Source organism: Nuphar pumila, chromosome 5 (genome assembly GCF_984573655.1).
Source record: "Nuphar pumila chromosome 5, dmNupPumi1.hap1.1, whole genome shotgun sequence".
NCBI lineage: Eukaryota > Viridiplantae > Streptophyta > Magnoliopsida > Nymphaeales > Nymphaeaceae > Nuphar > Nuphar pumila.
This window is the reverse complement of record NC_143253.1, coordinates 112,237,997-112,310,085: the sequence shown is the minus strand read 5'-3', so window position 1 is coordinate 112,310,085 and position 72,089 is coordinate 112,237,997. Positions and strand designations below refer to the sequence as shown.

Below are 72,089 nucleotides of genomic sequence, written 5' to 3'. Positions count from 1 at the left end.
GCCAAGTAGGTTGTGCCCTAGATCTGGAACTGGCTGGACCAGACTTGGATTAGTTAAGGCTTAGTTACAGATCCATTAAGTAAAAACCTGGGTCCCATGTCTGTAAGGTCCTAGGCTGTAGCTACTTCTCTGTTGATAGCCATATGGATGGCATGTCAACATCCATGGACAGTGGTTCCGAGAAGTCTCAAGCATTAATGGGATCTCTACAAATTCAAGATACCAAATTTATACCATCTCCACCAACCATGCTTTCCTTGGAAGCCATCACATACCTTATTTATTAAAACCACTTTACAGAGTTTTTCATCCAATGCTAATCATATCATCCTGAAGCAACCAACTCTAATCAATAAGCACCACCTCAATTTCTAGAATCACACACACACACACACACATATATATATATATCAACTCAAATATACAATATTCTACCTACCAAATCACTTGATGTATCACAATAGAACACCTTTCTCAAATATACAGTGTTCTTCCTACCAAATCACTTGATATATCACAATAGAACAGCTTAATTATCTCAAATATACAAGGTTCTTCCCACCAAATCACTTGATATATCAAAATATAATACTTTCTCTCTCAACATCTTATTTGTTGAGGTCCATGTATCATCATAAGCATGACATTTTTGGACCTAATCAGTAAACTATTGAAGTCCATGGCCAATATTAATTGCCATGTACAAATCACCCATCTAAGACATTAATTTGAAGCTTCTCCAAGAGTACATAAAGCCCATGAATCACCATCATTTCTCTACTTCCAAGGGAACCCAATTCTTTCTTCTCATCCCCCTCCTCAAATAGGGACCTGCATGTCCCTAATGGGTGTCCCCAGGTCCAAAACCAACCCTTCTTTCAATGTGAAGCTCCTACTGTTATGTCTCTTCCTGGCTTTCCTCCTCCTCATAGTTCTAAGATCAAACTTCTCATTCTCCTCACAACCCTCAACACCATCATCTGCCTCATCAAAAGCAACAACAGAGCCATCTTCATCAACACCATTGGTGTCATCATCACCATCTGAAACAGTGTGCCCACCACCAACTGGGTCATGCACAAAGCTCCCAAACCCAGTGATGCAGGCCTTGGTCCACTATGCCACCTCCAACATAACCCCACAGCAGACCTTCAAAGAAGTCTCAATCACTGCTGAGATCCTACAAAAGAAGGGCCCCTGCAACTTCTTGGTCTTTGGCCTAGGACATGACAGCCTTCTGTGGACCACTCTCAACTATGGAGGGCGCACAGTTTTCCTAGAGGAGGACAAGTCATGGATAGAGATGGTTACCAAGAAACACCCAATCCTTGAAACATATCATGTAGGGTATGACACCAAGGTAAGGGATGCTGATGAGCTGCTGAGTTATGGGCTCAGGGATGAGTGCACAACTGTAAGAGACCCCAGATTATCAGAATGCAGGCTTTCTTTAAAAGGGCTGCCTGAGGAAATTTATGAGGTACAGTGGGACTTGATAATGGTGGATGCCCCAACTGGGTATCACAAAGATGCGCCAGGGAGGATGACTGCCATATACACTGCTGGTTTGATGGCCAGAAACAGAAAGGATGAAGGGGTAACAGATGTGTTTGTGCATGATGTTGATAGGCCAGTTGAAGATAAGTACTCCATGACATTCCTATGTGAATGGTACATGAAGAGTGCTGAGGGTAGGCTAAGGCACTTTACCATCCCCAGCCAAAGGACAAACCTGGGCAGTTTCTGCTCTTAAGGGTTTCATGTTCAGATCACCTTCATAATTTTGGGGAAGTCTTTTGAGTCCCCATTTGCACAATTTATGTCCCTTGTCCACTTTGATGGTTGTAGTAACTTTCAGATTGTCTTAGGGAACTTTTTTTTTTTTACATAATTTTTTTAATGGTATAAGATATTGATGCTGAAGATGGGAGGGTTTAGGCTGATTTATTGTAGGTGTATAAGACTCAATTCAAGGGTGCCATTGAGCGCTTGAGGACATTTAAATAACCTTGATATTGCACATGTTAAGCCACATGGCCTTTCATTTTCTTGAAAATTCTATGGAGATGTTTCTTATTGCTTATTAAGAATCATGAAAAATCAGATCCTTTATTTTTGTATCTTATTGAACTTGTAACAGGTGAATTTAAGAATGTGTGTGCGTGTGTGTATTCATTGGGTGCTGAATTTTGGTGATGTAGAAGAGTTTAAAGAACTATTTGGGAGTGAATTGGCAAAAAATAGAACAGTTAAACGAGACAAGCAGGCATTTGACTCAAGTCTGGCACTTGTTTTTTTTCTTCTCAGATGCAGAGCTTAGAAATTGTATGGGATTTTGCATTCAAATTTGATTCAGAGTATAAAATCTCTAAAACTTAGGTGTGTTCTATTATTGCTAATAAGTTAGGTGTGCTTTTGAAATTTTTCTTTACAAAAAAATATATTTCAGATCAAATTGACTTTATAAAAAATAAATTACTTATAAACAAACCGAGGGAGACATTGGTTTTTTATTCTAAGAAAACTGCATTTGAGCATGAAAAATACCTAATCTAGCACATGTTTATCTAAATATTTAAATTAAGCGAAAGCACCTGCAACTATGATTTTTTATTGAGTCATAATAAAAGTGGGTCTTAATGAATGCATTCCTCTCTCTCTCTCTCTCTCATATGTATGTTTGTATTTATTTACTTCTACAAGTCTAATTGATTTTCTAGTTTTTTTATTGAATATAATTGCAAATAAATATATAATTGCAAATAAATTGGTTGCTAATCACGGCTGTACATAAAACATGTTAGACGTTCATTTCTTCTATTTATCACAATTTCAAAAAATAAATTGCTTAATTAAGTTTGAGAATTTTGTTTTTAAATTTATGAACCAGCTTGTGCTCGACCATCGGCTTAAGCTCGAACAAAGCAAGTTTGGGCTCCTTTGGCTTGTTTACCATGTATTCATACCGAGAGCAGATCAGGCGACCTGCCAAATCACTTTGAAAGTGATTTTTCATCCTCACCGTCCACAAATTGCATAAAAACAGTGGGGTCCTGTGGGATGACGTAATGGACGGTGAAGATGTCAAATCACTTTCCTAAAGTGATTTGACCAATCACCTGATGTGATCGATTGGCACTGATGTGCTCCCCAATCGATCACATCAGAGTCATGCTGAAATCAGAATTACACAAAGCATTCTGACTTGAATCCAATGTTGTTAGAATCGGTTTATGAACCTAATCATTTTTCAAAAATAATTCAGAAAATCGGCTCAAATTGGACAGAATCGATTCTTTTTAAACTTCTAAAAATTGTCTTTTTTTTAACAAAAAAATAAAGCAAGAAAAATTTGGAAAAGAATTATCTAGAAATAAATGACAACTTATAGGATTTAACCAAATTTTAACACACGGAGTCAATGCTTAAACAATATAATAGTGAGCAAATATCATCATTATCACGAAAAGAAAGGCCCTGTTTGGAAGCACGCCGGCAGAGGGCGTCGGAGCAAAATTGTGGAACCAAAAGCGTTTGGGATGGAGGAAAAAAGCAAGAAAAAGGGTAATTGGGAAGGCATTTTACCAACACCAATTCCACAAATCTATTACCACCATCACAATCAAAATAAGACAATAGCAAAAATAACCAACAACAACTCCGCATCATAATCAACAATGCAAAAATCATGCAAATAAGATAATAAAAAATTTATTGTATAAATATATCTTTGCATATACAATGCATATTAGTTTTTACAAAAAAACAGCCAACAGTAAATTCATAATTCATAAGCAGCAAAACATAGCTAACTGATAGTTCTAAGCGTGTAAGAGCAACTAAAAATAAAAAAAAAATCAAATAAGAGTTAAAACACATCTAAAAATAGAGAGAGAGAAAAGTGGGACCCAGACCGATAAAGAGAGACGAGACCGAGACCGAGACCGAGAGACAGAAACTGAGACCAAGAGAGAGACGACAGGCAGAGACCCAGATCGGGAGATAGAGAAAGAGAGAGACCTTCTTCTTCTTCTTCTTTCGCAGAGAAAGAGGAGAGAGAATCGAGCTAAAGAGGGGTAAAAAAAAAAGACCTTTTCCTCTTTTTATAAGCTGAATACAATCAACACACACACAAAAAAAAAGTGAACTGACCTAAACTTAAGCCTAAGTAGTCTTAGCCTAAAGAACGCCTAAGCGGTAATATAAGGTCCCACCGCCCAAACCTGATCACTCAAGTGATGGGGGCTGCGCTACCTAAGGTCATACTGACTGTTCCTCTAAAGCTGTTGCGGCTCTTTGGGTACTCATAGTCATAGCAGATGCGACACTTTTCTATGGCAATGTCCTTTAGCTTGCAACATTCTATCCTGCATGAAAGATACAAGTAGAAAAGAAATGGTCTATATTGGCCAAAGGGCAGGATGTGCGGGCACAAACATGAAGCTAACAATTCCATATTGTCCAAAACAAAGAAACAGGTGCAAGAACTGGGTCTTCTCCAGATTCTACCTTGTATCTGTCAAGACATGTCCTGACCCAATTTAGCATTTTCTTTGCACATTTTCTTATGAGTGGTCTGCTAGCAAACTGTTTCTCTTTCTTACCCTCTGGTGAAGGCCTTTCACCAAACTCTGATGTGATGTCAAAGGACCATCAAGTTTAAGTCGAAAGTAGAGAAAGTAATTCCATCTTTGTTCATTCTGTTACATCTGTTTTTTTTTAACTAGATTGCATCTAACTGGGACAGAAAATAACTCATTATTTTCTTCAATTTTGTTAAACGTAGTCACTTTTAGCTAAATTGTGTCCAATCATCTTGTGCTTTGATGCATTCAAATGTTTTTCTCATTATTGATCTGGGTGAAAGTGTTTGGAGAATTTTGCAGCATGGAGTGCCCTTCACCAAAAACAATTTCAAGCATTGGGGGATTGCACCAATTATTGGGATTGAAAAATTATGGCTTTGTAGCTGTGGGAAGGGATTCAGTTGTATGCCTTCCAGATAGTCAGGGAACAAATAGGATTGGTGCTTCATTTGACACGCCCTCTGGTCGATGATTGGTTAGTTATCCTTAACTGCTAAGATCATTCGATGTCTTTTCATTTCTGTCTTAGAGTGTATATCATGCAGCTGAGGCCTGAAGAATACATGGAAATGATATGTTCTTTGAGGCCAAATATTTGGGCTAGTATGGCAGATGAAGTTCCTGCTTGGGTTTCTGAAAAGAGGAATGTGAGTTCCGTGGATCGAACTGTACGTTGGCTCGATGATTGCATTTCTTTAGACCCGGTATGTAATGATTGCGTATTATCTTATTTCTTTAAATTCTCTTGCTTTGTGGAAATTGCTAAATCTTTCATTGGTTTTAATATTGAAATATTGCATAATAATTGAAGCTTGTATTTGCGATTTCCACGCATGTATAAAGGCAAAAGGAGGAACGGTTTTAGGGGCTGTTGTTGGAGGATCAAGTTTGCAGCAACGCAAGAGATCTGCTTGTGAAGCTGCAAAGTGAAATGTTGCAGGTTGGTCTTATGTTACTTCATTATATTCTGCTTGATTTTATGGGCCGTGCATGAAAGGTTCTTGTTGTTATGCTATAATTCATCATCCAGTGGGAGTGTATTCACATATTTTTATCGGTCATGCCCTGAGTAGTTTTTTCATATTGCATAGAGAAATTTAATATAGATGGTTCTATATAAAGATTACGAGAAGATAGAAGCTGTGTGAATCCCTCAATGTTATGTCAATATGAATCAGTGAGCATTCCAGGAAAAATAGCATAATTGTAGAAAACAGTGGCCACAAAACTGCAAACCCAACTGATGTTTTTAGCTTTTCAAAGAGTTCATCTGGAATTAGTTTTCAGATGGATAGGTTGATGTTGCTGGTTGAATCTTATTCACATTGTTCTTAATGCTTAATGCAGGTTGCTGCATTGGAGGCTTTGGACTTGGAAAGGATATGGATGAACGCCCTGCACTTCTTAATGCAGTAACAGTGTGTTTCCTATCTACTTAGGTTAACTATTGTTGATAAATGCATATACATTGTGCCAAATATTTTATAAGCATGGATGCTTGAAAACAAGTAAACCTTTTCAAATGATTGGTGAACTTGTAGGTTTGAATCTATTAAACAACGTCAGAGGATACGACTTTTATGCCCAAGATGGGTGAAGCATAGATCTCATAATTACTAAATGGCATGGTTGGGGCCATTGAGGTTTGCTTGATGCGTATGCCTTGAGGCCCAAAGGTTGCATCTGCCTTTGAGATTCCTAACTCCTGCTTCAAGGATCATCGCAGGGCATGGATTGCAATCATTTAATAGTTCTTTGGGTTGTTTTTTTTATATGACCATGCATATGTGCATTGAAAGTGTTGAAGGTGAAATTTGTAATGTGTTCTACATACGTTTTCCAAAAGAATAGTTGTGTTCATCTCTGCTGAAGCTAAACTAGTTTCCCTTGCATGTCCATCTTGCCCCAACCACCTGTATCACACATGTTTTTATCTATAAACAAACTGTTTTGCCAAAGGGTGCAGATGCAATGTGTGATTCATAGGTAGGGTTGCACAATGATTCAATGCAATGCTTTGGCCAAGGGTGCAGAAACTCAATCTTTCTTGAGCCTAGTTTCAGGTTCATTTACTTAGAGCCTGAGCTCCTGAGCTTGTGCTCATTGAATCTGAGTAGACTTTTAAAATGTATTTATGTATAATATGCATTTCTTGTTTTATCACAAAAGTAGCATATGGTGCAACTAGAAGGGTGCTCTCATTCAATTGAAATGGTGACTTCTATGATGAGTTGTGGAGCTTGATTCAAAGTTTTTGCCCTTGCAGAAAGGGGGGTCCGGGGGCTCCCCCCCGGCAGCGCCCCGGGAAGATTTTTTTTCTTGGGCTTAAGTTTAGGACCCAATTTCTTATGGATCATACCAGACTTGTTTAGGTTTAGGGTTGTCGCTCTTGCCTTGTATAAATTCTTTCTTTTCTTTCTCTCTTGTATCAGTCGGCAAGAGCAATAAAGTTCTTCTTTGGGCGGCCGTGGTTTTTTACTCTCTCTCGGTTTTGAGGGGAGGTTTTTCCATGTAAAAATCTGTGTGTTCTTGTTGTGTTTTGTTTCCTTCGGTTGTTTCTTGCTCACTGTTTTCCTAACATTCTGAACCCCTTAATGTCGCTCTTAGGCAAAGTGAAAAGAAAAGGTTTTCATTGGCTTAGCTCAAGCATGCCAAGCCCTATTCACATCGAACCTTTCTCTCTCTCTGTCAGTTGTTTCTTGCTATGCATTTTTTAATATCGTTCTTCTGTTTCTGGTCTGATTGTCTTCAAGGTTATGAAATATTTTGGTTTTCTGGTTTTTCTATAAACTGAACATCTTTGCATTTTTTTTTAGAATATTATGAGTGTCTTACACAAAGCTCAGTATGCTTATATGATTATATGAGATTTTGAACTAAAGAAAATCCATCACCTCTGTCAAAACAAAATTTGCATGCTTGCAAGCCACGTGCTCACACAATCAAAGACACCACATCAGGGGCTATCCCCCAGCTTGTGTATAAAAAATTATAAAAGAAAAAAATCCATCGTTAAAGAGCATGATCTTTGGTGTATTTTCTGTCATTTTTTTTTCTTTGGAAACAAGAATAAGAGCTGCCTGTTGAAGATGAGAGCACGAGTTTCTTGTAAGACATTACCCTCATCACCTCATGGCAAATTTTGGTTAATATTCAGGAGATGTTGCCAAAGGAAAAAGTGCGCCATGTATGTGGTCTTGGACTGCCAGGTACAGCAAATATTAAAAATTTGCAATTTTCAGTTACTCTCCAAAATTTTGTTGCAGCGATGTTCTTCAGCAAGTGAATATTTCTGCCTTAATCTTGCAGAGGAGGTTTTACAGGGAGTTTCTGCAGGCATTGATCTCTTTGATACAACGTAACTACCAAACTAATGATATCTTGTGTTGACTCCAAGCTCAGTTGCTAGACTAGTAACTGTGGTATTATGTTGCAGGTATATTTATCATCTTACAGTTGGAGGGTTTGCTCTCGTCTTCCCTTTAGACGACAATGATAGATCTTTCAATTCTATGACATGCCATGAAAGTGGTGATTTAGCAAAGATAAATCTACGTGCAACCATCTATAGGTATGCGGCTGTAATTTCTTCTCTAGTCTTTTACTGTCATCCATCTTTCTAAAATGTGTTACACTGGTTTGTAGTTATATGATTCTCGGAAAACTATGCAGCCAGTTGGCTGTTCTGCGTGATTTCATGATTCACTATTGATGCTTGCAAATAAAAGATTGTTGCAAGAGAATATCATGTGGTCACAGGTGCATGGTTTTACTCGTGAATTTTTCTTGCCATGTAGGAAGGACACCTCTCCGCTAGTTGAGGGCTGCAGCTGCTACTCCTGCCAGAATCATACAAGAGCTTACATAAATCACCTACTCAATGTTCACGAAATGCTAGCACAGATTTTACTAGAGATGTACTCTCTCTCTCTAGTTTCATGTTTTGTTTAATGAGTTTAATGAACTTGTGCTTTGGATTGCAGCCACAATACACATCACTATCTGGCCTTTTTTCCGTTGACAAGGGAAACAATTAATCAAAGCAACTTTGACGAATTCAGAAAAAAAAATCATGAGACGGAATCACCTTGTTACCTTTCAAACTTCTACCATTGAAGCTGTGAATGGCAACTGTCTCTTACCCTGTTCCGTTTGTTGAGCAAAGTGGGTATTAATTACAGTTTTCGTGTATGATTTATGAGCTCAATTTATTTTCTGCAGCTTAAGCAGAATTGAGCAAAGGAAAAGTTAACAAAATTCGGTCAGAAGTTTTATTGTTGATGAAGCAGGGTCAATCAGCTTCCTGCTCGGTCAAATGTTTGATGCATCTTATTACACTACTGGGGGAAATATTTGAAGGTTTTTTGTTACTAAGTCAATCTACAACTATAGGTGCATACCTTCTTTCCCGTGATTTTCCAATGCGATGGTTAATCAGTGGTCCCAAGCGCAATCCTATTAGGGTCGCAGTATCAGCAGCTACTACAGTGGCTGGTTGAAAAGAGAAATACAGAACTCCCAAAATGATTTGTAATGTTTTATGCATCCAGGAACATGCAAACAGAGCATGATGGGATTTTACAGAGAATGTACTAACTGGTGTGTGTTGTACACAAGTGGGATAGTTTTTCATTGAGAGTTGCCCAATTGGACATCACTGTTCGGTTCGATCATGTATGGAACCTCGCGGACACTTCTCGGAACCCGGCCAGATTGATGCGGAAACCAGAAAGAATTGGGAAAACATCTTTTAGGTGTCGAGCATGGACAATGGATTGTGATACCTCAACAACTAATGATTCAAGTTGGTTCAGACAGTGTTTACATGGCCCCTCGAGGGAAGTCAGTAATCTAGCGAGGGCAAGCAAACTGTTGTGTTTGCTTTTGCTGCCACCAGTGTTGTCCTGCAGTCTAGAACAACAATTCCTACGAAATTGGACTACGGGATGACTCACTTTTGTCATTCATCGTCATTGTCATTGCGATTAAAACGCACAAACTGCACTATATTTAATAATTACTGTTCAACTCATATAGTACTAATGTTTTAGTAGTTATTTTATGTCTATAAATGTAAGAATATTTAAATTATTAATATGCAACAAGGCCACTTACAATTGAAATATGACATGTTCTTTAAGGTGTGCTCGAATGATTCAGTTCTCAAATCCAATCATTCAAGCTTGGACAATCCTTGGGTGCACAACCCCAGTCCGTGCCTAGCAAACTTTTCTGTTCATTTGAAAAATCCATTTCCCATGAATCAGAATATGAAACTTTGAAACCAATGGTCCACAAGAAAATAATGGGCAGCACATTGTTGTGTATCAATTGATGAAACACATTTTCCTACTTTTTCTCGATTGTGCACATTTTCCTAGTTTGGTAAATATAAGACGTCATGAGAACTTGAATAGCTTCAACTCTGGGCACGTTTAGAAGTGGGAAAGATGTAGGAAAAGTGATACAAAATGAAAAAACCATACGTTTTTTCTGACTCTTCCAAACGAGAGAATCTCACTGAGAGTTTTTTTTTTAAAGTACACTTTTTTATAGGAAACATTTCCAAAAGAAAAGGTGAAAAATATTTTCAGAAAAATTGTGTGCTCTCTCTCTCTCCATCTCACCGCCATCCCCACCTACCGCCATCCATCGTCACCACGGGGGGTTGGAGGCAAGAGAAAGGTGGAGTATGGTGAGGACAACACCTGTGGAGTTGCCGAAGAGGGAGTGTGGGAGGCCGAGGTAGGTGGGGGAATCACAAACGGACTAGAAAAAGAGGCAGGATGATGTGGATGGGACCATTGACAAGCCGATGCCCAGAAGAGAAGAAGATCCACCACCACCACCACCAAATTCTTTTTCTTTCCTTCATTTTTCTAACATTTTCTCTTTTATTTTTCTCATGCTATACAAACAAATGAAATTTTATTTAGTCAAAACTTTTCATAGCCTGTAAGACCTGCATTTTTTCAAACATCTGAATAAAATTCACGAGGCATTTCTATGTGAAAATAACATCCGAACCCAGAATGCGAATCGATTCCTAAGAGCCAGATATACTTAAGATATTCATATCTTCGCGAATATATACTCAAATCGTCAGGGAGTCATCTCCCTAAATAAAATCAAGAGATTTGTACGAGCCAACTTTCTTACTTACGTCAATACGAAGAGAATGACGTACTAAAAAATTTTCAGAAAAAAAATCACCAAAAACCTAAATTTTTTGCGTGATAGACGAAAATGTTGATGGGACCCACAAAAATATTTCTTAAAAAATATCTTGTGAGACCCACAAAATATCTCATGAAATTTGTATGTGGGCCCCACACCAAAAGGAACCTCTTGAAAATTTCAGAAAGGAAAGGGTAAGAGGGGGAAAAAAGACATTGAATTTTTTTAGGTTTTTCTAGATAAATTCAGAAGAGGAGGTTACTTAGGGGCCAAGTAACCTTAGCTATAAAAGGAGGAGACCCCCATTTGGAAAAATCGTCCCCCCCCCATTTTGCCTTCTCTCTCTCTCCTAAACCTCCCCTACCTAGCCTAGCCTGCTTGATCTGGTCTGAGCCTACCTGATTTGGTCCTAGCCTGCCTGACCTGGTCCTAGCTCACCTGACCTGGTCCAAACCCAGTTGACTTGACTTGAACCTAGTTGGGTTTGAAATTAAAGTCAAAGTCCTTTTTGGTCCTAAACCTTGGTTTGATTTTCTGAACCCATACCTAGCCAGCTTAGGCTAAGTCTGAACCTGCTGAACCCAGTTGACTTGGACCGAACCTAGTTTGGTTCAAACCACTTAGGTTGAGCAGCTTGACCTGCTCTTCCTCTTTCTCAACTAGGTCGAGCTCATATGACCTAGTCTGACCTCTCAAAGGAAGGTTTGAACCTCGTTCGCAGCAGGAGCATTTTTTAGCTGTTCTTTACAAATCAACGGGTAAGTTCACTTCGTTGATCCATCTCTCTCAAGTATTTGTTTGTTTATATATATCATATACCTTCTGAAGTAATATCTCACCCTAGTCCTTGGTTGAGCCCTCTAGGACACTTCGGTGTTCACGCGCTCGCCTTGTGACTATCATCGGATATATATGTTTGAATGCACAGTATATGTGTTCTTAAAAATAGTATCTCGCCCTAATTCTTGGTTGAGCCCTCTATGACACTTCGATGTTCAAGCACTCACCTTATAACTATCATTGGATGCCGATTCTCGTATATATTGTCTTGAGATTGCTGTCACGTTATATATCGTCAAGGCTCCTGCTTAAATGTAATTTACGATTTGCCGCTATGTCGTATGATGCCAAAGATCCCTGCTTTCTATAATTTTCGATTATGCACTTAAATTATGCATTTTGTCTTATTGTCGCGTTGGACGATGCCAAAACTTTCCTACTTTCTGCAATTATATATGTAGAATATTTCGTTCAGCTTCACCCCTCGAACAATAAATATATACACTCATTTACACCGCCACTATATAAAACACAGGCTTTTGCTTATAATACATATATGGCGTGTAAGTGAGCGTTCAAATAGAGATCAACTCTAAATCGTCAATACGATTTCATTACCGCTCTTCGATCAAGATTCTGCTTAACAAATGAAGCTCTTATTGGAAAGGTTTCGTCTTTGTGCAAAATCATTTTTTTGTAAGAACTAAGTCACTTGCGCATGGCCTAAATATAACCAAAAGTTCTATCGAACCTTGATGAATGCAAAGTACACACAACGGTGTGCATCCATTCTCGAGTTAAAGCGCAACGATTTTCCCATCAAAGAGAAAAAGTGCTACTGGAATTCTGAAAAAAAGCTCACCAAGCTTAAAAAAAACGCACGCTTCCTTAGATAAAGAGAGGGAGTGCTGCAGAAATTTTTGAAGAAGCTCAATCAAGTTCGAAAAGAGCGTAGCATGTTACTCCATCATACAAAAGATATGCTGCCCATATTCTATCATGTACTTTCTACAACATAGAAAGGTTAAACTCACTCCTGCCGTCAAAGCAGAGGAAGTGTTGTCAAAATGGTTGGCAGAAGAGCTGTCGAAACCAGTTGAATGACACGAGGATGCCCTGTTGTTGAAACACTGCCAGAATGACCCGTTTCCATATTTCACCTGTAAGGGCACTTTACTCGTAAGAGCCGTAGAGCCATAGTAATCGTTGCGCCTTAAATAGGCCAACTGCTCGTTGCGGTGATTCATGCCGAGCATCCGATCCGTTGAAATTGAGTCATATGCATGCATATGGATACTGCTATACAACTAGACTCATAAGGATTGTTGTGCTAGTGCACGTTGTCCACCTAAAGAAGGTGAGGTGCTCGTGATGGCCGTAGTGTCGAGAGTTCAGTTAAACAAGCATATGAATCAGACTTAAATGTCTCATAAACCCTGTGGTTGATGGTCATGTTAGGGGGGATTGCTGAATGGGGTCGGGTACATATATCCTCAGTGCGGGATGCATTAGCTTGTCCGAACGGCAAGAACATATCCGACAAATAACAGTTACACCGACGAACCCCTTCAGGACTAACGCTCACCGTGACAAATGGTGATGGTACAGCCTGAGTGATATGTATTTGATTATGAACCTGACAGAATTCAATGAGACCGCAGTCAAGTTTGAGGTCGTAGTTATCCTTAAGATTTAAGAATTGAACTCAACTACTGCAAGTAGATGATACATCCGAACCAACCTGTTAAGGTTCTCTCGGTACGAGCTTATCATCCTAACATGGATAAAGTCAACAAGCCTCTAAAGAATCTAAAATACATGAAATAATCAATCCTCAAAACATCGCGTTGATGCCTGAACAATGCTTCACCCGCGTACCAAGGATAAAAAATAATAATATCAAAATAATGCATTAACTCTAAGTTTAGCGATATATTGAATGTATAACTTGCCTAAAGTTTTTTAAAACTGATGACTCATTATCGTCTGATTCCGCTGCTAAAAGTATTTTTAAGTTTCGCTGCAAAGAAAAAAAAAACGAAGAAAAATTTATGAAAATTTTAACTTAGTTTTATTTTGAAAATCCAAGGTATTACTTAGCCATTCATTTTAGATCACCGGAATACCCTCTATAAAGGTCAGATTCCAGTGCTCCAAAAGTTGTTTCCCACTAAACAAAACAAATAGATGACATCTACGGTGTTAAATGTAAGATAAATACCAAAAACTGTGTTTTTTGAAGGGGCCTAACGTGGCAGAACAAAAAAACTGGGCAGAACCAGCACATTACTCATATATATAGTCTCCAGGGGGGGTAAAATAGGCATTCATGTGTCTAATGTTTGATGTCATGCGGGACACATTCAAACACATCGCTCCAAATCATTGCCAATGCATAAAAGTCTCCTTAAGATTCTAGCAATATGTTGGTTTAAGAGAACCATCCTGAATTGAAGGGGCTCAAATAATCGGTTCTCTTACAATTATAGTTTCTAGAAAATATAAGATGTTCAACAAAACCATGGCAATTCTCCGACTGGTAACAAAGTCAAAGTTCCAAAATCAAACAAAAAAGATGACTAGGTAATAATAACTCCAACAGATGCATACGGAGATTTCTTCAACACCTAATACTTCCTAGATGTCTCCATTCATCAGGAGGAGCTTGGATCTCCATGTTCATCAGCATCTCTAAACGGTCTTTAGTCAGGAACCAAAAAGACTAAATTCATTTCTTTCTTTTAGGTGCCCTGGTAGAAAAATGAAGGGCAGGAAAGATGTCAGATTACAGGAAGCCTGCAGTCAGAATAAGAACTGGAGTACTAAATGACGAGAGCAGGATGGGGAATTACTCTGTTGCTGATTGTGATGAAACTGGTGCTCCTGGACCCTGCTCCAGAAAAAAACAGCATAACAAATTACACAATGTCGAATGTATCAGTCATTAGTTTCATGTTTGCCAAGAATCCAATTCCAAACAAGTGGGGTTTCTATAAAACTGGCCAGTTGGAGTAACTAGTACACTTGGGACAATCAAAACTCACCGGGAGTTGAACAGTTTCAGAATGTGAGATTCTACTATAGTCTAATGCAGTTATTGATGATGACCAACAGATCCACATGAACACAAGGAGTGTTTTGTCTACCATTAAAATGTACAGGTGCATTGCCAGCCATATACTGAGTCTGACAATGATTCATACTAAGCACCTTTTCAAGATTAAAAAACCAAAGCCCAACTGCAAATGGTTTACTTTTTCTTCTCGGATCACGATGTGTTTTTTTTTTTTGGGGGGGGGGGGGGGGGTTGGAATTGGTAGAAACGAGCAAAATAAGCCACCCACTTTATCAGCTACTTGTGAACTGCCTAACTTTTTGGTTATTATATTTAACCACCTGTGTTTTTCATCTTTGCTAATGACTAAAATCCTTTGACATTGCTATCTTTAACAAAAGAATATAAATGAGTTCTCAACAAAGGACAAAAAAAAATGCTATTTTGGATGGGAGCTTGACATACATCAAGAAAAAGCAAGCACTTTAATGTAATTATGAAAGGTTGACATAGCTCTTGGAGAGTAGTTTTAATAGAGCGCCATCTGTAATTTACCCAAAGTTTATGAATTAAAGGACAACAATATCGTACAGTGTTGGCAAGATTGAAAGCAGTAGACCCATACACCAAAATGGATGGCATGAGGCAGTCAAGGGCTCAGATATACACCTCTTCCTCAAGAGGTATGCACGGACCACTACTTGAAGCATGCTTTGTTTCTATGGATATTACTATGGCCTAATTGATGCTGCTTATGCACATATACAAGGATAGACTAACGACACGTCTCAAAAAGGTGGAAATGGGAAAAGAACATGTTATTGGAGGATGGGTTAACCTCATCAATCTCCACTAACACAAAATGTCAATTTCAAAGGTTACTTGACTTTTTAGGACCATATGCTGATGAAATAACCCATTTAGATATTAAAAAAAATCAAGGTAACAGAAAAACACTGACAACTGACCTGAGCAAGTCGCTCTTCCCTCCGTGCTATCTTCCTTTCCCTGCTTGCCTTGCTCTTGGCTCTCTTGGCCTCAAACTGGTCAGACAGGGTTTTCTCTCTTGCCTTCTCTGCCTTTGATTTGTGAATGCTCTCCATAAGCACACGCTTGTTCTTGAAAACATTACCTTTAACCTTCATGTACATATCATGGTACATGTGTTTGTCTATCTTCTTTGCTTCCCTATACTTGCGCAATAACCGACGCAGCACCCTCATCCTCCTCATCCAAAGAATCTTGGTTGGCAGTCTGGCCTCCCTAGTACCCCTACGTTTACCATATCCTGAATGCCTACCCTTCCTCTTTGCCTCCAAAGCCCGACGAGCCCGTGATCGTGAATGGATTTTTGTTGGCTTTTTAATCACAAAGCCATCCTTGACCAGTTTTCTGATGTTTTGCCCTGCACATTAATAATATTTTCATTCTGTTCATTATAGATAGAGCAATTCATAGTTCACATTAATTAAAACACCAAGAAGATTCCCTCATCATCATACATGTGTGCGTGTGTTCATTTGACTACCCAGCTTGCACGTTTGGAAATTGATGAAAATAGCATCATTACTCAGATTGTTAACCCATGCCAATAACCACATTCCAAGTTTATCAAGAACAACTAGTAATATCCCGAGTTGACCATGCGCAGACCAACAGCTGCATGTATTGGTTTTCCAAATCATGCTGGATCTACCACAACAGCGACTTATTACCCACTGTATTTGCGCAAATGATCCAGCATTCATGTACAAAAACTAAGATATACTACTTGAAGCATAATTATAAACCCGGAAGATTGCATTTCATAATCTTATATGGTTTATAGGAAAAAAAGACCTTAAAACATTTCAAGAGGTAGGATAACACATAAATGACTCAAGTAAAAAATGGACACACCCCATGTTCACCTATTGACTGCTACTAAAATCTCTCCTCAGCCACAACCAGGAAAAAATGCTACTTAATTTTCAACAACCCCTCAGATTTGGACTAACTCTCATTGGTCTTACTATTGCATTGCTGACCCAAGTAGTAAGTACCTCACACAGCAAGCTCTTCCTATTCTCTAAGGTCACAGTAAACGAAATAGCAAATGAAATTAGACCTGAATAAACTTTGTGTAAGAATGGTGTTTCATGGTTCATACCTTTGAACAAGCCAAGACTACCAAACAGAAATTTCATGACAAAACCACACGTCTGAACCACGTGCACATTTACATGTCTCATAATACAATTAGATCAATGCATTGATCTAACAGTAGCATTGAATACATAAGAAAATGACTAATTTGCAATTAATAACAAGTGGATTGGAAAATACAAATACAGTCTTCAGAGAAATAAATGCAATTAAGTTCTCCCATTCTACAAGTTTATACACCTGTAGCCAACAAGTGCAACGATATTTGTGATCTTCTCCACTAGGTTTGAGTTTTTAGAAATGCAAGAATGATGATCATTGTTAAATGCATCCCTTTTTTTATAAAAGTTTTTTTTTGAAACATGGATAACTTTTATAAAAGGAAACAGAATATCAATTAGGGCTTACTAGTATCAATATTTGAGCTTAAAAAGTATTTAAATGCATGAAAACTCGCCATAATCAATTTTAACTGTTTGGATTTGAGATCAATTCTTTTCTACAATTTGCACAGGATACAGTGGGTTGCAAGCTTGTGAAAGATCCTAGAGCATAGCCAATTGAAACAGGTCTATGACAAACTGTGCAAATATAAAATTTGTATATTGGCTGGCATGTTGCAGAAATGTAAGTTATAAAAAGCACAAGTTGCAATCAAAATATTAAAAAGAAAAAGACAAGACTAAAGCTTCTATGAATATTAAAATTTTCTACAACATTGTACAAACTAGCTAAAAAAGAGAAAAACCATAAAAATTAACAATTGAGCCATAAACACACCTGAACAAAGAACAAAAATATACTACTCTGTAATCCCAATCTTTGACATGAACAAATTTTATAATGCTAAAATAAGAGAAATGTGTTACCCAGTGATGACAAAACTAATCAACAGGAAATGAAATCACTCAAAAAAATGAAAGCAATTTTTTTTAGAATTTTATATGCATGCATTAATCGTGATTTCTCACCAAAGAAAATGACAGGACTCACTAGAATTGGCCATGGAGATCTCGCTAGTTTCATTGGGATCAAGCCACACTTTTCCCTTTCCACACTTTAGAACACTGGAAGCTAAGCGCTTCTGCAGCTTAAGAGACACCATGGCTACAGCAACAACAAAAGGCAAGAATGGAGTTAGAACATCCAAGACTTCAGCGAACTCAAATCCAAGTACATAATGGCTAAGATGCAGCAATGGATAAATATGAAAATAAAGTGCAATCTGTTATGGATGCTAATACACAACACAACATGTGGGCGCACATATGTCCGCACGCATGCACACAAATGTGCAGAAACTTTATGTTCATTGCAGACTGACAAAAAAAAGAAAACCTCGAAGACCAGTCTCTACATTTAATACAAACCTCAAAATCAAAATCAGCAAACAATTATCTTTTCACTCCACGTTCCTTTTCCTTTTTCTTTTTTTGGGAGAGTACTACATTCTTTTTTCTTTTTCTTTTTTTGGGAGAGTACTGCTTTCAAATCTGCCGTATAAGACGACAATAAAAAAAGTTCAAGCTTATTCAGAACCAGTCTCTACCATCATTCATAATATCAGCTTTATGGATGTAAACTTGATTGCCAAAAAAGAAGAAGCCAGGTTTAATCTTTGTTTGCTCTTGATCATTCAACCATTTTTTATGACGGTCCATGTTATTCAACAACAGAAAATCACAACATCTAATTTTGGTGTTTCTGTTAGATCAGAAAACACCAAAATTTCCAATTTCATCTAGTCCATCCCCAATAAGGGTTGTGCACATCATGTGTATCAAACTAAGAAATCTTGAAAAAAGTTAGCGAAAAAGATGAGATCAAATAGATGAAAAAGAGAAAAAATGATGTGTCAGAAAGTATGCAAATAAATTTCAAGAGCTGCATAATTTTTGAAAACTAAAAAAGAAAAAGAGAGAAAATGTTGTCTCCAGTTCCCTAAAAAACATTATTTCTAACAAATGCAAGAAAAAAACCCAGAATAAGACGACATCAGAGTCCCCTTTGCCTCACTCCCCCAACAACTTCTGCTTCTCCTTCCACCATTTCATCATCGGCAATCCTATCAATCCCCAAAAAATCATTCTTGTACACCCAAATACATAAAACAAGGGCATCATCAATCCCCTTATCCATCACAGAAACCAGACAATCAATAAGAACACCGCCCAAACAGATTAAAATAAGACGCCATTAAGTTGGGCCCTCTCACACAATCAATCCTCCAAGAGTTGCATTCTTCGGCCGTGCTGGTTGAATGTATGTATGATCAAAAACTACCTTTGGAGGTGGGTGGTAACACTAGGAGATGGGGAGAGAATTGGGATTGCCGACTCCCACCCTATTTCCACGATTTACCGTTGCCCTTCATTCCTAACTGTTGGATTAAGATGAAGCGCTCCCAAACAGAGCCTCAAGAGGCGATCCTTCGCCATTATCGACACGAACAAGAGAGAGAGAGAGAGAGAGAGAGAGAGAGAGAGAGAGAGAGAGAGAGAGAGAGAGAGAGAGAGAGAGAGAGGTACCTGTCGCCGGGCGCACACCGCAGAGCAGAGGAGAGGGCGAGAGGCGAGCCCGCGAGAATATTAAGTAGGCGCAAACCCTAAAACCTTGCATTAAATAGACCGATTCATCCAGGTTGAACCGGTTGAATCGGTTTTCATTAAAAAGATGGACCGGCTAAATGGACGAACCGGTTTCGATTTTATTTTAGTTTTAGTTTTTTATAATATTTAAAATATGTATTTTCTATTTGATTGTTTAGGCATTAAATGCATATTTTAGAATTTAATTGGACAATAAAAGTTATCATTTATATTTTCAAATTTTCAAATTTCAAATTTTCAATTTTCATATTTTTTTGGATTTTTTATTTTAAAAAAAATAAAAGAAAAACTAAAAAGTTTTGTTCAAAATTATTTGATTCAATTCTAAATCACTGAATCTCTGAACCATTTTGAAAGGCGGTTTTTTATGAACTTTTTAAAATTTGTTCGATTAATTTTGAAAAACAATTTAATTCAATCAACTCCAACAAGTTGTTGCTTAGTGTTTTTGTTGATTCACATCACTAATTAACAATTAAAGTAAATTAGTTTTTTCAATAAAATATATTAGTACAAAGAGTATGGAGTATTAATACAAAGGTACAAAAAAATTAAATGTATGTTGTGAAACAACATTGATTATCAATTGTTGATTTCTAGATTAATCAATAAATTATTTTTAATTACCTTTTAAATGGATTGATTGTTAATCTATAAATACTTAAATAGTAATCATTTTCTTATCAGGCTAAATTATATGAATTGAAAAGGTAATTATTGATGCATATTCTAACTTAACCTGAATTTTTTTTATTCTATATAATTGTTCTTCTTGTTTAATATTTATAAACACTTAAACAATATACATTTTTATCATACTAACTTATATAAAATTCATATGTAATTATTGATTTATAAAATTCATGTTTTTTGAATACCTTTTATGAATAAAATGACCGGTTTGAATGGTTTTGGTGTTGGTTCAATGTTTTTGGGGCTTTCTTGGACCGTTTTGAAGTATCATTGTGATTGATTCATTTACTTTTAGAATCAATTAAGGAGGTTAAAAAAAATTCCATCTATAACACTTAGTTTATTTAACACACATTATGTTATGATGCATGATGTTTCATTTATGATTTAGAAATATGTATTTTTTATGCATCATATGGACGATATTGACATAAAAGTATGATATTTGAATTTTAATTAAGATGCATTTGTAATCACCAAAGTAGTCAAATGTATACTTAATTAAGTTATTATGTACCAATAATGAAATGAGTCAATATTGAAATTGTGCCAGACTTAATGAAATGATGGACTGCCCAAAGGCAGTGATGTCATGTTCAAAGTCTAGTAGGGTAAAAAAAAAAGAATGTATCCCAGCACATGAAACATGTAGCACCCAAAGGTGCCATGTTGACTTGTCTCTAGCTACATATTTTTTCAGTTTTGTCAAATAGTGGAAGGCGAAGTGCATTTGCGTGTTATGGGTACTCACCAAAGTGAGACCATAATGACCCCTTAGCACTTGCTTAGAAAAATGTAAATGATAAAGATGTCTTATTATTGCATTTACCTTTTTTAAATCTCGAATGTACATGAATATTTATAAATGTTCTTTTGTCATTACAGTGTCCAATTCTATGGTTTCTGGTGGTTCAAGTTATATTCATTTTCTAGATGGATTAAATTTTAGTAATTGAAAGGAAACTGTACAATTCACATTAGGTTATATGGATCTAGATTTAGCCGTGCGCAAGCCTGAGCCTGCACCGTTAACTGACAATAGCACAACTGAATAGAAAATTGATTTTGATAAGTGGAAGCACTCAAATAGACTTAGCCTACTACTTCTGCAGTTTCGTGTGGCTAAGAATATTAGGAGCGCCATACCCACATGTAGAACAATAAAAGAAATTTTGAAAGCTATAGAGGCACAATTTGTCAGTTCACATAAAGCAAGGGCTAGCACCTTGATGACAAGGTTAATATCTATAAAATATGCCGGTGGGGGGAACATCCGACAATACATTCTAGAAATGAGAAATGTAGCAACTCAATTGAATGACATGAAGGTTAGCATATCGGATTCCTTCCCGATCTACTTAATAGTGACTTCTCTGCTTAGTGAATATGAACCCTTCAAGATCTCTTACAACACATATAATGACGAATGGACATTCAATGACTTGATGTCCAAGTGTGTTGAGGAAAAAGAGAGACTGAAAGGAGAGAAGATAGATAATGCTCACGTATCTTCTCATAAAGGTCACAAAAAGCATGAACCAAAGAAGAATACCATTAAGAAAAAGGCAAAGAGGAACTCAAATGCATATGTGTCCAACGGGTTAGGCACCAAGTCCCATGAAGAATCTTCTATCAAGTGCTTCTTTTGCAAAAAGATGAGACATTTAAAGGCAAACTGTATGAGGTACAAGAACTGACTGACAAAGAAATGTAATTTGTCATTCGTTTCTCATGAATGTAATTTGATCAACATTCCAACTAATAGCTGATGAATTGATTCAAGTGCCACTGTTCATATTGCCAACACCTTGCAGGTCTTCCTAAACAAAAGGAAACCAACGAATCATGAAAGGAGCATCTTCTTAGAAAACAAGATGTGCTCACATGTTAAGGCCGTTGGAACCTGCAGAGTGATTTTGGGAAATGGTTTTATTTTGGACTTATTTGATACATTTTATGTACTAACATACAACAGGAACCACATTTCTGTATCAAAACTGGATTCCATTGGATATTGTTTTAAATTTGAAAATTTAAAAATGACTATCTATAAGAATTCAGTTCTTGTTGGTTTTGTGAATGTATGTGATAGATTGTATCGTCTGGAAACTAATGTCCAAATTTATGAAACTCTTTCCTCATAAAATATGTTGATTGACGATAAACACGGCTTATTAGATGAACAATCCTATATGCTCTGACATCATCGTCTGGGTCATATCTCTAAAGATAGGATCAAACGACTTGTGAAAGAAGGGATTCTTAAATCCATTGATTTCATAGTTAAGGAACCGTGTTTGAATTGCATAAAGGCAAAGCAAACCAATACATACAAGAAAGGTGTCAAAAGAAGCAACCATAAATTGAAAATTGTTCATACGAATGTATGTGGACCCTTCTCTCCTTGCCATACAAGAGAAATGTACTTCGTTACCTTCATTGATGATTACTCCTGGTACATGTATCTCTACTTGTTATTTGAAAAATCTGAAGTCTATAATATTTTCAAAGACTTCAAGAAAGAAGTAGATAAACGAACAGGGGACGTAATAAAAATAGTAAGATTAGATCGAGGTGGCGAGTACTATAGGCATTTCACTGAGATGGGACAACGAGAAGGACCATTAGCGCGATTTTTTAGAGAAGAAGGAATAGTCTCTCATTACATCATGTCGAAAAGTGCATACCAGAATAGTGTAGCTGAAAGAAGAAATCACACGCTTAAAAAAATGGTACGTGCAATGTTGAACTACTCAGCCCTTTCCATCATTCTGTGGGGTGAAGCTCTACGAACAACTGTACATGTCTTAAACAAGGTTCCTACTAAGGTTGTCTCAACAACACCTTATGAGTTGTGGACATGTAGGAAATCAAGTATAAGTTACATGCACATATGGGGTTGTCCTGTAAAAACAAAATTATATAATCTTCATATTAAGGCTTTTGACCCCAGAATAATCAATGGTTTCTTTATTGGTTATCCATAAAGGTCAAAAGGTTTCAGGTTTTATTGTCTATCTCATACACCATAAATAGTAGAAACGGATAAAGCTAGATTCTTAGAAGATGGTTCAGTTGGTATAAATGCATTGCAAAATCTCTCTTTTGAGGGAAATTCAGGATAAAGTTACTCCACCTAAAAATTAAAAACTTCCTTTCATTATTCATTCGAATGATAAAACAAAAGTTGATCCAATTAGTGATGCACCAACTCAAGAAGAACAATTTGTGGATCATGCTGAAGAGCGTCCACATGCTGATCAAGTTAGTTCACTTGTCAGGAGATCCACAAGAATTAAAAGATCAGCTATCCATCCAGATTATGTAGTGTATCTACATGAGCCCAATGATTTTATAGATATTGATGATCTATCTTCTTTTAAGAAAGTTGTTGAGTGTGAGCAATCATCATCTTGAATAGAGGTCATGAAAGTAGAGCTAGACTCTATGGCTAAAAACCAAGTATGGGACCTTGTCGAATTGCCTAGAGGAGTCAAGCCTATAGGGTGCAAGTGGGTCTTCAAGACCAAACGAGACTCTAAAGGCAATATCAAAAAGTATAAGGCAAGGTTGGTTGCTAACAATCAAATGGAGGACATTGACTACAACGAGACATTTTCTCCTATCTCGACTAAGGAGTCAATGAGGATTATTTTTTCCCTATTAGCTCATTTTGATCTAGAGCTATACCAAATGGATATAAAAACAACTTTCTTAAATGGTGAATTAAGTGAAGAGGTATACATGGATCAACCTCTAGGTTTCTATAAAGATAAGTCAGACCGTTTGGTTTGCAAATTGAAAACGTCAATATATGGACTTAAACATGCCTCTCATCAATGGTATACGAAGTTCACCAAAATCATTTTGACTTTTGGATTCACAGAAAACATTGTTGATCGATGTGTATACTTCAAGACAAGTGAGAGTAAGTTCATAATTCTGGTACTTTATGTGAATGACATCTTACTTGTAACCAACAATAAGGATATGTTGACAAAAACCAAACAATTTTAATCCTTTCATTTTGAAATGAAAGATTTGGGAGAGGCTGCCTATGTTCTCAGCATTGAGATCCGTTGAGACAGGTTTAAAGGTGTATTAGGTCTCTCTTAGAAAGCTTATATTAATAAAGTTCTTAAGAGATATGGAATGGAGCATTGTGCTCCTACTATGACACCCATATTAAAAGGAGATAAATTGAGCCTTAAGGACTGCCCACAGACTGGAAAAAAAAAAGACAGATGACCATGATACCATATGCATCAGTGGTCGGTAGCTTTCAGTACGCTCAAACATGCACTCGCTCTGACATATCATTTGCAGTCGGGGTTCTTGACAGATTTTAATAGAATCCTAGTCTAATTCACTGGAAGGCTGCTAAAAAAGTCATGCACTATCTGCAAGGGAAGACTGAGTTCATAGCTCTATTTGAGGCAACTTCACATGCCATTTAGTTGTAGAACTTCATCTCAGGACTTCAGGTGGTTGAATCCATTGGGAGACCACTGAAAGTATTTTGTGATAATGAAGTTACCATATTCTTCTCCAATAACAACAAAAGTACTACGTCTTGTAAGCATATGAAGTTGAAGTATTTTATTGTAAAGGAGAGGACAAAGAATCTTTTGGTGTATATTGATAACATAAGGACTAAGAAATGGTAGATGATCCTCTCACTAAGGGTTTGGCCTTTGGATTATATGCCGAACATGTTAAGAGGATGGGCTTGTTTGAAACTCTGTAATCATGTACACTGACTTTTATGTGATTACATTTTGGTAATAAAGATATGATTCTCTCTTTCTCTCTTTTGTTGGTTATGAATCAAGTTGCTTATAAAGTTTAAGAGTTTAGCATAACAACAAATTTGGACTGATAAAGTGGACTTAAGATCTGTCCACATGAACTTTCACATACTCGGGTCAAGTAGGAGAATGTTGGGAAATAAAGTGTCCATTCGTATTTGTCTCTTTCCATACATCATACCTTTTGGTCTGATGCATGGTGACCTTTTGGAGGTATCCCTTGGATACCTATATATACCACATGATGGGCAGTGGTGTAAGTAAGGAATTTGAAGGCTTATAGAAATAGATCATTACTCACCCACTGCTCGAAGGCCTGCACTCATCAATAGGAGCAATTCGGCTGAGGAGATCGTCCATCTCTTGTACCAGCATAATAGCAGAAACAAGTATGTTGCCCTATCCCCTTTTATCAGTGTGTATTATGAACATATGTGTTATGCATGTACCACAATGTGTATGCTTCCTTGATTATCCACAATGATTGGATATCTGGTGTCTGACATATATTTTCTAGATATGGGTTGTTTAAGTAACATAAAAAAATGTACATTCAAATTGGATTTGTATCTGTTTAATGAAATTACTATAAAATACGAACCAGATTCAGATCAACATTTTAAGTCAAATTGAATTGTTATGATTCAAAATCCTATTTGATTGCATTTTTTTTATATGTGAATAGCTTGTTTTTCTAATTTTTTTAAATAACTAGTCTAGAGTTCCTTTTAAATACTTTAGGACTTGATAGATAGCATCTCAATGCTCTTGTCTTAGGTTACTAGTGTATTAACTTAGCTTGCTCATGCAAAATGTAAAGCCTGAGCTAGTTCCATTTATAGCATACATGAGACTGCCAATAACATTATCGTACTCTAACTGAGACATACTTCTTCCAGTGTTAATCAATAACTTAACATTAGGGTCAAACAAAGTAGCAACATACTTACAATTATATTTTCTTAATTTTTTCTTAATGTAGTGGGATTGAGTTAATGTCTAATTAATTTAATATCAAGAATAACATAAGCTAAGTTTATTATTAAAATTTTCATGTCACTATTTAGGTAATTGTTTCAAACCATATAAAGACCTTAACAATTTATAATATTTTTTTGCCTGGTACTACATAGCCTTCAAGTTGGTTCATATAAATCTCCTCCTTCAAAACACCATTTAAAAATGCAATCTTAACATTCATTTGGTAAATCTTAAGTATGAAAATTGATGTCAAATCAATCATAATTCTAATGGATATAATTTTATTTACAAGATAATAATTGTTAAAATAATTAATTTTATATTTTTGTTTAAAACCTTTAGCAATAAGTCTAGCTTTAAAATTTCCATTAGAACCATCAGGTCGAAGTTTTCTTTTGCAAATCTATTTACACCCTAAAGGTTTAAAACCAAGGGGTAGGTCTACCGTCTACTAAAATCCAAGTTTCATTTTTAAGGATAGAAACTATTTCATTCTCTATAGCCACTTTACAAGAAGCGACATTTGAAGATGTCATAACTCCTTAAAAAGAAACTAAGTCTCTGTATATCATGTAGATACGAAAATCAGGACCAAAAGTTTTTGGTTTTCTCAATCTCTTACATTTTTTAATTTTAGGATTTTCAGGTTGACAGATTATTTTCCTTGAAATTGACTTGTTTTTAATATCTTTTGAAACTTCAAGTGATTTTAAAGTTAAATCTTCTATAAACTCAGCTCTTATTGATTCTAAAATCACTTTGGTTTCAATATTCATAAATTTATAGGTTTTGTTATTTTGAGAATATCCAATAAAAACACATATTCAAATTTTTGGACTAAGTTTGGTTGATTTTGGTCCATTAAGCTTTACATAAGCAATGCAACTCCAAACTTTTAAATAACTTAAATTTGGTTTTTTATCTTACTAGAGTTCATAAGGTATAGTGTTTGAATCAAAATATAAAATTTGATTTAAGATATGACACAAACTAAGCAAATCATCACCCTATAAATTGTATTTTATTTTGAAACTTATAAGCATTGCATTAACCATATATACTAGAGTCATATTCTTACGTTTAGCTACACCATTATGTTGAGGAGTATATGGACCAATATTTTGTATATGTATCCCATGACTTTCACAAAATTTGATAAAAATCATTTGAAAGATATTCATCACCTCTATCAGATTTGAAAGACTTTATTTCGTAATTAGGAAAATTTTTGACTTCTGCTTTGAAAATCTTAAATTTTATAAAAAAACCATCTTTAGTTTTCATGAGGTAAACATACGCATATTTTAAAAAAACAACAATAAAAGTTATAACATATTGTTATTCCCATGAGTTGGATTAATTTTCAAATCACAAATATCAATATGTATTAAACAGAGTAATTTTGAATTTCTTTCAAGACTTGAAAAAGATCTTTTCACAATTTTGGCGTGAATACAAACATCTTATTTCTAACATATTCAGTTTTACAATTAAGAATAAGTCTTAAGTTACCCATGCTTCTCAAGGATTATAATTAACATATCCTAGTCCAGCATGTTATAAATCATACGAGTCAAGCATATAAACAGAAGCATAATCAATTTTATTAATCAAATTGAGCTTGAACAATCCATTGGTTCTTCTACAATATAATATTGATGGATTCCATTACAACTTTAAAGCCATAAGTTGTAAGTAAGTAGGCAGAAACACGATTTCTCATCATGTGATACATATTTTGGATGGTTAAACATTTTCAAAGGTGAAGTGCAGCTCGACATTCCTTTTTTAATAAACCTTAGCTTCATGAGAATCTCCCATAAAGATCTTATTATCTTTCTCACGATTTTGTATATTTTGAACATACTTCTATCATTGCATGAATTAATCATTGATCTAGAATTTACGTATCATTTTTTATCCAAATTGATAATAAACATCTCACTTACTACAACCATGAAGTTTTCATCGAATTTACTAGCCTTATTTCTTTGAAATTTCTTCATGTGTTAGTACTCTCTCGCATAGTGACTTGGTTTGCCACAAATATAACAAAAAATAGAGCATATCTTCTTATCAATAGTCTTGGATTTTTTATTTTTGTTCCTAAGTCCAAGTTTGAACCTTAATTTACGCTCAATCATGTTCACCTTAATACCACTTTCACTTTATCTTTCTTATTTCGAGATCGAGTTTCCTCATCGATTTTAAGATGTTAAAGAAGTTGTTCTAAGGTAAATTCCTCTTTTTTTGCTTTAATTCATTTATATATATTTTTCAAGAAAAATCCAATCTACTAAAGATTGGAGCCACCTAAAATGATTCATCAAAGTGAATACCCTTAGACTTGATCTGATGAGTTATGATATGCATCTCATGAACTTGATGTAGTAATGGTTTATAATCAAAGAACTTGAAATCCATATACTTATTAACCAAAAACTTATAATTGCTCCTTAACCATGTTGACTTCTGAATAAAGATTGAACAAGGTATCCAAGAGTGAATTCAGGATGCGTCCATGACACACAAAGTCATCATCTTTTCACTTTCGTCTCTTATGGTTTTCAACGATGGTGTTGTTTTTCCATTCCTCCATGAGTACGTACACTATATTCATAATTAGAAAAAATTGTGAACCTTGTGTTAGCACATCTTGAAATTTGTGCCATCAAAATTGAAACAACTTGGGTAACTAGTTTTCAACCTTCATAGTAGTGATTCGCAAAATCATCACTTGAAAATTGTTGAAAAAATATTCACTCAGTGCATAAGGCAATTGATATTGAATCCAGTCACTCAGAGGCCAATGTTACATGTGCTAATAGTTGTCTCACTTAGGATCAAGTTCTTGGTGCAATGAGTATTTGTGTAAATTCACTCCTAAGATACCATCGAGTTTTCGCCTACTCGTAAAAGTTAACCCATGATTTGCAATAGGTGAGACCGGGCAACTCGATACTGACTACCTTGAACAATCTCTTAATTAGGTTAGGTAGACCTATGCTCAAATTAGGTTAGACCTTCAACTCCATATAGGCTGAACTTAGGCAGAACCATGACTAAGTCAATGTCTGAACCCACTAGATAGAGGGTTTGGAAGAGAGAGAGAGAGAGAGAGAGAGAGAGAGAGAGAGAGAGAGAGAGAGAGAGAGTTGTGAGTGATGATGGGAATGAGAGAGTGTTGGGGTATATATAGGCCTTAGCCCTAATAACTAATAATAAAGGGGTCTGGGTTGGCCCAACGACTAGCCATAAAGGCTCCAACGTTTCGGTGAGAGAGGTTATGGGTTTTGCTAAGTCCAAGGATGAAAAAGGCAATCAATGGGTTAGAAATGACCTTGGCACTATTAAAACCATCCAAAAAGAGGGGCACAATTAACGTTATATGACCTGAAATTAAGAGGGAGGATATCTTGAAATGTTGGACCATTAAACGGGCCATGCATGAATGTTGGACTGGGTCAAGGTCGACTCTAATGGCTAAGGTTGAGTTGGTCAAGGATCATAAGGTCAACATCCAAGAATGACCATGACCAAATCAAATAAAATTTAGTGGGGTCAAGCCGAACCAAAACCTAAACCTAAACCCTCTCAAATCCAAATCCAAAGTCTAAAGTTCAATTATGACCATGATCATGACCAAACCAAACTGGGCCGAAAACCCATACGGTTGAGTTGGTCAAAGCTCGTAAGGTCAAACTCTAAGCATGATGATCATGACCAAACCAAACCAAACCAAACCGAGTCGGGGCAAACCGAAACCTAAAACTAAACCTAAACCTAAGCCTTGCCAAATCCAAATTCAAAGTTAATGGTCCAAAGTTTAATTAACATGCCCCTCACTATTTAAACTCAAGTAAAGTTCTCACACTCTTCAAGGTGGGACTAACTAAAAGGAATAAAACCACTTAGGTAAATGTAAGGTAATGAGTAGGCATTACTAGGTTCTAACTTAATAGTTTTGAAACAAAACCCCAACAAAATATGACTCCACAAGTCAAACCAAGTTTGACTCTTTACCAAAGGAACTCAAGAGGAGGTGAGTCGCCCAAATGTGGATGGACCCAACAGAAACCCAACAAATTCGATCACTGGACAATCTGATTCAATACCAGGCCTGTGGGAAGAGATGGTATTCTGTTCTGAGCAGAAACCCAAGGCAGGATGGTGCATAATATGTTTCTCATACAACACTTTGTCATGATGTAATGCAATCTACGTATCTTTCAATTTTTATGTTATTAAGTGCCTATTGCAATTTGATTACATCATCCAAATAGATTAGCCTTTGAAGGCATTGGTGAGAATTTTGGTTAATATTCAAGTGGGGGATGCCATCAAAGTTTATAATGCTGATAGCAGCTCTATATCAGAGGTTCATGGAATTTCTGGAGTTGTAGATGCACATGATGCATGATTCAATAAAAACATGATCAGAACAAGTCAACATATGTGAAAACATAAAGCAATGACTTGTTCAGGGCTTCATTGAGTGTCAACCTTGCCATCGCACACCCCAACACCCAGAACCACCAAATTTTTTATTGGGAGTTACTTTTCTTTGGGTTATCCTCGAAAGTGAAAGAAGCAGTAGCTTGCAAACCCTATGAAACAGATTGTTGTGGGTGTCTTGAATTTGGGACCTGCTTCAAAAATATTTTGGTGACCGTTCTCCCCCAAAAATAATCTCTCCTTTTTTTCATATTCGATAAATGTTGGTTGATCATATATTTCATTATAGTTATATGATTCAGAGTATCATTTCCTGTCCACACCTGCTGGCGCGGATGCTTCACTCTAAGGCGGAACGCTCCCCTACATCGTGGTGGCATGGACTTGTCAAGTTTTGTATTGGCTAGGGTTTTATTCTGTTTTAAATATGTATAGCCATATCCTTTTAAGAGTTGGGTATGAGAGTTTATTGAGAATTAATAATTTGAGCAAAACCATGTAAATCTCATGCTTCTATTGTTTATCTCCTCTTTATCTTGTTTCTGCTTTGTGTTTGTTTGTGATTTCCATAACACAGATACATGTAAAAAGGAGCAGTTCCATTGAAAAAAGAATTGATATTGCATAGAAATGAGCATATCTTCGTGGGGAAGCAAATCAACTTTATGCTGCTTTTTCCAACAACCCCATGAACACTGCATCACAATTCCGCACATCAGGTTACAGAAGGGATGCTTTATTAACAGCATTCTGATACTTGAGCACAAACTTTCAGTGTTGGTGATACAGAGATTTCAGGTACTTGCTTCAGTTTGGATACTGATTAGTAGAGAATTCAATTCAGAAAGTCTGAATCAGATCTTTATCGATGCTTTGTTTAAGCCTGATGAGCAAGTCCATCATACAATCGCAAAGGGGTTTGGCGTAGTGGGATGGAGCCTAAGCTGCTAGGTAGGCAGTCTAGGTTCAAATCTCATAGAGGTCACCCCCACAAAGTTTTACACTACTAGAACAATGACAGTAAGTACAGCAAGCAGAGCCAGCGCAGCTAGGTCTCTGATCCTGGTGGCGGTTTCTCCGTGTAAATATTAAAAAAAAACCACTGTAGGACTCACATAATTTCTTTACAGATAACCAACCCTTTAACACTTGAGCAGAAAGGTCCAGCAACCCATGTGATTACCATTGTTATACAAAATAAGAAGAATGAAATTGATATACATGGAGAGTTGGTGGAACTTCCGATTGCTGCAGCTTATCAGCAAAGTAGAAACCTTTCCACAAAAAATTATCAGCATTTCCTCTCAGAAGGCTGGTGAACAGCTAATTTTTACAAGGGCGATGAATCATAACAATGATTTTCAATTGTTTCTTGTCGTTGTGAAGCTCCTGTGCAGATTGCCCAACCTGATTAGTTAACTGCAAAGTGAACAAGAAAGAACAGGCAGTAGTCCCTTTTTCATCTTGGACAATGAGGCCTGCCATGATTCTCGTTGGAAATTTATCGCTTGTCTGCACCCTCGACAATGTCCTCTCAAGAACATATAAGTTGTTTCTTGAACAGCTGAACTCCCATTTATCCCAGGGACAAGAAATGCTTCAAATTTGGATTCTCTCCAGCTCCCGGTGTTTTTTGGTGTTGGCCTTGTCCAGCCGAGCTTTCCGTACAGCCTGTTGGATTTGCCTCTCATGCTCTTTGAGCATTTCATCAAGGTTTCCAGATGGAGGCAGCAGAGGTCCAGAGTAATGCAGTCTGTTCTTCTTACGACCATAGGCCTGTAAGTAAGCATGAGAATAATCAGAATCTCTATCTGCACTAAATTTTGTAATTTTTCATATTCCCGAGTTTGGTGGGGAGATGTGCACAACTGCAAGTGCACCTGCACACACACACACACACACACACACACACACACGAAAGGGAAAAAAAAAGACCAGTAGTTGCATACATGAACACACACACACATGCATGCTGAATGTATGATGACTTTAAAATTATGACCTCAGGTTAATTTAGCAAGTTAGGACCTGCACACATCGACGATTCTTTTAAGGGTAGTTATGACTTACTGTTGCTAATTCATTAGTTCTCTCATCCTTCTTATGAGCAGTTCCAGGTTTATCTAACAAATGGTAGTTCCATTGCTGCATTTCTGATGGATCAGCAGCCTCTAGTGGACTGTATCTGTTTAAAATCTTCTCAGACCAGTGCTGTTGGGTCCCTTTTTCTCTACCATGGTCTGGCTTACCATTGCTTCTCCCTGAGACTTCAGACGCTACATGAGGCATGCAAGATCTCTGTGATCTCAATTCTGAACCCGTTGAAGCCTTTGCACCCCTGCCACTGCCGCCATATACTCTTCCAGGAACCATCTGATTTTCACCATCCTTTTGCTTCTTGTTCCATCCTGGTCCATAACCACTGGGATGAATTAAAGGGCCAGAATGGTATAAGGCATTCTTTGAAGTTCCACGAGACATGGCCTTGGGAGGTTCCATGTGAAACCCAGAAACAGCATCATCCATTTCAGGATTATACTTCTCACTGTTGCTTTTAGGATTTGAATGACCTTGCCTCTTCTGAAAAGGGGAAAAAATATCCATCAGGAAGTCATCAGGAAGGCATATAAGGGTGACAGCAAAGGAAGTCTTCATTATTTATTAGATGAATTAATCTCTTGCACTTAACATTTTCATCTTTTTTATTCTACATAATTCTTTTTTTTTCCTTCTTTAATAGGCATAAGAAAGTACAAGATAAAAGTCATAATTCCAACTAATTACCGAGTGAGCTTAAGACCAACTTATGAAAATTAAGATGTTTTCTACACAACAGGTTAGTTGCTTGAAAGACCGACTCAAAGCAAATGACTAACAGATTAACTGAAAAAGTACCTGCATTGTTGATGATCGTAAACCAGCATTTGCATCTGATTCTCTAGGTACTCTACTTCTGCCATCAGGTTCATGGGTGTTTCCACCAGCAACTCTCTGCCTGCAAGTAACAAGGGTAAGAACTAAGAAGTGGAGAAGCACAATTAGTAAATAGGCTAAAACACATGACATAAGGTCTTCACTCAGTAGAAATCACAGCCAAGAACTTATTCTTTTTCTTTTCTAGGAAACACTTTAGCCTGAAGAAAGAGAACATGCCCATAGGAACTCAATTTGAAAAAGGTGTGCACACTCCACAAGCTACCAGACCTTTGCTATTCCTAGAAAGAAATAATGGTGCTTTATAAGTTCAAATCTCTGACTTAGGTCCACGTAGGATGAACAGCGAACATGCCTTTTCCACTGAATAAAAACTGAATTGGGGTCCAAGGGGTTTTTTTGAATTCAGGGAATTTAGTGGAATTGGATTGCAATTCCACAGAATTCCTTTATCCAAACACCCCAGAAAAGGTGACTTTGGATATGGAGACATCAAGCATTACTGGTTTCTAACGTGTCAGCCATACCATTAACAGCCTTCCAAACAAATATAAACTGGCAGTACTTATGAAACATGGTGGAGCACATAGATTTTGGTGCATCAACTTTTACTAGGAAGTAGCAGGATAGGAAGGGCCAACCCCATGTAGAAGGAATAGGATTTGATGGAAAAGCAGCAAGAATCCTTCTATGGAATTGTCAAACTGCTCAAGATTATCAGTTCTTTCAGCCAAAAAAAGAAGTTTGAAAAGTGTGAAAGGATCAACAAGCTGAGTTGAAGTTTGAAGATTGAAAAAACTGACAGCCCTTACAACATCCAAAGACACCTTGTTTGCCATCACATCATGAACATGTTTACTTTTATTAAAAAAGTCATTCACTAATATACATGCATAGGGAGTGTTTGTACCTTCTAGATTCCTCATCACGAAGTTTAACATCAAACTCTTTGGTTGGTGGATATTTTGGCAAGCTTGATGGATCACAAGCAAGTGGCTTTGTTGTGAAATACTGCAAGGAGTTAACAGAATGTCAAGCATTTAAAAACCATAGATCTCTGCAAGCCAAATGCAAACCAGGTAATAATGGTGCACAGAAATTGAAACAATGAAAGAGATAAGCACAAACAGAAAGAAATGATGCCAATATACAAACCAAGTTGTGGCACCAAAGAAAAAAAGGAAGATTTGAAGAAACAAATGATTAGAATATTAGCTTCAGAAAGAAAATATTTCCAAATTTGCAGGTGAATCCAGGAAAAGAACACAAATAAATAATCAAGATCATAAAATGAAATAGTTAAAGTTAATGACACAATGTTGACTGTATCCACAAAATGTCATGATGTGTCCAAGTATTGTGTCATGTTGACACGGGATAGCATGCTAAGTGAAGTGTCCGTGTGACATAGATTATGAGTAAGTTAGAAACAAAAATCACAAACCCTTGCCGATTTTTGCCTACATGAACTCAGGTTTGACAAGTTGACCATGAGTCATGAAAAGTTTAAATAAAATATAGGAGCTTCTTCAAGCTAACTGTCTACTGAGATCCTGCCATATCTGAACTGGCATGGTGCAAGCTAGGACAACCAAAGGGTCCCTAAGCCAACTGCAACATTTCAAAATTTGTCTGCTACCACAAAACACATGCATGTACATATTTGTCTCAAGGACCGAATCTCTGGAGTTGCCTTTAACCAAAGTACATGAAAGTAGGGCTGGTAAAAGAACCAAGCAGCTCGCGACTTGGCTTGGTTCGGCTCATCACAAACTCGTTCATGATTGGTTCGTATATTTGGCAAGCTGAGCGATGAGCAGCTCGTTTAGCTTAAATGAGTTGAGCCCAAACACAGGGTGTTGGGCTTAGCTTGGCTTGGGTGAGCTCGTATAGATAAAATATATACATATTTTATGTGTTAATTTTAAACGTAGTCTGTAAAAAGAAGAATGCATAAAATATATATACAAAGAGAAGGATGCATAGAAAATATATACATAAAATATGAACTATTAACTGTATTATATAAAATATATATTTTACGTGTAATATATAAAAAATATATATTCTCTGTATAAATAACACAGAATGTTTTTACACAAGCCAGCTAATGTTCGACTCGTCTCGTTGAGGGATGAGCTGAGCTCAAGCTCGGCTAAACAAGAGCATGGGCCGAGTCACAAGCTCAATCCATTGGTAAAGGAGCTGAGTACGAACATGCCTATTCTGTTTGTTTGGCTCCTTTAGCAGCCTTACAAGTAAGTTTGAACAGAGACAAGCATCACAAAAAGATACAAAAAGAATAAGAAGAACCCAGACTAATGTTGACAAACAGATAACAGACAAAGATCATAAAAACAGAGAAAAATGATAGTAAGAAATAAAACTGACCTCACTCTTCAGTGCAGCAGTAGCTGTACCACGATCTGCTGGTTCTATAGCAAGAAGGGAATCCAACAGAGATAAAGCTGAAACAGGGAAATCCTTAAATGTCTCCGCAACACAACGCTTGTATGGATGTTGAGGTTTAAAGATGGTTGCATGTGGCAGCTTTGACTTTCTCCAGTAATCCTCTGATGGTGAGCCACAGAGCTTAAAGATCTTATGCAGCTGCTCCACCTAGAAAACAAAATAATGTCACAAGACAACAATCTCATGAACCACAAAACCATGATTGCGGTTGAAACACAAGTAATGTAGTATGTCAAGGCAACATAAACAAGCTAAAAAATATCAGAAACATGAAAACAGGTTATCAAGCATTAATTGTTACTACCAACTTGAACAACAAGCCAATGGAAACAGTACCTCGGTACGTCCTGCCATGATGGGCTTGCCTGCATGCAGTTCAGCAAGGATGCAACCAGTACTCCATAAATCAACTGCAACACCATAATCTGTTGCACCAAGTAAAAGTTCTGGAGGACGATACCATAGTGTCACCACACGGCTTGTCAGTGGCTGCTTTTGATCATGATTGAAAAAAGTCGCCAGGCCAAAGTCTGCTATCTGTAGAATACCATTGTTATCAATCAGAAGATTTGAGCCCTTTATATCTCGATGTAAAACTCCCCGGCTGTGACAATGCTCAAGCCCAGACACTAGTTGCTGCATGTAGCATTTGATCTGCCAATTCCAAATTTTAGATACAATCACAAAGCTCATCTATATGCAGGAAAATCTGAAAGCATTAGCACTCATGAATGTAAAAAGCAATGAGTATATGCCTGTCAAAGCAAAAGGAAAAGAACATTACAACTAGAATCATTACCTACCTGTGGCTCCGTGAACTTGACACCTGGAGTACCAGCAAGACCAGCAAGATCATGTTCCATATACTCAAAAACAAGGTACAAGCTGCAAGACATTCGTGATGTCACGAGCCCTTCAAGCTTCACAACATTTGGATGGTCAAGCCTGCGAAGGATGTGAATTTCTCGTGCCATAAAACGAACACTTTCAGGATCCATATTTACAAAGCGGACTTTCTTCAATGCTACAATTTTGCCTGTTTCAAGATCCCGGGCTTTATATACGTTACTGTAGGTTCCTTGGCCAATCTGTAATCAGGGGGTCACCAGATGCAAAATTAAGTTAATTATCCCATGGTTACAAAGCTCATTATGAGTCAAGCAATTGATATAGAAAAGCTAATAATCTTAAAACATCAGGGACCAATAATATTATCTTAATTTTCCTTGAAAATACTAGAAGTAATAAATCACATTCATAATGGTTTAAATCTAGATAATAAAATAGGAAAGAAAAATATAGCAGGTTGCATGATGGAAAACGAAAAGTAAAGGAAGAATCTTGATAAATGTCAAACATAAGTGGGCATTGTGTCACAAGAAATACTAAATCTGAACGTAGGCAAATGTAAATGCTTAAAAGTTCACATGGAAAATGATGTAACCAGATAAAATTTGGAGCTACAGAATATATATCCATATCACACTCTTTTCATTCTTCCCACTATTTTCTTTTTTCACATTTTTCTTCTACATCACTTGAGTTGACATTGTAAAGGCGACATATGCCATTTCAAATTTTAAGAGATTGTATACATTTCAGAGAAACTATTGTTCAGTTCAAAGGCAAGCTTACTCGGCCAGCAAACAACAACCATATCATGGAAAACAACGCCAATGGATATTTGGTGTTTGGCTAGTTGTGTTGGTGTTTGGCTAGTTGTGTTCAAGATGTCCAAAACAATTGTATGAAGCAACACCAAGGGACCTCATCTGGGCAAATCTTGAGCTAGTTTAATGAATTACATATCCACTTTTTGGCAGGAAAATCTATATAGATTTGAAAATTTCATTGTTTAATCTATACCAAAGTTAAAAGGCCAATCACTAATAGCCCACAAAAATACGTTTCAACTAAGCTATTGATGATTTGTCAAATTTATACACAATGTTCCAAACATTTAAGCCATGCAGTAACCTCTAAGCATGCAGATTGCCTCAATAAGCAAAGAACTCAATAAAATTCCATGAGGAGTTCAAAAAAATTTCAAAGAAAACCACAATAATACAAAAAATATATGCAAAATATTACAGTGGTAGACAAAGGAATCATTAAGTAGATGACTGTGTGTTCTGAAGAATCTAAACCGAAAAGCCAACGATGCCAATGTAGCAATAACCATAAGAACAAGTTTAATAGAAATTGCCACATATATGAACAGAAGAAATTGGTTAACCTTGTCTAGTTTCTCGAACGAATCAGCCCGGCGCGGAACCCACCCTTTGATAGCTTCTCCTGCCACCGATGTGAGCCAAGACGGCCATCCTGCCGCTAACTGCTCCGCCTCAATCTGATTCGGCACCTTGCCGACCCACAAGCCATGATCCTCATTCGCGGCGAGATCGACGGTGGAATGCCCCTGGTGCTTTTTCTGCGGCCTCTCAACTTGCGTTTCAACTGGAATCTCCGCCTTCTCAACCTTCTTCTCATCTGCAGATGAAACCGGGATCACCACGATGTTCTCTGCCGGCTTTACAGTTAGCCGTGCCTTAGCATCCCTATCAGTCGCAGCTTCTGGCTCTATCGCTACCTCCTCCTTCCGGGATAGACGCCGAAGCGACGCAGAGATCTTAATGGAGCCTCCGATCCCTCCGCACCCGCTGATCTCATCTGTTTTGCTGGATTTCGAGCAAATGCAGCCCATAATCATAAACAGCCCCCTGTTTCCTCACAGGCAACTGCCCAAATCAAGCAACTCTCTGAAACTATCGACCACCCACGATGCATCAAGCCAAGATTTCAGGCAGCATTCTTCCGAATTCCTCCCTAATTCTCGATATTCCAAGGCCTCAAATTCAAAGGATTCCCATCAGAAACCTCCACTACAAAAAGCCCATACCAACAAACCTACGTTGCCCTTGCAACACAATTCGCCACCATTATAGAAAAGGAAATACTCTACATGAAATCTCCAAAATCGCGACCAACCAATGAAATCTACATCAATCGCCGATTCTCTCGACAACCAACTTCATGAAATCCACGGATAAACATGACCATCCAATCAAGGCCCAGAGAAAAAGGGAACACAACTTTGATTCACAACGCAACTTGTCCAAGCGCTATGAAAAACGGCATCTATGGGTTCGATCAATCTTTAATGGGTGGCCTCGCCCTCACTCAATGGCGGTGTCCTCTCTGTCTCCCTGCGTCTCAGAGAGGACAGTTGGCGATTAATTAAGGAAAGTAAGCCAGGTATAATAAGGAAGAGAAAGGGAAGAACAACGGAGAGTCGACTAGACCCAACTCGCTTGTTCTGGAATTTGGGTGGCCTTTTCGATTGGGGTTGTGTGGTTTTGCTGCTTGGAATGGAACAATGGTGCGAACTGTAACTCGACGGGTGCGACGGGGAAGGTTTCTCGGATCTTAAGCCCTAAAAACCCTCCCCACCTCACCTTGGCATCCCCGCCATCCTCTCTCTCTCTCTCTAGAAATGGGAAATTAAACGTTCTTTTATAAGTTCAAAGTTCCCTCCCTTTCTCATTTCTCCGCACCGGAAATGTTTGAATATGACAGCCTCAGGTGAGAATTGTCATTTAATTAAAGGGTTAACTTAATTTTGCACCTTTTATTTTAACGTTAAGTTGTTTAACTAAATGAAATAAACACAATAATTTCAAAAGGGAACATTTTTTAGAAATACGAAATTACTTTTTAAAGTAAAATGCTGTTTTACTTTTTAGATTAAGATTACAAAAACAACTCTACCTTAAAACTAATTTCAGAACCACCATTAGATTTGAGGACTTCTTGATCATTTTAATCAGTTAAATATTGCTAAAGTTAAAAAAAAAGTTTTACAATTAGATTAACGTCCTAATTAAAATTCAGTCCTACAGCTTTTACTTAAAAAAAAGTGAGACGGTTACATTTCTTAAAGAAACTCTTTTTATTACCTCTTATTCCAATCAGGGTAATAGTACAGGGGTTTACATTTTGATACTAATGAAGTTAGGGAGCTTCTAGAAATAATAGGTGTAAGCAGTATGAGCTTAATTTGACATTCATCATGGTTTGTTCAGTAAAGATGGCTTGTTTAATAAAGATTGAACATTATGATTTGGATCATGTTTTTCCTTTTTTTTTAATGTAAAAATATTAAATTTTGAGTTGTGAAACTTTGATACATTATGGGTTGTTGCTTTTTAAAGCCCTTGAAAAAACTACTTACATATGACAATCACATGATTCAAAGCCCATTTCCTACTAAACAAACATGGTAGACTACATGCATAAAGTGCAATCTAAAAAAAAGCCCTAAGCAAATATGCAAAGAATGTGATTCTACTCGATAGTTTCATACCTTCATTAGTATCAAATGTCCCGCAGTATGGTATATAGGTTAGGGGTGTCAACGGGTTGGTTTTACCTGGACCAAACCCTACAGGGTCCGGGTATGGTGACAAATAAGAAGATCCGATCCTCAGTTTGGACCCGAAGGTCCGATTAATACATGAACCCGGGTATGGTTTGTGAAATTTTATATCAGACTCAGGCCCAACCCGAGTTCAGATTAAGACCCACAAATTTTCAATGTAAAAATGATAAAAAAATACCGAAAATCTGGTTCAAGTCTGGTTTCACCTGAGTCCAAACCAAACTCGACCCGTTGACACCCCTAATATAGGTGGGAACTCTTGAACACCATATTCTCTTGCGAAAACTCATAGTTGCAAGTTTTATTTCATCAATTTAACCCCACAAATGTGTTCAATATGACAATTTGCTAAGAATCGGTTGGTTTCTTCTGTATTCTCCTAAGATTTCGTCTCAGGCATGATAGTTGATTCTTTTCTTTGTGAAGTTGCAGTTGATGGAAATGATACTTAGAATCTAAAAAGCTCTCATATACTTGCAGAGCTTGCACTGATTGGGTGCTAATGTTTTGCATAAGAGAATTTAATATTCATTATCTATTCGCAAAATATTTGTATAACCTTATTTGCCTATTTTTTTAGTGTCCGTGTCACCTTCAATTTTCGCTTGGGTGGGTCTATGTTGTCTCCAATTGTACTTTTGAAATTTTATTACTTATATATATATATATATATATATTGATGCAAGCATGCTAAATGCATTTTTTGTTTTTTTTCATAATTCTGACCCCATAATTGTGTTTGCCATGGTCGATTTAATAGAAATATATGTTCAAATCAAAATTTGTTGATTAAAAATGATATTTAGAGCCTAAAAAATTTACACAAATTTTAGACCATTGATTTTTTGAACCTTATATATAAAAACCTACCTATTTATCAGAAACGTTAACTCTAAGAGCTGGTCCCTATAAAATAGAGTAAGTAGATCACATTTGTATGGTTAGAATTTAGAAAAAAAATAAAAAAACTATTTAGCATGCTCATATATATATATATATATATATATATATAGAGAGAGAGAGAGAGAGAGAGAGACGGGAATAACTATGTGCCAACTCTCGCACGCATGAATGAGTCAATGAACCCCTGGGTCGGTGGATAGCGCTCGCCGCTAAATCTCATTTTTGCACGCATGAGGTATTTTAGTGTTGTCTATCATCCTCGATACAACAACGCTGGTGCGTCAGCAAGGGTTGGCAGCTACTCCCTTCTCTTTATATATATCATAGTCACCTGTATGGTTAAAGGTAATTTGTGGGTGAGGTTATTTCTACGAAGAGATTTTTAAAAATTGATAAATCTTGAAAAAATCTTAGGAGTTTAAAAAAATAAAAAATATAAATAATAACTTTTGTGTTATTTTTTTAAAAATATAAAGAAACATGTTTTAAAGGTTTTCAAATATAAAAAAAACAAAAGTATGAGAAATGCAAACTTAAAATTTGAAAATATAAAAAATATCAAAAAATATCATGATAATATTGTGATATTTTTTATTTGCCAATATTTGAAATTATTGCGATATATTCCTGGTATTATCGGCAACCTTGAAATTGCCGATAATATCAAGATATTTAAAAAAAAATGGGCGATATGTTATATGTATATCAGAGATTTTTCCTGCTTGATATTTTCCTGAGAAGGAGATTTGAGACTATGGGTGCAGGACAGTTTTAAGGTGAATTGGGCATAAAAATCCAACCCATTTGACAGTTTAATAAAGCCATCACTATGATGAGTACAACATAAATACCACCCTCTGGAACACGATAATCTTTCCTTTTTGGCGATGGCAGCCAAGCCAAAACCAATGCCACTGCCCCAACAGAATAGAGTAGTCCAAGCTAAAACTTGGGAGGCTCCCACACCAACTACTCGCTCCACCTGTCCAACAATGGCATAGCCACGGTCACCATGTGTACACATGAGTGACATGCATGGTCCTTTTGGCATCATCATAAAACCTTTCTCTGCTCTCATCTCTTTGCACCCATCACCATCTTCATCTTTGCCACTCCTACTCTCCTTTTTCCGTCTGCTCTTTTTCTCAACAAGCTCAAAACCCCAATCATGGGTCTGCTGCATCTTCTGCTAAACATGGTGCTACCACCAGCAAGCATGGTCATGCTGGCCTTTGCATGGCCATTCTTGGTGTTCTTGCATGCATGTGAATGGTTCTACCGCAGCTACACCAGTGAAAACATGGATGATAAGGTTGTCATCATCACTGGCGCTTCATCTGGGATTGGACAGGTATATATGTATGCATGAATGTGTGGTTGAGACTACAAATCATTTACTTTTATGCAAAGAAAGATTGAGATCCAAGATCGCTTACAATCCTTTTAGCAACAACATTAATCCAATTGGTGTTTGTTTCATAAAATAATCAACTTTTTTGGATCTTCAATATTCCTTGAGGTATCGCAATTTTGTCAGTGTTCTTTTTTTCCCCTCTCTCTCTCTCCATATATATATATATGTGTGTGTGTGTGTGTGTAGACAACCATTTGATGATGATTGTGATGATCACACAGCACATAGCGTACGAGTACGCCAAGAGGAGAGCAAACCTGGTGTTGGTGGAGAGGAGGGAGGGCAGGCTTCGTGGGATAAGGGATAGGGCAAGGGAGATGGGAGCAAGGCGTGTGTTGGTCATTGCTGCAGATGTGGTCAAGGAAGAGGACTGCAGGAGATTCGTTGGGGTGGCAATGTCTCGGTTTGGCCGTGGTGGGTCCCACCACCCTAAAACCCATTTTGATGAACATGGTCCTACATTACTACTATTGAAATTGCATTCATTTCCATGGATCAATGGACCAAGCAGGCTATACTAGACCTGGTTCATGGTAATTGAAAGCCTATAACCATGAAGTCGTAAGCACACCAAGCCAATGAGACATGTATAAGTCGCGAGCCAACCTAAATCCTACTTGATCGAGTTCTTATATTAACCTGAGTCCAAATTGGCCTTGTTCTGCTGTTCTGGTTGGCCTACATGGACACAACAAAAAAAGTTCAACTCCAACTTTTAACTGTATTCTTGAAGTCCAATATTTCTGTGTCTTTCTTGTGACAAGTTCATGAAGACCCATGTTTGAATTGGCTCCATGAATAAAGTTTCCTCTAGGGACTTGATGAGTTTGAAAAGTGGCGTCTGGTCTTTTAGTATTTAAGTGATTCAAACATGTAAACAATATGCCAGTTTAATTAATTGGGACTGGAACGCTTAAATAGATAGCAAATATCACTACAAGAAAAATGCTAATTAGCGACGGAAATTTGCGACGGATTAGCAAACGAATACTATTGGTCGCTAACATTTGAAATATTTTCAAAATTAGCGACGAAAATATTTTCGTCGCTAATTAGCGATGGAAATATTTCCGTCGCTAATTAGCGATGGATTAGCGACAACGTTTTTTCATCGCCAAAACACTAAAAAAAATGATAATTAGCGAGGGAATTTTTCCGTCCCTAATCCGTCGCTAATTAGCGACGGATTAGGGACAAAAAAATTCCCTCGCTAATTCCGTCGCTAATTTTCGATTTAAAACCGTCTCGTCTGAGGCGCAAAATTTTCCCTCCCCCCGTTCGAAAATTTTCTTCCCTCTGTTTTTCCACCACATAATATTAAACCGATTCAGAGAGATTTTCAATAAATGGGTGAAGTGCCACCAATTCAGGCCGACCAACATCTTCTCGCCTTCTCGCCTGGAAGGCCGTCTTGGTTTTAGATTATTAAAAAAAACGGCGGGAGGAAGTAAAAGAGAAGGGACTCGCCGGAGAACCTATTCCAGTCGGGATCCGGTCAACGGCCTCCGTCCCTCGCAATGACGGCCTCTCCATCTTCGGCGTGAACTACACCGTTCTTGGGAATGCGAGCCTCTCTGCGACCGTCCGATTTGAGCTTCTCCGACAAGAAGACCGCTCCGGGATTGACGGTGCACCTCAGAGATTCCTTCAGAGACAGCCAGATCGCGTGCATCGTCTCCTTCTCCCTCTCCTCCCGGCCAACCCTAGTTCTCATCCAAACATGAACTTGTCCCTCTCGTTCTTCCTTCGTGTGCTTCCTCGACGGGAAATCGAGAACTTTACACACTCAATACAAACATGAAAGTCGGTGAAATCAAGAGAATCAAGAATCTTACTCAACACAAGTCTTTCAATTCTTTGTTTAGAAATATAACCTAAACACTTGTGCCATAATATAACGAAATTTTCATTGGTTATTTTTTGTTTTGTACTACAAAAACTTAAATGCAAGGTTTCATTATATGAGGCAACAATATTAAGCAAATAGAGGTTATCAACCACAAATAAAGAACCGGCTTCAATAAGATTTGAATCAAGAAATAATTTAAATTTATTATTTTTAAATAAACAAGAATAATTATAACTGTCTAAAATAGAAATAAAAATTAAATTCTGCCTAAAAGACAACACAATAAATGTTTCTTTTAAATCTAAATAATTCTTAGCATTTAAAAGTAACCTAGATGTCCCTATTGCCTCAACTCAAACTGATTTGTCATTGCCCACATAGATGAATCTTTCAACATCAATTGACAGTCAACAACTTAGGCAACCCTCGACAGATACACTTATGTGAGTGGTAGTATTAAAATTCATCCACCAAGTGTGTTCACACCACAACAAAGCAGTGGATTAGCGATGACCACATTCCGTCGCTAACCGGCTTAGCGACGACTAGGCGACGAAAAGCTTACGTCGCGAAGTTTTTGACGCTAATTGGTGACGAAATAAATTCGTCGCCAGTTTTGTCGCTAATTGCGACGGAATAACGAACAACGTATTCCGTCGCCAATCCGCCGGTACTAAATGGCGACCTCGGCTTGGCGACGGATTCACATCTGTTGCTAAGCTGCCACTAGATTTATATGTATAGCGACGGAAAAATCCGGCGCTAATCCGTCGCAAACATGAAAAAAAATAAAAGAAATTATTTGAAAATTAAATATCGAGAATGGTACAATTTATATTTCCTGTAAATAAAAAACAAAGTACACATAAAATTTCATATAAAAGGAATCTACAACAATTAATCGTTCCACCTTAAAAGTAACAAGTTTAATTATTTACAATTCAACAATTACAATTTCGAAAAAAAAAATAGAACTTCTTCAACACATTTCTCTAATCATCGCCAAGATTTTGTGCGTCTTCTTGTTCATTGCCTTGATATGTCCTTTCAGCTCCGCTACGCTGATTATCGCTAGCAGCCTACACAAGAACAGAACAATCAGTATTGATAAACAAAATATAATAAAATAAATTATACACTATATGTGATTCTATCATATGCTCATATGTGTTCTAAGGCAGTAAAAAAACTTTATATGTGATTCTATCATGCTCATATGTGCTCTAAGGCAGGCAAAAAACTCTATATGTGATTCTATCATGAATGATATGTGTTTTAAGACAGTAAAAAAACTTTATATGTGATTATATCATGCTCATATGTGTTCTAAGGCAGCTAGAAAAACTCTATATGTGATTCTACCATGCTCATATGTGCTCTAAGGCAGTCAAAAAACAATATATGTGATTCGATCATGCTCGTATGTGTGCTAAGGCAGTCAAAAAATTGAATATGTGATTATAGCATGCTCATATGTGTTCTAAGGCAGTCAGAAAAACTCTATATGTGATTCTATCATGCTCATATGTGCTCTAAGGCAGGCAAAGCAAAAAACTTTATATATGATTCTATCATGAATGATATATGTTCTAAGGCAGTAAAAAAACTCTATATGTGATTTTGGCATGCTCATATGTGTTTTAAGGTAGTCAAAAAACTGAATATGTGATTATAACATGCTCATATATGTTCTAAGGCAGTCAAAAAACTGAATATATGATTATAGCATGCTCATATGTGTTCTAAGGCAATCAAAAAAACTTTATATGTCATTCTATCATACTCATATATGCTCTAAGGCAGACAAAAAACTTTATATGTGATTATAGCATGCTCATCTGTGCTCTAAGGCAAACAAAAAACTCTATATGTGATTGTATTATGCTAATATGTGCTCTAAGGCAGGCAAAAAGTTATATATGTGATTCAATTATGCTCATATGTGTTCTAAAGCAGTCAAAAAACTGAATATGTGATTATACCTGAGAGGGACCTGCAATCGAAGATCTCATATTCAACAAAAAACTGTTAAACTCATCTCGGAGAACGTCGGTGACGGTTTCATGGAAGTAGTCACGCAGTGTGTCCTTAACGATCTGGCGTACATCTTCACCGGAAAGAATAGCCTGCTGCTTGGAGCTTATGTCGGTGGAAGAAGTCTGTGAGTTGTAACTGGAAGAAGCAATAACAGGTGAAGTGTTCATATTACTCTCAAACCCGAACACACGACCTTTTTTGGGTTCACCTGCTGTAGTCATCCATGCTGCAGGATTAAATGATGGATGTTGAGTAGCGTCATCGCCATATCGCTCTACCATCTGTTGCTCATATGCCTCCTACAAAATAATGTTTAAAGTATGCATTAATAATTAATGATAACATTATGATAACTTGCATATTGCAATGATTATTAATAGAATAAATACATACCGTTTTCGTTCTTGCCTTCTTTGATACGAAGTCTCCCGTGGTCTTCCGTTTATGTGTTTCAACAAACACATCCTTATATGTTACAATGCCTTCTTTTTCTGCTTCCTGTAAAGTTAAATGATAAAAGATTTAGTTAACAAGTTTGCAATAATACTTATAAAATTAATATTATATGTTGATGAGTTACCATTTTCTTCAGGTGGCTCCCAAATGTCTTAGATCCACCTGTGTGTAGAAGAGCTTCAGGCATTTTTGCTCGATTTTGTGCAGCCTTCGCAGAGCGATTTCAAAATGCATCTCCCCCCCACTTATCGCACATTCCATCCCAATAATCTCTCCTGATAGTAATAGGGCCATGACCCTTCCACTGTAGTGGATCATCTATTCCGCCAGATGCTTTTTTTGTTGCAGTCTTCATATTGTGCAGCATGTCTGCAAATCGATTTGCAGCCACCTTCTGCCACACCTTCCTTGCATCATTTTCTTCCACCGTAGTTGCGAAGCGATTTGAAGCCTATAAATATTTTTAGAAAGTTAGTAGACATGACTAAAAAAATTAAATATGAAACACATTACCTATGAGAAACAACTGTATACCGTGAATGAGGACCACAATCTGTCTAACACCTTCTTTGGATACTCTTTCCATTGAGCAACCGGTTCTGGTAGATGTTGAAGAAGTGAATTCCTAATCTCGCGTACTACTTCTTGTGGCTCAAACCTCGTGCTGCACATGAATTGGTACACAATAAATATCAATATAAAATATTTATAAGATATGCGATAATTGAAAATGAAATACTTACGGTCGATTATCGATATACACTATTCGAATGAGTCTTCTTTTGCCAGACTGAGAAAACCCTGCTTCCTGTGTTGGCTTCTGACTTGTGTGTTCAACTGGTGTAGGTGGGTCGTGTACAGGTGAAACATCATCTGTAAAAAAATACGTTAGAAATTCTCAGAATGTGCATTTGAACTAATCAAGCATCTAATTAGTTAAATGATATACCTATCACAGGAGCCCGTGAAGATGAAGGTTGGGCTTGGCTACTACTGGATGAGCGACCACTGTAACCTCCATGAACCATATTCTAACAAATAACATATGTCATACAATATATTCAAATAATTCGCATCAAGTATTACAATACATTCAAGTCATTCACATCAAGTATTACAATAATTCAAATCATTCGCATCAAGTATTGCAATACATTCAAATGATTCGCAACAAATATTACAATACATTCAAATCATTTATATCAGGTACTGCAATGCATTTAAATCATTCACATCAAGCATTGCAATGCATTCAAATCATTCGCATCAAGTATTACAATGCATTCAAATAATTTAAATCATTCACATCAAGTATTGCAATGCATTAAAATAATTCAAATCATTCACATTAAGTATTGTAATGCATTCAAATCATTCGTATCAAGTATTATAATACATTCAAATAATTCAAATCATTCACATCAAGTATTGCAATACAACTCATTCATTCGCATCAAGTATTACAATGCATTCAAATAATTCAAATCATTCATTGCAATACATTCAAATCATTCGTATCAAGTATTACAACACATTCAAATAATTCAAATCATTCACATCAAGTATTGCAATACAACTCATTCATTCGCATCAAGTATTACAATACATTCAAATAATTCAAATCATTCACATCAAGTATTGCAATGCATTTAAATAGAGGTTTGTATTACAAGATTTTGCTCACTAGCTTGAGAATTCTTCCTCGTCACTTGTTTGACTTTCTTCTTCTTCTTTTTCATTGTTTATCCATCCACTTGGTATATCATTTGGATCATATTCTTCTATGAATGTTTCATCGGCCAATAGAGATATGACATGCATATCATACGCAACATCGTGACCATAAGCGGAGTCATAGATATCATCTGATTGATTGTAATCACTGTATTCAGCTAACTTATCTTCCTATAACTGATTATACTCAGTGTATAGTTTGGACTTCACCTTGCAAACTGCCCACCATTCATTTCTATCTGACTTTTTTATACTCGGATATGAAGTATAATAAACTTATTGAGCTTGCAAGGCTAATATGAATGATTCATATGCTCCAAACCTAAATTTATGATTCACCTCCACAATGCTTGAAGCTTTGTCGAGTCTTGTTGCAGTTGGATCAAACCAATGACACTTGAATAAAGTTACCCTATTATTTATGCCTAAGTAAGTCAACTCTATTATTTCCTCTATAACACCGCAGTAATCATGTTTATTTTTACCGTAGCTGCTACCCTTGACACACATGCCACTATTCATCGTTGATTTTTTTATACCGTAATCTTTTGTATGAAATCGATAGCCATTTACGATGTACCCGTTATAGCATTGCACAACTTTGGTCGGACCATTTTTTAAATCACATATTTCTTGATCTTTAACGTCACCATGGCGGACCTACGCACAGACATAAGCAATGATTGTGATCACGACTAATTAAGTAACTTAGTGTTGTTTACAAGTACAAAATTTATGTTAACTTCTTTACCAACTGTTTCAACCACTCCACAAACTTAGTTTCACGTTCTTTTTGTACTTTTGCATTAGTGAGATGTGAAACTTCTCTTTGCAACTCCAGATCAAATCGTCTGCAAACCACAAATACTTATATTACCGAGCCATGTATCCACGTATAGAACATAAAAGGATTTATAATTGTGCTGCGTCTACATATACTTACTCGATATATGGGTCGATCGCTGAGCAATTAAAAAGAATATAGATGTGTGATGCGTCTTGCTCTCGATCTGTCAAGAGCCTTGATCGGCAACTACCAAATGCATGCCCAAGTGGTTGAAATATCGACAGCTTGTCAGCTACAGTTACTTGTTCTCCATCATCGTTACGGGGCAGGCATGTGTAACATGTTGGAATATGAGGTTCGAAGTACATAGATGAGAAATTTGAAATCTCTTCTAAAGTGTACGACTCACAAATAGAGCCTTCTACTCTTGCTTTATTACGAACCTTTTTTTTAAGGTCGAACATGTATTTGGCAAAAATATATATTTCAAACTTTAAATATCCGTCATTAAAGAGACAAATATAAAAAAACATATACCTTTCAAATGAGTACATCCATCGATATTGCACAGGGCCACCAACCCGTAGTTCATATGGCAAATGTATGATCAAATGTTTCATAACATCGAAAAATGCTGGCAAAAATATCTTTTCTAGCAGACAAATAGTGGTGATGACAGAGTCCTCGAGATTCTTTACATCTGATACTACGACCTCCGATGCGCACAATGTTCTGAAAAATCCACTCAACTCAGATAATACCCCCCATATAGGTTTGTCTAACATATCATGGAATGCTAGGGGTATCAATCGTTGCATAAAGATATGACAATCATGGCTATTCAACCCATATAACTATCCATCGTTAATCTTCACAGCCCGAGCAATATTAGAGACATATCCATCTGGAAATCTCAATTGTCTCAACCATTGACATACATGTTTTATTTGATCAGGTCCAAGCACGTACTTTGCCTTTGGTTTTAGTACTTTGCCATTATACTCTTTGAGTTCCAATTCTGGTCTTTTACATATTACTTTTAAATCCATACTGGCCTTCGAATTATCCTTCGTTTTCCCTTTAACATTCATTACTATATTGAACACATTATCAAACACATTTTTCTCACATGCATCACATCCAAATTATGTCGTATCAATAGGGTCGGCCAATACGGTAGTTCCCAAAAAATAGATTTCTTCGTCCAATTGTGATCCTTCCTAAATCCATGGAAGGGTGTAGGACTGCAGGCATCTGTTAATACATCTGGAAAGTATCGCAATCTTCTTAGAATCTCTATGCCAGACAATCTTGTGGATGAACCTTCCATTTCAGTTGTGCCTGCTTTAAACGCATTCTTTTGTCATCGGAACGAATGGTCGCTGGGTAGAAATCGACGATGACACTCAAACCAGCAAGACTTCCTTCCATGCGTCAATCTAGAAGCTTTGAAATCCTCCATGCAGTACGGACATGCCAACCTCCCATGTGTGCTCCAACCAGATAGCATACCATATGCAAGAAAGTCACTGATTGTCCATAGAACAACGACCTTCATGTTGAAATTTTGTTTTTTGTGGGCATCATACGTGATAACACCGTCATCCCACAGTACTTTTAGTTCATCAATCAATGACCTTAAATATACATCAAGATTTTGGCCAGGTGAGGTCGAACTAAGGATCAACAGAGACAAGAAAAGATTTGAATGTTTCATACACAAACTTGGTGGAAGGTTGTATGGAGTTACAAATACTGGCCAGCATGAGTATGGAGTTGATCTACCCCCAAATGGATTAAATTCATCTGTACATAGACCAAGTCTAACATTTCACACTTCTATTGCGAAGTTCTGATAAGTACGATCAAAGTGATTCCAAGCTTCAACGTCAACAGGATGCGTGATCTTGTTTTCATCGTGTCGAACTTTATTTGCATGCCATCTCATGTGTTTAGCTGTCCTTGAAGACATATACAATCACTGCAATCTAGGAGTGAGAGGAAAGTAGCGGAGCGACTTGTATGAAACTTCTTTTGATCTCGCGCTACCATTGCTTCTTGTCTTTGGCTTGAGCCGAGGATGCCCACATGACGGGCATGATATGTTGTTTTCCTGCTCCTTGAAATACAACATGCAGTGATTTGGACAAGCATCAATCTTTTTGTAACCCATACCTAGAGCGTTGAAAATAACTTTCGCACGATAGAAATTTTATGGCAATTTCTCATCTTTGGGCAACATACTCTTTACAATCATGCACAAACGGTCAAAACATGATTGACTCAAATTATACTCGGACTTCAAATTCATTAGTTGAAGAACTGCAGACAAGATAGTGTGACTCTCACAACCATTCCAAAGTGGCTCATCAGCATCTCTAAGTAAATCATAAAATCTAATAGCTGCATCGTTTGGTGATTCTTCATCTACGGCAGTTCTTACATCACTAGAACTCATAGCAGAACCCAGTTCTGTTCCTTCGACATCAAATATCAAATCCATATATGAATTATCGTGCACCACATTCACCCGTGCATCAAAATTATTTTTAAATTCTTCTCTATGAAACGTCCAGTTCTGATAATCACTCACAAAACCCTTCCTGTATAGGCGATGTCTAACGCCATGAGGTTCTACAAATTGATTATTCTTACAAATCTTGCAGGAACACCTAATCCGACCTGTGGGATCCACTGTACTGACACTTGTCGTTGCAAATTCAATAAAACTTTCAACACCATCCATATATTCATGCGATAACTCATTGCCCACTATCCTACGATACATCTATTCACGGTTTGCAGTCATTTTCTTATTATGTTACAAATAATAACCTAACAAATTAAAAGAGAACCATCAGAATGCTATGATGAAGAAAATATCAAATTTATCATGCAATATATGATGTCATACAATAACAAGAATTATGATGCATGCATTGATAACTTAATATTTTCATGTGCAAACTATTAATGACACGATACAATCATTTGAAGTATGCTTTTATTATACAATTTCACATGAAAAACATATTAAATTGAAAGTAACTACATGCAAGCATGAATATAATTACATCAAACATTGCAATACATCGTAATCATTCATATCAAACAAATGGCAAACATGTACCTGCAACACACACACTTCAATATTCCACTAACTACTACCATGCCTAGCATGGACTCCGTACTCCAAAAATAAGAACACTTCCATATTCATACATTAAAATCATGCTTAGCATGATCTCCGAACTCCAACAAAGCAACCTTAAATATCAACAACTAAGTGAATGTGTAAAAAATAAAGTGTTACATCTAATAAATTAAATAACATGTGATACACTTGCATCACTTACTCACCACGGGTATTTACCCGATTTGCATTATTTTTTCACTTACTTACCACGGGTGGCTAAATACAAGCGGGTTCCGTTGAGAAATCTGCAAAAAACAATGTTTTAAAATGAAGTCACCACAAAAAAAAAGAGTCAAAATAAAACATTTTGCATAGGCCTTGAGAAGCCCAATACCCAATGACCTACCGAAACCGCAGGGGGTCGACCCCCTGACAAAAACTGCAGGATGTTGACCCCTGCTGTTCCTGCAGGGGGTCGACCACCTTCCAGAACATAGGGGATTAACCCCCTGCCTTTCCGGCAGGGGGTCGGGGTCGATCTGCTGTCTGTTCCGGCAGGCGGTTAACCCCCTGCCTTTTCGGCAAAGGGTTAACACCCTGTCTTTCCAACCCCTTGCCAGAACGGGGGTCGACCCCATGCCTGTTTCGGCAGGGGGTTAATGCCCTACCTTTCCGGCAAGGGGTTAACCCCCTGCCGGAACAGGCAGAGGGTTAACCTCCGTAACTTTCCGGCACGAGGGTTAACCCCCTGCCTTTCTCCGGGCGAACATCGAGAGCAGGCGTACCTTTCTCCGGGCGAACGGTGGGAGCGACGACAGCGAGCGAACGGAGAACGTCAGAAGCGGGCGAACGGCAGGAGCGGGCAAACGCCTGGAGCGGACGAACGACGAACGGTGGGAGCAGGAGCAGGGAAAGAAGAAAAGGAAAAGAGGTTTGAGAATAGGTTTATCGATAATTAGCGACGGATTATTTCCGTCGCTACTCCGGCGTACACGAAATTTATGAACATAGAGACGGAATATATTTTGTCGCCCATTCCGCCGCAACATAGCAACGAAAATTTGTCTGTCGCAAATCTGTCGCTACTTAGCGACGGATTCTGCGAGGGGATACATTCCGTCGTTATTTTCGTAAATTTCAGTGATTATAGCGACATATATATTTCTCTTGTTAATCCGTCGCTAAGTAGCGATGACATTATTCCGTCGCTAATCACCTATTTTTTTGTAGTGTCAGGCACAAAAGTTAAATTAACCTCAGAACAAACCAAAGCAAGGAGTGTACCTTTCTTTTCACGTCAAACACGATATTTGGTACAATCCTTCTTAATTCGACTATCCCCTTTGTAAAAAAAACAACAAGACTTTGGGTCCTGATGTCTTTTCTGTTTCTTCTGCGATTGAGGGAATACTGCAACTTCCTTAGTCATTTTTCCCCCTCAAACTTGTCCTTAGAGGCTATTACCAAATGAGCACTTTCTATCTTCTCTTGCTTTATCCTTTTCTCTTCTTGCACACAGTGAGAAATGAGCTCATTAAAAATTCATTTATCCTTCTGGCAGTTTTAAATGACCTTAAACTGACTGTATTGTGTAGGAACATATATCAAAACCAAGTGCACGATTAAAATCTGAGACAACTCTAACTTTAGTGCATTTAGTTTCAAAGCAAGATGGAACATTTTCATAATATACTCTTTAATGTTCCATTTACCTTTATACGTTATAGAAACAAAACTTGAAAGGAGAGTGCTTGTCTTTGCCTTTTCGCTTTTAGCAAAACAATTTTATATTTCTTCAAGGAACCTCTTGGTATTTACCTCTTCAGATATACTGCCCTTGAAGGATTCAAGAATTATATGTTTCATGATTATGAGACTCATGCGATTGAAATTATCTCACCGCTCAAAGTTTCTTTTATCCTTAGCAAAACTCCTATCCGTAAGAGCAAGTGGTTGATCATCTCGTAGTACAAGATCCAAATCCATACATTCGAGAACATTCATAACATTTTCTTTTTAATTTTTGAAATTAGAACCATTCAAAATAAGGATTGAATTTATGTTTGCGGATATCGTAGAAGTAGAAGTATTAACTAAATCAAGAACAAAATAATCTCACGATTAACATACATATTCACATGCATTAACATAAAATCACACATTTAAACTGTGGTGAACCCCATCATAAGATACTCAGCACAACAATGACATTTAATTTTTGAATATAAATGTCAACTTGTAAGTGGTACTCTCAATACAGTAATCAAACATGGATAATTAATCCTATCAAACAATGAGCCTTTCGTTGGACCGACTCGTTATTCATATGAAAAATTGTACAATTCTCTCATATTTATTACTGAAAAATATATATTTGGGCTCGACTAAATAGTAATCTTCTTTTGGGTCGATCACTATTCGCATGAACCACAAACATATAAACATCATAATATTCCAAAATGAGTTAATCTACATAATAGTGGTTATTTTGGCAACATATTGTTTCAATCAATTCAATTTAGAATATCAGACCCTTAATCAAAAGAATACCAAGGTTCAAATACATTAATCTATGCATATGAACATAAAGAAAACACAATTATAATATGCATTAAGGCCCAAAAAATAACCGAAAATAGCCCACCAAAAAAGACTCATGAAGCACACCAAGTAGCCTTTGAAAATAATAAAATCTTCATAATTTTTTTATTACTTCAAGGCTTGTGTACGGGTCCGGCCAATCAGATATGGTCGGACCAACCTGCGGGTCAAATCTAGATCAGATCAGACCCAACACAGTGCAATCGGCTGCAAGCCCGTGTTGTGGGTTGGGTCTAAGCAGGCCTGACCAACGCTAAGGCATGGTCTGACTCGGTTCAGCCCCTCCCCCCCTAACCAAATGGGGACTGAATCAGTCACTAGTCCCACCTCTGAATGAGACCTAAGTCAGTCCAGGCTCGAGTGGATCCCAAAACCTGGCTTGGGTCACTGTTGAGATCACCAGTACCCAGCAAAAAACATGTCTAGTTCGGTCGGCTAAAGGCCGCACCAGTCTGGTTCGGTCTGTAAAAGAAAATTTGAACCAACCTGATCGACTAAACCGGCCTGACCGGATGAATCAGTTGGATGCTGAACCGGCTCGGGTCGTCGGATCGGCCGAAGCCTGATTCAGCCCTGTACAGTGATACACCCATCCGAAACTAAGTCGAACGGGACACCAAATCGGCTCAAGGTTTAATCAGCCCTAATTCATACAGTTTCTGTAGAAGGCTGAGCCTGAACTGTATTTTGACTGTTGTCGGCTTAAGAGCGTTCAACGATGGTCGATCCAAGTTCTGAGTGTCGTTGAAATAAGTCCTGGCGATAGCCGACCCCTAACCACCCGACGATGATGCTGAATAAAGCCTTGAATATCGCTGACTCGTCCAATCTAAATGTGTGTCTGCCCTCCCACCGTCAGGTAGTCTGAGCAGTAAGCGTATGTCCGACATTTCGATCGGGTAACACCCCGTCCGGCAGCCAGGAAAGGAAAAACCCTTCGACCGCCCAGAGTCCTAAAGAGGGTGAGCCCCTTGCCGATGAAGATCTGAAAGGGACAAGAAGGGGATCAGATCCCCTTCACCTAATGGTCTAAAAAATGATCCCCCCCCGTTGGTGGCCTCCCCTTAGTTTGGTAGACATAAAATAGATGGGAAGGCCGGATCCCTCCCGTCTATTGGTTTCGGCAGCCTAAAGGAGAGGGTCGAACGACCCTCCCTTCTTTCCTTTCCGATGATGTAAAAGAAAAAGGGCCGAATGACCCTTTCTCCCAAACGGGTGCAACCAAATGGCATGAGGAGGGCCGATCAACCTTCTTCTGCCCACGCTCCATCATTAGTCTGAAAAGAAAACCTGGGAAAGGGAATCTGGTCTTTCCCCTTTCTTCGAGAACCACGTAGGCACTCAATGGTGTTTATGTTGAAAACCGACCACAAAAGAATGAGAAAACAATGGCAAACAAACCAAATTCACGTACACTACAAGAAAAATATGGATTAGCGATGAAAAGCGTCCATCACATGATCCTGGTCGCTAAAATGTGACAGAATTTATCTGTCGCCAATCCATTGCTAATTAACGATGGATCATGTTCGGCGCTAATCCGTCACTAAATAAGGACTGATTTGGTTTTACGAAGGAATGTATTTCGTCGCTAAAATTTAACGACAAATACGTATCCGTCGCTAATGTCCATCACCAATTTAGCGAGGGATTAGAGATAGATTAAATTCCGTCGCAAAACATCGACTAGTTTAAATTGGTGACGAATATTAGAGATGGATAATATCCATTGCTAATCTATCGTAAATTTAAATATATATATATATATATATTTTGAAATATGAATATCGAGAAAAATTTCTCGTTATACAATTTATATAACCTGTGTATAAAAAACAAAGTACACATAAAAAATACATATACAAAGCAGGTGAAACAAATTTAACACAAGTTATAAGTTAAACAAATTTAATAACCCAGTACACTCCTTGCCAAGTTCTAATTAGTTACAAGTACGTGACACAAATTAAACACATGATTCTAATCCTTGCCAAGATTCGGGTCATCATCCTCTTCATCGTCTCGATCTACCCCTCCATCCAAGCCTCTATCAGCTTCTCTACGCTGATTATCTCGAACATCCTACAAGAGAACCGAAATGTTAGTATTGATAAACAAAATATAATAAAATAAATTATATGCAATGCACCTAATCTAATGCAATCAAAGTAAATGGCTGAATGACACATAGACTAGCAATAAAGTGAAGGACAATAACAAAATTCAGATATGTGTTTTAAGACTGCAAAAAAAAATTCATAGTGATTCAATCATGCAAATATGTGTTCTAAGGTTGTCAAAAAAATGTCACAGTGATTCACACATGCATATAATGTTTATAAGGCTGTTAAATAAATGTATTATGTATCACAATCATGCATATATGTGTTATAAGGCAGTCAAAAAACTTTCATAGTGATGAAATCATGCTTATATGTTACTAAGGATGTCAAAAAACTTTTATAGTGATTCAATCATGCATATATGTGTTCTAAGGCAGTAAAAAAATTTCATAGTGATTCAATCATGCATATATGTGTTCTAAGGCAGTAAACCAATTTCATAGTAATGAAATCATGCTTATATATTTTCTAAGGTTGTAAAAAAACTTTCATAGTGATTCAATCATGCATATATGTGTTCTAAGGTTGTCAAAAAACTTTCATATTGATTCAGTTATGCATATATGTGTTATAAGGCAGTCAAAAAACTTTCATATATGCTAATATCATGCTCATATGTGTTCTAAGGTTGTCAAAAAACTTTCATAGTGATTCAATCATGCTCATATATGTTCTAAGGCAGTCAAAAAACTTTCATAGTTATTCAATCATGCATGTATGTGTTTTAAGGTTGTCAAAAAACTTTTATATTGATTCAATCATGCACATATGTGTTATAAGGCAATAAAAAAACTTTCATATATGCTAATATCATGCTCATATGTGTTCTAAAGTTGTCATAGTGGTGAAAGAATGTTTGTATGTGTTCTAAGGTTGTCAAAAAACCGTCATAGTGATTCAATCATGCATATATGTGTTATAAGGCAGTCAAAAATTTTATAGTGATGAAATCATGCTTATATGTGTTGTAAGGTTTTCAAAAATTTTGTATAGTGATTCAATCATGCATATATGTGTTATAAGGGTGTCATAAAAATTGTATAGTGATTCAATCATGCATATGTGTGTTCTAAAGGTGTCAAAAAAAATCATAGTGATTCAATCATGCATATATGTATTCAATTATGCATATACTAGCTTGAAATCTAATGACATAAAACAAATTACATAAATCTTTATACCTGACAGGCACCAAAGCTCATGTTGAATGTATACAAAATTCTCCTGTTTCGAAAAAAGTTGCACAACTCATTATGAACAAGGTTGCACCAGAGCTCATGTTGAATGCAAACATGGATACAGTCACATCAAACATGACAATACATTCAAATCATCCATATCACATCAATGTCAAACATGTACCTGCAACAAACACACTCAAATATCTTGCTAACTACTACCATGACTACCATGGTCTCCGAAAAAAAAAAGTGTATATGAGAAAGTGATGTGGTATGTATTACAAGATGTATTTTACTAGCTCGAGTATGCTTCATTATCACTTGTTTAACTTTCATATTCTTTTTCTTCTTACTCTTCCTTTTCATTGGGTGCCCATCCGCTTGGTATATCATTTGGATCACATTCTTTCATACGTGTGCCATCAGACAATGGAGATGTGACATGCAGATCATGTGTGACATCGTGACCATAAGAGAAGTCATACATATTATCTGATTGATAGTAATCACCCTCTTCAACAATCTTGTCTTTCTGTAACTGATCATATTCTGGGTATAGTTTAGATTTCACATTGCAAACCACCCACCATTCATTTCTATTTGACTTTCTTGTATTCAGATATGAAGTATAGTAAACTTGTTGAGCTTGCGATGCTAATATGAATAGTTCATATGTTCCAAACCTTGATTTATGATTCACATCCATAATGCTTGAGGCTTTGTCGACTTTTGTTGCTGTGGGATCAAACCAATGACTTTTGAATAAAGTTACCCTGTTATTTAAGCCTAAGTAAGTCAACTCCATTATTTCTTCAATAAAACCGTAGTAGCCAAGTTTATTTTCACCGTAACTGCTACCCTTGACACATACACCACTATTCATCGTTGACTTGTTTATACTGGAGTCTTTTGTATGGAATCAATAACCATTTACGATGTATCTATTGTAACATTGCACAACTTTGGTCGGACCATTTTGTAAATCACATATTCCTTGGTCATTAACATCACCATGACGGACCTACAAGCATAAACAATGACTGTAAACATGACCAATTAAGTAACATATTATTGTTTACACGGAAAAAATGCATGCCATCATCCTTACCAACTCTTTCAACCATGCCACAAACTTATTTTCACGTTTTTTTTTTATAATTCTGAATCAGTGAGATGGGGAAATTCTCTTCGCAACTACAGATCAAATCGTCTGCACTTAACAAATAATTATATTATCGAACCATGTACGTAGAGAACTTAGTGTAACATATTATGTATACTTACTCGATGTAGGGGTCGATCTCTGAGCAATTAAAAAGGATGTGGATTTGTGTTACGTCTTGCTCTCGATCTTCCAAGAGCCTTGACCGGCAACTGCCAAAAGCATTCCCAAGTGGTTTAAATATCGATAGTTTGTCAGTCACAATAACTTGTTCTTCATCATCATTACGAGGTGGGCAAGTGTAATGTGAGGCTCAACGTACATAGATGAGAAATTTGAAATCTCTTCTAAAGTGTATGCCTCACAAATTGAACCCTTCACTCTTGCTTTATTTCGAACCTTTTTTTTTTAGGTCAAACATGCATCTGTCAACAATATACATCTCGTAATACAATAAATTTTCAATTTTATTAGAGAAAAAAATAAAAAAAAAAAATTACCTTTCAAATGGGTACATCCACCGATATTGCATAGAACCATCAACCCTAACTTCATATAGAAAGTGTATGATCACATGTTCCATAACGTCGAAAAATGCTGGAGGAAATATCTTCTCTAGTTGACAAATAGTAGTGACGACAGAATCCTCTAGATTCTTTACCTCAGTTACTACAACTTTCGATACACATAATGTTCTAAAAAATTGACTCAACTCGGATAATACCCCCCATATAGGTTTGTTTAACATATCATGGAATGCTGAGAAAATCAACCATTGCATGATAACATGATAATCATGGCTCTTCAACCCATATAATTGTCCCTCGTCTATCTTCACAGCCTGAGCAATGTTAGAGACATATCCATCTGAAAATCTCAACTGTCTCAACCACTGGCATACCTGCTTTACTTGATCTGGTCCAAGCCCGTACATTGCCTTTGGTTTCAGTACTTTGCCATTATACTCTTTGAGTTCCAATTTTAGTCTTTTACATATTATTTTTAAATCCATACGGACCTTCGGATTATCCTTCATTTTTCCTTTGACATTCATTACCGTATTGAACACATTTTTCTCCACATGCATCACATCCAAATTATGTCGTATCAATAAAGTCGGCCAATATGGTACTTTCCAAAATATAGATTTTTTTGTCCAATTGTGATCCTTTCCAAATCTAAGGAAGGGCCTCACACTATGGACATCTATCAATCCATATGGAAAGTATCACAATCATCTTAAAATCTCTATGCCAGACAACCGTGTAAGTGAACCTTCTATTTGAGTTGTGCCTGCTTTGAATGCATTCATTTGTCGTCAAAACGGATGGTCATTGGGTAGAAATCGATGGTGACAATCAAACCAATACAACTTCCTTTCATGCGTTAATCTAAAAGATTTTGTATCCTCCATGCAGTACGGACATGCCAACCTCCCATGTGTGCTCCAACCAGATAACATATCATATGCAGGGAAGTCACTAATTGTCCATAGAACAACAACCTTCATATTAAAGTTTTATTTTTTGTGGGCATCGTACGTGAGAACACCGTCATCCCATAGTATTTTCAGTTCATCAATCCATGACCTTAAATATACAACAAGATTTTGGCCTGGAGATGTCGGGCCAAGGATCAATAGAGACAAGAAAAGATTTTGACGCTTCATACACAAGCTTGGAGGAAAGTTGTATGGGGTGACAAATATTGGCCAACATGAGTATGAGGTTGATTTACCCCCAAATGAATTAAATCCAATTGTACATAAATCAAGCCTAACATTTCTCACTTCCATTGCGAAGGTCTGATGAGTACGATCAAAGTGCTTTCAAGCTTCTGCGTCAATAGGATATGTGATTTTGTCTTCATCATGTCGAACTTTATTTGCATGTCATCTCATGTGTGTAGCTGTCCTCGAAGACATATATAATCGTTGCAATCTAGGGGTGAGAGGGAAGTAGCAGAGCGACTTGCATGATACTTTTTTTGACCTCGTGCTACCATTGCCCCTTGTCTTTGGCTTGAACCGAGGATGCCTACATGACAGACATGATTTGCTATTTTCTTGATCTTTGAAATACAACATATAGTGATTTGGACAAACATCCATCTTTTGATACCTCATACCTAAAGCGTTGACCATAACCTTCGCACGATAGCAATTTTATGGCAATTTCTCATCTTTGGGCAACATACTCTTCACAATAGAGCACAAACGATCAAAACATGATTGACTCAAATTATACTCAGACTTCAAATTCATTAGTTGAAGAACTGCAGACAAGATAGCGTGACTCTCGCAATCATTCCAAAGTGGCTCATCCGCATCTCTAAGCAAATAAAAAAATCTACTAGATGCATCGTTTGCTGCTTCTTCCTTTACCCCAGTTGGTACATCACTAGGACCCATACCAAAACCCAGTTCTGGTTCTGCGATATCAAATATCAAATCTATATATGGATTATCCTATACCACATCCACCCGTGCATCAAAATTGTTCTAAATTTTTTTACCATAAAGCATTCAATTCTGATAATAACTCACAAAACCTTTCCTGTATAGGTGATGTCTACCGCTATAAGGTTCTACAAATTGATTGTTCTTACACATCGTGCAGGGGCACCTGATCCGACCTGTGGGATCCAATGTACTGACACTTGCCATTGAAAATTCAATAAAACTGTCAACACCATCCATATATTCAAGCAATACTTTATTGTCAACTATCCTACGGTACATTCATTCACAGTTTGCAGGCATTTGTCCTATGATGTTACAGATATTATTCTAACCAGTTAAAAGAGAATCATAAAAATGCTATGATGAAGAAAATATCTAATTTATCATGCATTCATGGTGGATGTAATGATTTGATATATCACACACACACACACACACACACACACACATATATATATATATATATATATATATATATATATATATATATATATATAATGTCATTTAATCACAAAAACTATGATGCATGCATTGATAACTTAATATTTTTATGTGCAAAACATTCATTTGAAGCATGTTTGAAACATTGATAACTTATCATTCATTTTCATGTGCAAACCCATTCATAACATGATATATTCATTTGAAGCATATTTTCATGATACAATTTCACATGAAAGGCATAATCAAATTGAAAATAACTTCATGCAAGCATGAATACAATTACATCAAACATTGCAATGCATTCAAATCATTAATATCAAAACAATGTCAAACATGTATCTACAACAAACACACTCCAATATTCTGCTAACTACTATCATGACTAGCATGAAATCCGAACTCCAAAAATAAGAATACTTTTATTTTCATACATTAAAATCATGCTCAGCATGATCTCCGAACTCTATCAAAGAAGTCCTAGATATCCACAACTAAGTGAGTGTGTGAAAAGAAAAATGTTGCATCCAAAAAATTAAGTAACCTGTGATGTGTTTACATCACTTACTCACCACAAGTATTTACCTGATTTGCATTACTTTTGTCTTCACATTTTTTTTCCGAGTAACATATTCGGGTACATTTAGTTGTAAGTAACACATCCAAATGAATTTCATACTTTGTACACGATATCAAGCCTAATTGAGTCCATAAATTATGACTACAACAAGAAGAATCACATGAAGCAAAATAATGATAATTAAGGAACTGTGCATGCAAAAGTTACCATAAAGCAAATACAGAAACAAGTAATTTATCTATATTTTTTTATGTAATTTTATCCAAAGTTCTCGTGCGAATGGACCCTCCCTCGAGAGGTTACATCACTACGAGCGCTTACGTGTGTAGGCGATGCAGAGCTCGGGTCGCGGGGCACAAGCAGGATCCGTTGCAGAATCTGCAAGAGACATTGTGTTAAAATGAAGTTTATTACCCGATGACAAGGGGGGGTGACACCCTCTGTTGGAAATGAGCCCGGACAGGGAGACACAACCCTCTGTTGAAAGCGGTATTAAGGTCAAGGCAGGGAGCAAAATCCTTTGCTGGAACATTCATAGGAGGCAGAGGGTGGGACCCCCCGAAGGGAAGCATCGTGAGGCAGGGGTCGAGCCCCCTGCTGGGAATCAATCACGAGGCAGAGGGGTCTCGCCCCCTGCCGAGGAAAAATAGTAGAGCAGGGGGTTCTGCCCCCTGCCGAGGCAAAATAGCAGAGCAGGGGGTTTCGCCCCCTGCCGAAAAAACATACAAGGGGCAAGGGGCTTCACCCCCTGTCGAAATTATCGAGGACGGGGAGGGGGGGGGGGGGGGGGAGCCACCCCCTGCCAGGGAAAACAAAAGGGCAGAAGACTTCTCCCCCTGCCAATCATAACGAGGACAGGGGGTGGAGCCCCACTGCTGGAGAAGTCAAGAGGAGCCCCCTGTCGGCATTCGAAAGGACAGGGGCGAAGCCCTCTGTCCTGCTGGAAAAAACAAGCGGACAGGAGCGGAGCCTTTTGTCCTGCCAAAGAGATCAAGGGCAAGGGGAGGTTCTAGCAGAGGCGATCGGGGCCTCTGCCAGCCCCCGTCGACTATAGAGGGGTGGGGAGGGTCCGGCAAGGGCTGTCAGGCCTCTGTTGGCCCTCCGACAACCATAGGAGGAAGGAGGATGCTCCGATAGAGGTTAGCGGCCCTATGTCGAACCTCCGACGACCCTGATTTCAAGGTGAAACAACAAGGAGGAAAGGAGGAGGGTTACTTACGGGAGGCATCGACGATCATTGCGGGTAGGGTCAGTGCGGGGAGAGCAGGCTGGGGTCGTCGGCTCACCGAAAATCGCAGAGGGGGAGCAACGAGAGAGAGAGAGAATGGGAGAGGGAACAGAGAGGAGGTCGCAACCTGGGTCCCCTCCTACGACTACTTGAAAGCTTAAGGGGGGGGGGAGCCATTTCAAGAAACCCCGAAGGGGTGAGGTCGGAAGGGGGTTGCCAAATGGGGCTCGCAGGTCAAAAAAATGATGAAAGTGAGAGAGAGGGGAGCAAAGGTGAGAGGGGGACTAAGTCGAAGGAGGAGGTCGACGGGCGGCGGGCAACAGGCGAAGGAAAGAAAGGGGCTCACATTAGGGTTTTACGGGGGAAATTAGTGACGAAACAATTTCGTCGTTACTAGACGACAAAGTAGCAACGAAAAATTTCTGCCGTTGATCCGTCGCTAAGTTGCGACAGATCTTGAGGCAAATTTTTTCCGTCGCTAATCAGTCATTAATTAGCGACAGAAGTTTTTCAGTCGCTAATTCTGTAAATAATCTAAATTTTAGCGACGGATAGTTTTCTCTAGCTAATCCATCATAAATTTGTGATGGATTATTTTCATCGCTAATTAACGTTTTTCTTGTAGTGGTAGACACCCGACTGTGTCAGCGATTTAACATGAACAAGCCGCCCTGAAACCAATTGTTGGATTTTAAATCTATCAAAAACTAAAAAAGATCATTATTCTTGTTCACACTAAATCGCAAACCGAAAGTGTACCTGAATCTATTGGCGCTTCAATAGATCGTTGGCGGGTATGATCTTTTAGAACCTGTATATGTGACCCTTGCCTTTCTCTAAACCTTATAAGAGAGAGATTGATTTCTCTTATTGATAATGGGAGTCTGAAGAGAATGCCACTATATAAGGTTTGATGACCATAACCTAATTGTAACCACCTGAAAGTCTATTTTCAATTTAGCCCATCACAAAATTAAAAATTAGCAAAAGAGAGCATAAGAGGTCTCTCCACATAATAACACCACACAATATGAGATATCACATGGCCCAACCGAATTTGATCACATGAAGAGAGCCTAAACCATAGACATCATATAACGTGTGATTTATCATATGTAGGCCCATACAATTTTTCCCGACAACCTACTCATTTACTGTGTGACTCTCTTCTTGGGTGGCAAATTCTAAATGGCAAGCTTAATATAGATTCTTGCCTTAAGCGTCTTAGTTTTCAGTTCGCAAGTTGATGTGCATTATGCCACCATTTGGAGTCTGATCAACATATCTTTTGGTTATGCACTTTCTTTCACACCTTGTTGTTCGGGGCATGGAACGACTTGAATCTGAATTTAGATAGGCTGCAGTTTTTGAGTGATATGATTTTGGCTCCTCACTTAAAACACCTGGGCAACAAGTGAAAGTTTGTTTGGCGCCTGTGGATTATGTAAGCATGGAATCATGTTTGGCATGAACGAAATGGGAGAATATTCAAAGATAGCAGGATTGATGTCTGGATTGAGAACAATCGGGCGTTAAAGAAATACTAGTGTTCTTGTGAATAATTTATGTCTTGTTCTTTTTATTGGGTAGAAATTCATTTACTTTCTGTTCCAACTGTATTGGTTCATGTTCTATTTTTTTGGTTCTCGCGTCTGGGGGTTAGTGGACTGCTCATCTACTGATTTTCTTCGCTGCGATTTTCAATGAATGAATTATATTTCTCTCAACAAAAAAGATTATGGCCATAGCACTATCCAATATTGTTTACGAATTTGAGGATGCAGGTACATGTATCAAGAAGTTGAAAGGCAACTTTTACTCCCTAAACTGTTGGTGTTGGTTATACTTTGACAGGATATAAACTTCTGAGGCAATGTGTATCCTACATACGTTGTGCTTCCTCATTTGCGGCGTAGCAATGGTCGAATCGTCGTTAACGCGTCTGTGGAGAATTGGTTTCCGATGCCAAGAATGAGCCTGTATGCGGTGAGTATGATGAAGCAATCTATTTTTAGACTTTCTGTAACGAGATTTACATGCATGACTTGCATAGCTTAGAGCGCTGATCTTGTCAATTTAAGTACTCATAAGCAGCACTGTTATTTTGATTAAGGGGTAGTCAGTATATATAGCTGCATTGTCTGATGCCATAGTAAAATTGTTAAAACAACTATCATCTCTTATGTCTGATTGATTGTTTTTTGAATAATGCACATAGGCAGCAAAGGCTGCAGTGCCAAACTTTTATGAGACCTTGAGGTTTGAACTGAACGAAGAAGTTGGGATAACTATTGCAACACATGTTGTCATTGGGAGTGAGATGATAGGGAGCAAGTTCATGCTAGAGGAGGGTGCCGAGATGCAATGGAAAGTGGAAAGAGAGGTAATTAGTTATGCCACATTGGTGCACTTCCATTATTTTCCACTGTTCTTGTAGCATGAATCGATATAATTATGGATCTTGTGTCATGCAAGGTATATTCAGATGCATCACAACAACCCCTCCCCCCTCCCCCCCCCCCCCCCCCACACACACACACAAAAAAAAAAAAAAGATTAAAAAACCAAACTTTGGCATTTGTACTAATATTAGGAAATTCTTGAAAAACTTTTTGGTCAGCACATATGCTTATAGAAGTTCACCCACGCCCGTGCGCGCGTGCACACACACATTGGCATGGGTTCTGAACCCTGAAAGGAATTTCTTTGAGCATTTGGGTCTTTAGATGTGACCTACATGTTTGGTTCAGTGGAAACCAGCCCTTGGATCATGTTGTTTCGACGTGTTGGGAGTTGAAAAATCAATGATGTATAATGTATCCAATTTTTACCTCTTGATTAATACATTGAAAAAATACGACCCAAAGTACTGAATACATCCATGAGGTCAGTTTTGGTTAACATGACCTGTCCTTATGAGTTTCTACTGGGAAGGGTTTGGAACTCATGAGTAGCCAATATTTACATCTATCTTTTCCATATATATATATATATATATATATATATATATATATATATATATATATATATATATATATATATATATATATATATATATATAAGAGACACATACGAAATTGTTATAATATAATATTACTAGACCACCTAGGCATGTAAGGCTGGGTGGTTGTGTCTTCAGCTCGGAGTTTTACCTCGCAAGGAGCTGGTTCTCGGTGAGGATAGGGTTTCTTCATCGTAAAAGCTGAATGCGATAATATACGATTTTAAATTTTAGTATCTCATATTATAGCGGAAAAACCGATATTTTCAAGTTTTTTTTTTTTGCAAAATAGTCCTCACCTTATTGCGATTTGCCAAATAGTTCATGCCTTATGAGGTTTGACAAATTGGTCTATGCCTTTTTTTATTAATCCTTGCAAATTAGTCTTTGAGGTTAACAGTCGTTCAAGGGCAAGCAAATTGATTGTTCATGGTTTTGCCTTCACGGGAGGATCATTTTGCAACAATCAAATAAGACAGGGATTAATTTGCAAAAAGCGAGTGATCGAGGACCATTTTGCAAAAAACAAATAAAGCATCGAGATTTTTCAAGAAGGAGATTGTGGGAGTACATTCACTTGTGCGTAAGCGTATCATTCAGGAAATTGCAAGCAAGCTTAGTGATACATCTAACGTGTACATGTAAGGGTTGCTGGAAAACACGTGAAGGAGTACGCTAGGCAAATAGTGAATGGAGCTTGTGGAGGTGACTCATACGTCAAGCCCGACAATTGGTACAATGTATTTCTGCTGTACAAGGTGTTCGCCCCCCAGATGCTTGGCTGGACGTTGAGGCTGCTTCTCCTCGACTACGCCCACAGGAAGGTCTCACCGCTCCGAGTGGGAAGGCTCATCGAACCCACCTCCCCCAAGGAAGACCCTCCCTTCTTCCTCTCCTCACGCATCTCCCTCTAAAGCACTGCAGAGGTGATCAACGGGGTGAGCTTGTTGAATGGTTCGAGTCACACTGTGGTTCTGATTTGGTGAACGGTTTGTTGAATTTTTATTTGGGCTTTGGGTTCGGGTTCGGGTTCGGGTTCGAGTTTGGATTGTAAATAATTAAGTATTAGTACTAGAACTCTATTTGACTGTGGAAGAATAAGTTTGGCCAGTGATTTGTTTCATGTGGGCAATGCTTTTATTTCATGGGGATAGGGATGGCAGTGGGCCGGGGGACAACGGGGCTCTGCCCTGCCTCGCCCCATTTGGACCGGGGATGAAGGGCATGAAACGAGGATGGAGGCGGGGATGAAGGTTAAAATCTATCCCCGTGCGGGGATGAAGTCGCGGATGGACTTACGCTTTTCCCCGCCCCGCCCCGCCCCATCCCCATAGACCAATCCCCGCCTAGCCCCGGCTTGTCCCCAATCCTTTAAGGGATGACTATAGACTAAGGGGAAACGGGGCCCCACCCCGCCTCGCCCCTGTTTGGACTAGGGATGGAGGACATGAAACGGGGATGGAGGCGGGGGTGGAGGTTAAAATCCATCCCCGTGCGGGGATGGAGGTTCGGATTTTGAAACGGGGCGGGGGTGGAGACCTTGTCCCCCGCCCCGGTCCACTGCCATCCCTACATGGGGATGGTGATGTTCGATTTTTTTTTTTTTGTAATTGAAGAAAACTTCGAGGTCAGTAGAGAGACGCTCATGAGAATCGATCGAAACTTGACCACCCATCTAGCCGCGAAGACACTCTCAATATATACAACTACATTGGTTTTTTACGGAAATCTTAAGGCTCATCTGGTTTCAGTTCTGGATTTTGACTATCTCACAATGGGATTCTGGATATGATTATGATCTAGTTTCCTGTGGTACTAGATACCAAGATGCAAGCGTCATGCTCATTTTTATTACAAAATCAGTCTGGGTCGGGTAGGACACGATTCTGACCTGGATTCAGGATTGTATATTCAACCAATTTGGTTCTACGCCTGTTTACCCAATTGTCGGGTATTGACCCGGTTAACCTGTATATATGCTCTAGCTCTGACCTAGATCCAGATGTAATTACGGCTAGGGTATGGCCCTGGTTTCGTAGACAGGCCAACTGGCCCGTTGATGTAAGGAGTTCCCTCAATCCCAGCTTGTCACCAACCTAAACCAAGCAGGCAACCCAGATCCAAACGGGACAGTCTCCAAAAGAGGGCTCAAGCAGAACCCACACGGGGAGTGGGCCACTAGGCCTGATTCCCACCCTGTGGTAGTGGTATCAATTAGTATCAAAGTTTAGGGTTGTAAACGATTAGAATCCGGGTAGGGTGTGACCAATGTCAGATCCAATTAATCGGATATTGTCGAAATGGATCCAGTTTCAGATTGGGATGGAGAAAAGCACATAGCAAGTCTTATTGCCAAATCTGGATATTCTTCAGATTTGGTAGGAAAAGTCCAAACCATATTTTATCGGATATTGTCCAAATGGATCCAGCTTCGGATTGGGATGGAGAAAAGCACATAGCAAGTCTTACTGCCAAATCCGAATATTTGTCAGATTTGGTAGCAAAAGTCAAAAACCATATTTTATCGGATATTGTTTTGGTTTATATAGGATCTGATTAAACATAGCCATATTTGGTCGAATATCCCTACCGGGAACTGAACCAGTCAATGTTATCAAAATTGGCTTGAATCAGCCTGATCGTTGCAAATTGGTTTGAATATATTCTTTTTTAAATTTGTTGTGATAATTATGAGATTTGTTGGCTATTTTATTCTTTAAGCATTGAATGCATATTTTAGAATTTGGTCGAACCTTGCAAGTCATCGTTTACATCATCTCTGTATCTTTTTGTTTTAGATATTTTTTCTTGATTTTTATGATATTTTTGAATTTTTTGAAAAACAAATGTTTAAACAAACCGATATATAGTCATCAGATTCAATCTGATTCCCAATGATTTTCAAAATATTTTTGAAAAACTATTTGATTCATGAACCCATTCTAACAACATTGGGGAGCTGATTCTGACATTTTTTTTAAATATTTTGACCGTTCCTCCTGTCCCTATACTTTTTGTAATGGGGTTGGAACGGTGTTTTACCCTAAAAACGTATGCAGTGGTGTTTCGCGTGTCCACCACATCCATTGTTTGATGACAACAGCATCCTGCACGGCTGTATGCACCATCAAACAACTCCTTATAGAGTAGGGATGGCATTGGGGTGGGGCGGGGGACAAGGTCTCCACCCCCACCCCGCCTCAAGATTAGAACCTCCATCCCCGACGGGGATGGATTTTAACCTCCACCCCCACCTTCATCCCCATTTCATGTCCTCCATCTCCGGTTCAAACGGGGATGAGGCAGCAAGGGGAAAAGGGTACGTCCATCCCCGCCTCCATCCCTGAACGGGGATGGATTTTAACCTTCGTCCATCCCCGTTTCATACCCTTCATCCCCGGTCCAAATGGAGCGAGGCGGGGCCCCGCTTTCCCCGGGTCCACTGCCATCCCTATTATAGAGTACGAAGGAAGGGGTGTGGAAAGCAACTTTCAGTACCATGGACTCCGCCACAATTTCAAGTTTTGTGGTCAAGATAATTTGAGAGTACAATTTGTTGACCAACCAACGGGGCTTCACTTGTCTGGCAGGAGTTGGTGCACATCACCTTGTATTCGGAAGTTGCAAGTTCAAACACCAAATGGATAGGGGTCTGCCTAACCCCAGCTTTATTTGTAAAAAAAAAAAAAGTAAAAATTGCATGGTTTTGACGGATGACCCGAAAAATGATCCTATTAGGCCAATTTTCAAAATGGTGCCTAACCTTGGGGCACAATCCAAAAGTGCACCTAACATTTGTAAAGACATCACTTGTCTTTGTAGATCGAACACAAACATTTTCAAAATTAACTGAAGTTAGTTACTACTAACCTACCTTGGGTTAGTATAAAGATGCTACCGTTTAGGGATGGCAGTGGACCGGGGGCGAAACGGGCCCCTGCCCCGCCTCATCCTGTTTGGACCAGGGATGGAAGACATGAAATGGGAATGAAGGTTAAAATCAAAACCAGTGTAGGGATGGACTTACGCTTTCCCCGCCCCACCCCGTCTTGATCCCCGCTTCACCCCATTCTCGATCCGTCTTTAGGGATGGTAGTGGACTGAGGGGAAACTGGGCCCCTCCTCGCCTCACCCCATTTGAACTAGGGATGAAGGACATGAAACAGGGATGGAGGTTAAAATCAAAATCCATGGGAGAATGGAGGCGGCGATAAAGGGCAGGATTTTGAGACAGGGTGGGGCGGAGATGGAGACCTTGTCCCTCGCCCCCAACCCCCTCCTGGTTCACTGCCATCCCTACTACCGTTTTAGCTTCCAACAATTATAATATGTGTTTGGTCTTATGAGCCAACCTAGGTTGGCGGTGCTTATGAGTAAGGTGGGGTTTTGATTTTAGTTTTCTTCTCTCAAAAATTTTGAATTTCGTTGTGTTTAACTTATCCTTGAAATGTACTGTTATTTAAATAATCATCGCCATGCCACAACAAATGGCTCAACTTATAGAAAAGATATCACAAAATTTTAAGGAAAAGACAGAAAATCAGTTAATTTAACTTTTAAAGGCTATATTTGAGTTTTTGCTATAAATGCAATGCCTAAACTTCTTTTGGAGTTTTTCTTGATTAATCATAGCAAAGTTTAGGTACGTCTTTAAAATTGTTCAAAGGGTGCATTTTTTGAATTATGCTGAAAACTTAAAGGGACAATTTGGAAATTACCCATACCATTGTTTAGAAGTTAAGAGTGACACATTTCTATAGGCCTACACGGGCGACGTGTCCCCACTAGGGAAGGCAGTGGACCAGGGTGGAGGTGGGGGACAAGGTCTCCATCCCCACCCCGTTTCAAAATCCTGCCCTCCA

The 72,089-nt window shown here is 37.8% G+C and overlaps 4 protein-coding genes and 2 pseudogenes across 4 annotated transcripts; 4 read left to right on the top strand and 2 right to left on the bottom strand.

The window, feature by feature from the left end:
* Window positions 1–844: 844 nt before the first annotated feature.
* Window positions 845–1,753, top strand: LOC149838160 (glucuronoxylan 4-O-methyltransferase 1-like). Its single transcript, XM_090008200.1, has one exon. It carries the CDS (start codon window positions 845–847, stop codon window positions 1,751–1,753), a length of 909 nt encoding a protein of 302 aa, XP_089864326.1.
* Window positions 1,754–4,238: 2,485 nt separating this feature from the next.
* LOC149838159 (uncharacterized) lies at window positions 4,239–8,702 on the top strand (annotated as a pseudogene).
* Window positions 8,703–13,973: 5,271 nt separating this feature from the next.
* On the bottom strand, window positions 13,974–19,309 carry LOC149838158 (large ribosomal subunit protein eL19x-like). The gene is made up of 5 exons (XM_090006421.1): window positions 19,272–19,309; window positions 17,737–17,850; window positions 15,567–16,003; window positions 14,396–14,433; window positions 13,974–14,293 (listed from the first exon to the last, which is right to left on the bottom strand). The coding sequence occupies exons 2-5, from the start codon at window positions 17,846–17,848 to the stop codon at window positions 14,272–14,274; spliced, it is 609 nt and encodes a 202-aa protein (XP_089862547.1). The 5' UTR covers window positions 17,849–17,850; window positions 19,272–19,309; the 3' UTR covers window positions 13,974–14,271.
* A 12,467-nt stretch (window positions 19,310–31,776) lies between these two features.
* On the bottom strand, window positions 31,777–42,219 carry LOC149838157 (putative serine/threonine-protein kinase At1g09600). Its single transcript, XM_090008199.1, has 9 exons — window positions 41,888–42,219; window positions 37,932–38,373; window positions 36,499–36,783; window positions 36,032–36,349; window positions 35,615–35,842; window positions 34,134–34,234; window positions 33,185–33,284; window positions 32,356–32,869; window positions 31,777–32,100 (listed from the first exon to the last, which is right to left on the bottom strand). The coding sequence occupies exons 1-9, from the start codon at window positions 42,217–42,219 to the stop codon at window positions 31,889–31,891; spliced, it is 2,532 nt and encodes an 843-aa protein (XP_089864325.1). The 3' UTR covers window positions 31,777–31,888.
* Window positions 42,220–42,231: 12 nt separating this feature from the next.
* On the top strand, window positions 42,232–42,971 carry LOC149838156 (11-beta-hydroxysteroid dehydrogenase pseudogene; annotated as a pseudogene).
* A 22,993-nt stretch (window positions 42,972–65,964) lies between these two features.
* On the top strand, window positions 65,965–68,141 carry LOC149838155 (11-beta-hydroxysteroid dehydrogenase B-like). The gene is made up of 4 exons (XM_090008198.1): window positions 65,965–66,010; window positions 66,097–66,212; window positions 66,445–66,609; window positions 67,896–68,141. Exons 1-4 carry the CDS (start codon window positions 65,965–65,967, stop codon window positions 68,139–68,141), a joined length of 573 nt encoding a protein of 190 aa, XP_089864324.1.
* Window positions 68,142–72,089: the final 3,948 nt, after the last annotated feature.

Coding starts and splice junctions, on each gene's coding strand:
- LOC149838157 (XM_090008199.1), bottom strand. CDS start 42,219: ATGCAGCAGACCCATGATTGGGGTTTTGAGCTTGTTGAGAAAAAGAGC. Junction 35,843..36,031: donor TCATGGCAGGACGTACCGAG/GTACTGTTTCCA, acceptor TTTGTTTTCTAG/GTGGAGCAGCTGCATAAGAT. Junction 33,285..34,133: donor CGTGATGAGGAATCTAGAAG/GTACAAACACTC, acceptor TGTTACTTGCAG/GCAGAGAGTTGCTGGTGGAA.
- LOC149838158 (XM_090006421.1), bottom strand. CDS start 17,848: ATGGTGTCTCTTAAGCTGCAGAAGCGCTTAGCTTCCAGTGTTCTAAAG. Junction 16,004..17,736: donor GATCTCCATGGCCAATTCTA/GTGAGTCCTGTC, acceptor ATTAATGTGCAG/GGCAAAACATCAGAAAACTG. Junction 14,434..15,566: donor GGGAAGAGCGACTTGCTCAG/GTCAGTTGTCAG, acceptor TTTCTGGAGCAG/GGTCCAGGAGCACCAGTTTC.
- LOC149838155 (XM_090008198.1), top strand. CDS start 65,965: ATGGCCATAGCACTATCCAATATTGTTTACGAATTTGAGGATGCAG. Junction 66,011..66,096: donor TTACGAATTTGAGGATGCAG/GTACATGTATCA, acceptor TAAACTTCTGAG/GCAATGTGTATCCTACATAC. Junction 66,610..67,895: donor AATGGAAAGTGGAAAGAGAG/GTAATTAGTTAT, acceptor AAACACGTGAAG/GAGTACGCTAGGCAAATAGT.
- LOC149838160 (XM_090008200.1), top strand. CDS start 845: ATGGGTGTCCCCAGGTCCAAAACCAACCCTTCTTTCAATGTGAAGCTC.